General features: G+C 43.9%; 2 protein-coding genes and 2 long non-coding RNA genes across 9 annotated transcripts; 1 reads left to right on the forward strand and 3 right to left on the reverse strand.

Moving 5' to 3' along the window:
* Positions 1–12,710: 12,710 nt before the first annotated feature.
* On the reverse strand, positions 12,711–41,453 carry FAXC (failed axon connections homolog, metaxin like GST domain containing). Its single transcript, XM_048296194.1, has 6 exons — positions 41,070–41,453; positions 40,456–40,591; positions 34,658–34,854; positions 27,321–27,538; positions 21,593–21,709; positions 12,711–20,054 (listed from the first exon to the last, which is right to left on the reverse strand). Exons 1-6 carry the CDS (start codon positions 41,336–41,338, stop codon positions 19,771–19,773), a joined length of 1,221 nt encoding a protein of 406 aa, XP_048152151.1. The 5' UTR covers positions 41,339–41,453; the 3' UTR covers positions 12,711–19,770.
* LOC125322469 lies at positions 20,349–21,586 on the reverse strand. The gene is made up of 2 exons (XR_007202014.1): positions 21,466–21,586; positions 20,349–21,265 (listed from the first exon to the last, which is right to left on the reverse strand). It is a non-coding gene; the product is annotated as an uncharacterized LOC125322469 (long non-coding RNA).
* A 4,834-nt stretch (positions 41,454–46,287) lies between the features above and the next one.
* LOC125322470 lies at positions 46,288–54,802 on the forward strand. Its single transcript, XR_007202015.1, has 3 exons — positions 46,288–47,041; positions 49,874–50,059; positions 54,714–54,802. It is a non-coding gene; the product is annotated as an uncharacterized LOC125322470 (long non-coding RNA).
* On the reverse strand, positions 52,288–59,855 carry COQ3 (coenzyme Q3, methyltransferase). 6 transcript variants are annotated; one of them, XM_048296188.1, is made up of 7 exons: positions 59,748–59,855; positions 58,754–58,877; positions 58,233–58,385; positions 57,972–58,071; positions 56,132–56,374; positions 54,752–54,911; positions 52,288–53,352 (listed from the first exon to the last, which is right to left on the reverse strand). In XM_048296188.1, the coding sequence occupies exons 1-7, from the start codon at positions 59,836–59,838 to the stop codon at positions 53,135–53,137; spliced, it is 1,089 nt and encodes a 362-aa protein (XP_048152145.1). In that variant the 5' UTR covers positions 59,839–59,855; the 3' UTR covers positions 52,288–53,134. The 6 variants fall into 6 exon arrangements, with proteins under 6 accessions (XP_048152145.1, XP_048152149.1, XP_048152147.1 ...); XM_048296192.1 differs by having other exon boundaries at positions 58,754–58,851; positions 59,748–59,812; XM_048296190.1 differs by lacking the exon at positions 59,748–59,855 and adding an exon at positions 59,533–59,724.
* Between the last annotated feature and the right edge of the window lie 1,093 nt (positions 59,856–60,948).

Genomic DNA, 60,948 nt, shown 5'->3' on the forward strand with positions numbered 1-60,948 from the left:
CACCACAATAAGCAAAGAAAAAAAATATATGTGAGGCAACATTTCAGGCTGAGCAGTACAAGCATGGGTCTCACCACAGATTGGTTCTTTTGAATCAAAACTAAGAGATGTGATGAAGAAGGCCCAGGACTGACCACACAGTAAGAGATGAAACTGAAAGAGCAGGATCAGACCTAGAGGATGAGGATGTTTTTCTATTTAGAATTAAAGGGAATGCTATGAAGGTGAGGGAAAAACAGGCAATGAGTTTGAGAACACCTCCGAAAATCTTTTGAAGGCCCACTGGAAAACAGCTATGACCACCTTCATTCAACGTTGAACTGGGACTGATGTAGCAGGTAAAAATACTGAATAAATTTGGTCAAATGTATCAGAATTCCACTGGCATGCAGCAGAGATGGACTTGATCTACTGTTCTGACACTATAATTATCTGGTAGCTGATTTATCTTCTACCCTTTATAAGATATGACAGTGATCACTGATCAAACATAGCTTTCTTCAATTGGAAAAGGTGGTCAAACCCTTTCGTCTTGTGAGCCGGTGCCTGGTTAACCAGACCTCTTTGTATTAGTATTCTGAGGGTGGCCCGGCAGCAGAGCAGCATGGAGGGTAGTTTTGAGCCCACTTCGTGTTTTTCAGCCCCAAGCATTGCCTCCAGCCACTTGCACTTCCTTAAGAGGATTATTTGCCAGTGATATTTTCTTGAAAAAGCATCAACACAATGTAATGCTGTTGCCTTTTCTTAGGAAAATAAGAGAAGTTAATGACCAGGCATATGTCCATGAGGGATTACTGATGTCATTAACATTTCTTGTTTATTTGGTGCCTCAAAAATAACAACAGCAACAAAACCAGACTTGTCTCAAAACTCTTAGTGAAGACTAGCTGATCTTGGTAACCTGATGTTCTTCTCTCCCCTTCCACCACCCACTTCACTACATAGCCTGGGAAAAGAAGCATTTGGCTTTCAGCTCTACAGGCAACAGAAATAGCTCTCAGAACCAAAATCTTCCTTCAGGTTGACTCAGATTAACATTTTTTCAGTATTTCCGGTGAATTTAGACTGCATTTGGACTCATTTTTGGTAAAGACTAAATCACTTGGGTGAAGTTACTGTCAAAAAATATCTCCCATGAAGGGGCAGGTCACGATGAGGAAGACTTTGTGCTCTGGTGCTGAAGGCACTGGTGGAGGTTGGGGTGCATTGGTGTGGGGTTGGCTTTGGTTCCCTCCGCTTTCACTTGACACAGGCCTACCTGTCATAGGCAATAATTCCCTTTCCACACAGAAAAACATGTTTCTTACAGGAGAAACATCAGTACTCCTTCAGTGGGAACTTTGTACTTAAGTTCTAGGTGGGACCTGGCACCAAGGCAGGTTTCCAGCCTTCTACACAGCATCATTTGCCCATGTCTTTACACATTGCTCCCAAGGTAACAACACTCAATACAAACAAAAGTAAAAAATAGGTACTGTTGGTATTCATATGTCTCTATCTTAGGACATGGGATATTAATTTTCCTGGTTTTTTATTTTCTCTTTTTTGCTGTTTCTTTTCTTCTTTGCTTCTGTTTCTTGAGTTCCTCTACTCAGAGTTTGAATTAAAATGCAGGAGACCAAGAATTATCTTTGGCCTTAGTTGTTTATTATATCTTATCAGTAATACAGCTGCACGGGATGTGCCTCTTAGTTAACAGGGTGGAAAACGGCCCCGAGTTCTAACTTCCAACGCTTTTTAAGGTCTAAATTAACCAATTATGAAATACCAAGTAATATGTTTTTATTTATAATCCAATTACTAACTTTTCATGTCCCATAGTGCGGGACATTCAACCCAATAGCATAACCCCTAGATTTGTGAAGAAGAAGGAGAAAAGAGAAAGGAAGGAGAAGATCCACACCCAAATTCCTCCATATTGCAATCTATATCCCCTAAACCTAATTTTCTACATCTCTACATATTCCACCCAGTGATATAAGTTTTAATTACACAGCAACAACCTCAATGTTATCACACAATTTAGGAAGCTTTTCCCAAGGTTTCGGGTCAAATACAGTGTGCTTCTGAGGGTCACTGCTTGTCAGCACTGAAAGGCTGAAATTCTCAGAACCCAGGGTTCCAACAATGGGAAACTCAGTTTCCCATGTATTTTTCTTCAGAAGAGGAAAAAATTAGAGAGTATTGCTCCTACTTTATAAATGGAGAACCTGGAGGCCAAGTGGGCTGCCAAGACCTCAAAGGAGATGAGTTTTTAGAACTGGTTGTTGAGATGCTGGGAGAAGCTCCAGATATCAAAAGTATAAAAAGAAGTCATATTTAAATAAAAAAAAGGGAACTTTTTATCGGTAGAGAGGCCATAAGGAACCAGCTGACAGTATGCAATGGTCAATATTTGAAACAGTTGAAGTGGTCACAGCCCCGGTGTTGCATTTGCTGCTGAGAGGAGGTAACACAAGTGTCTCTGCAGATATGGATTCTGTATTACTTCCTGTTTTGTTACAAAAGTCCTTTACAATCTATTTTATTAGGGGAAGTTTCTGTCAACAGACTTACTCCCCTGACTATTGAGGTAACCAATTAGAAAAGGGAACAAGGATCTAACAGCAGAAATGCTCCCCCTCTTTCACCCCAAAAATCAGTTACTGATGGGCTGTGTAGGGATTTGTGCTCATGCAGCACTGTTGAGTATGAGCCTGAAGGCTCAGTTTGATATAGGTGAATTTGTGAAAGCAATGTAAGTACAGAGGAATCCTCCTTCCTGGAGTTTACATTCAATTTTGGATGTAAAATCCAAATGGATTGGATTTTGGATCCAAACCTTAATTTGAAAGAAATATGTTACAACCCAAGGCAGATCTGGGAGGCCATAATTCCGTGCAAAATAAGCCAGATTTGTAAATCTGTGTAAAACCACTGAGACATAAATCACACATGTACCTACACAGCGAGTCCAATCCATTCACAGTGGGCATGTGGAGTCTGACCCAGCAAGCATCAGGCTGGCCAAATCATAATTTTCATCAGTCACCCCATGGTTTCTCATCTGCCCTTCACGGTTAAGGGTCAGGCTCCTTTTGCTTTCCCAGTGCCATCTGAACATCCCCTCCTGTCAGCATGGGCGTGCTGAACCTTGCACTGGGAACTGGTGGCCAGCCAACCTGGCAGCTGAAAGGATGGGTCAATAACCTACTGTTATGCATCTGGCCAGTATATCTGTACACTGTCTGCTACATGGGGTCAAAACCATCTCGGCACCAGTCACAGAGCTCCCACCTTGTCAGCTGCTAAGGGTGGTTCTTCCATCAGAAGCTGGTGGAGATTGTACTGGGGAAATGTGAGTTTTGGTTCTGCTGTGACCTTCTTTTTCTGCGATGCCTCAACACAAAGACTGACTACTCTACTGTAGATGTGAAAAAGCTCCAAAATGCTGGAGAGCTGATACTGTTCAAAAGATACCCTCTCCCTACAATCCCAAAGTTACAAAATCAGCTCCTCGACAGACGCTCAGAGGTACTCTTGTCCCCAGTTTGCAATAGGGAAACTGAGGCATGGCAAGCGTGGGTGACTAGCACAAGGTCATGCATGCCAGTGGGAGTTCTGGGAATAAAGCCCAGAAGCTTCTGGCATATTGAGACACAGGCATATATTTCATACCGTCTTGGCAGGCTGCGGATGCTCTCCTCTCCTCCCCTCACTGCGTGTGCCACAGAAACAGCCTTTGTTCTCCCTAACTTGCTTCCAAATGTTTCAAACATCACTTCTGCTGTGAACTGTAAAACCCGTGCTCAGTCTCTTATGGAGCACTTGTCCAGCTGATATGTGGCTGTTTCTGCTTGCTGCTAGGCTGCACTTCCTCTGATCCTGACTATTTGCCAATTTCTATACCTTTATTGGCATATAGGGTCAGTCCAGAGAGCTTGTCCTGACATTTCTAGTTGTTAGAGACCTTCTGGTCACTAACACTGATCATGAGGACATTTGTTTTTCTTTGGATTTACCAAAAAATTTCTAACCTTGATTATAACTACAACTTTTACCCTTTGCTAACTTTGCTAAAAGCTAAGGCAAAAAGAGACACCAGCCTATTAGCAGCCCACAGGATGGTCTAGAGCTATGATTTTATTAATGTTTGTTGGCTGAAACCTGTGTGGAATGTGGGTCAGTTCTTTCAACGAAGAAGGAATAATTCGGAGTGTATCTAGGACAACTTGTGAGCACCACAGATAACCATTAAACTGTTTGTGGGCTCTCTGTTATTTTTTTTTCTTGGAAGGAAGTCCTGACCTTGAAAGTTGTGCAAACATGGGAGTTGTGCAAACACGTTTCCCCCGCTCCCTTCTTGCCCTGCCTGCAGCACCAGGGATGGTATCACACGCTCTCTACACACTGATGATAAGCTGAACTAACAAGAATATGAAGAAAATGTGCCAAACCCGCAGAGGGAAATGAAAATCAAATCCCCTTTCTCGCATCAGCGTCAAATTTTTATTTCTTGACAAGATAGGAGCTCGGTGGAAGGGAAACGAAACGATTAAAAAACAGATAAAAACTAGAAAGAAGCTGCATATCCAAGTCATTCACTGCCCTCCCGTGGCTGCGTGTAAAGCACATCCAAAGCACCTGGCAGCAAAGGAAGGCCTCATCTTCAAGTCCATGCAAATACATTTGCCAAATTAGTAGATTTTCTTTATCTTGTCTTTCCTCATCACTTAATGTTTGGCTGTTGGCTGAAAAATAGTTTATAACTTACACGGTGGTAGAATATTACTAAAAAATAACAGGGTATGTTACATGTACAACTGAATTGAAAAACTGTGAGAAGGTACAATCTATTAATATTAATAGTTCTCTACAAATTTTAGATTATTATAATAGTGCATTCCTGTGACAAATTGATTTTTAAAATCTTGCTATAAAAATATTATTCTCTGAAATTAACTCCATATTTTTCCTTAATACTACACAAGAGTCCCTGAAAAATTCCTGGATCAGATGCAGGTAGGATTACACAGTCTTACTAATTTTCCTGTGCTGTTGCCAAAGGGGAAGGATTGGGATTGTCAAGTGTGTCGGAATCATTATTTTGCAGCTTTTAATCCAGCCATATTTTTGGGGTGTGCCGTATTTGTTGTCAAAGGATGTACAACTGAGGTTTAAGAGATGTTTGGCAATCCTAAAGCAAAAAATTGAGTATATTTTTCAGAGTTTCTGCTGTTCACCTAAACTGTTCTTCACTTTCACCCATCAGTAATCTACAAATTGCTAAATTACTGCCACACTGCTGACACCACACAGGTGTGTCACGTTTCTATGAAGATGTGCTGTCACCACACAGGCAGAAGCTGAAGGACAGGTGTCATTGCAGAGGTGATAATTAAGGGCCACCATCTTCTCTGTGGATGTCCCCATGCCATGCAGTGGCAGGGGAATCCAGTGGAGAGATATCCCTTGGGGCCCAAATCCACTGCAGCCACCCTGTGAGCTGTTGTGAGGAAACTCCTAAGCAAGGGGATGGAGAGGGAATTCTCAAGGATGCAGAAGTCTTTCTATTTAAATACAGCTCCACAGTAAGTAGAGGGAGAAGGTTGGGCCCTGGTTTCCTTGCCACAAAAACACAGAAGAGATGACTGACTTGGTGAGATGCAGCAAAGCCTGGAGGCATTTGTTTCAGCTTAACATCCAGAGAGTAAGTACACTTGGACAGCTCTGCCCAGACACCACAAAAGGAAGAGTAGGTGGTCAGGAACTGAAACAAGAAAAACTGAGGAGGCAGATTTGTCAGCACAGGGGGATCTGGGAGTCAGCCAAGCATGCTGGCAATGCTGTGCTACCACCACCTGTGTATCCATCAAGGCAAGCACAGTACAGGTGTTTGGAAAGGAATGATTCAGGACAGAACTGGGAACTTCCCTGAAGCTGACAGCAGTTGAACATCAACAAGGATTCTGCAATAGAAGAAAGGGGCACAGACAACAGAATTATGTACACTTCCTTGATGTATAAATGCGGCAAGATCAGATGGGACGTCTCATGTCCCTCTTCTAGGAATAACACATAGCCAAAATCAACAACAGTGTCACATGGGCAACCCCTTGAAGAAAGATGTCAGGGTTGTTTTTGCAGCTTCTTCCAGCAGATCTCTTCAGAGTCTCTTTAAATCTTCCCCAGGAAAGAAAATAGGAATATTTATGATCAAAAGTTTCACTACTTGATCCTCTCCTAGTGAGATGGCAGACTGCACGAACAGGAGGATGCACATCATCGTGTGCTGGAGCAGCCAGCTCTGCTGGAGACTTGTCAGAACAACCAGGAGGAGGCTGAACAGCACAAGCAAACTGAAGGCAAATAAGGTAGAAGCCCAACTTCAGTCATCCACAATGATGTTTTGCTGAATTCAAAGCAGATGATTTATTTCTGCTTCCTCTTGTATGGCTGCTAAGAGATGAAGCACCAAGAAAGGAGCACAACACGTTTCAGAAGCATGGTATGTCTGCATTAGATGATGTAATTTTGTTGCTGAAAGCTTGTGGCCTGATTCACTTGGCTTGAACGTTAAACTGGCTGACTATACCCTGCTTAGGATGGGGAGGTTACAGGAGGGAAAGATCAGCACTTTAAATTACAAACATCATTCAGTCATTTAGAGTTCTGGATAAACAAAAACTAATGACATTTTTGAATACATGTGGAACAAAATGCTGACTGAACTAAGCCAGAAGGGGGGGCATCCAAGGGGTCTGACATCTCCAGTGCCAGTCAATCACTCATATCTATTTCGTTTCATTCATATGTTAAAGAGAAAAAATATTTACTTGCCTAACAAAGCTTCTTGTGCTTATGTTAGCAGTGGTCTGATGACATGAGCTACCCTCAGCTCCGGTACAGGGGCAAACAGGCTTAGATTACAGTTAAAAACAGCACTTCTGTTTGAGGGAGATTACACACAGAGCGAGAATGAAAAACCAGCTAAACAGGGACTTTGTTGGGCCTTTCCTTATTCGGGGCATTGTTAGACCAGATCAAAATCAGGGTGATTGACGCCTAAGTTGTCATTTTAACCCCAGCACAGAAGTTTGGGGATGTGCAATTAATAACTGGTCCTGGTGCCTCCCAGCAGTGTGGAATCGGATAAGGGGCAGGGTATGAGCTGCTGTTTGGGCCAGGGCTGCCACAAACTCATTTCTCTAAATTTTTTTTTAGTTTGAAGCATCATTTGGTCTTGGATCTGAATGGAAACTGGAAAGTTTCATAAGATTTGCAAGTCGAAGTTGCTGCAGGATGACTCATTCTGCTTCAACATTTTTTACCTCATTGAGTGGCAGAGAGTGTGTGGAGAGGCCGCCCCAGGGGGCTGCACCACCCCAGGCTGCAGGGAAGTATTCACCCCAAAATAAATGACTTGTGTCTCTTTCAAATCATTTCTGCCATGTTTTGGTATCTGTAGAATTTAATCATCAATATTTGTAATAAAGGCTGTATGAGTTATGATTTTATAAATGTTTACCTGAATATTAAGTATTGTATTTATCATTTCCTTCCTCACCCCAGTTTCTTTTCCCTCTTCCCATCTCCTCAGCCATCAAAAGCCAGTAGAATACAAGATTGTCTGTAGAGCTGAGAGACCATTTAATTTAGATGATGAATGAACCTCTTCCTGACTTACAATTCAATGAGACAAGTATGCACTTAGATTTGTGCAAGTAAAAGATGTCACAGAATCTACTAATGCCTAGTTCCCATGCTGAAAGGAAACCTCAAACGTCAGCAGCAAATCCAGAAATTTCTCACCTTGTTAGCATGGGAAGTGCTCCGGTTTAAGGAATCTGATAGAAGCTGTTCTGAAACTTTCAAGATGCCACCAAGCTTCGGAGCCTGGTTTTGGACTGCTAAAAGTTTATCACAAAATCTACCCGGCCTCTTCGCCAGCAGCAGCTACTTCAAGACCTGAACCATAATTGCAATAAAGCAGGCTGCTTCATACAGACTTTGTGAACAGGAACTTGCCTGCTGCAACCACTTGATCTCTACCGTCAAGTATCACAGCATCAAATAAGATGGAGAGAGACATCTTCCTGTGGATCTCATCCCCTTTCTTCCCCATGAAGCTTTACAATCATACTAGGAAGAATTTTAAAGTTTCACATAATAACCATAGGCTTGCAGGTGCAAAATGATTGCCTGTCTTCCATTATCCTCCTCCTATTCAAAGCTTCTGGTTTACCCCATTTGTTTAAATGCTTGCTCTTTCTCCCTCACCAGTCGTGGCTATTTGCCAGAGTATATCACAGTACATGGTCTTTTCTGATGCTACCACGGTCAGGCAATGCCTGTTTCAAAAGCTCTCCAAAATCTATGTACATATTAAAAAATACATATAATAAGAGGCAAGGCAAATCATTATGAAGCACTTGATATTTATGCATCTTATTAGCCAGCTCCAAAACCACAGAGAGTTTAGTTTTACAATCATACCATTCGTTCTTGTTTGTCATATTTTTTTGGCTTATTGTAAAAGTACTAATATTTTCATGGCTTTCAATTTAAAAAATGAAGACTTCTTTAACAACTTTTCTGAAGGATTTGATTTTGTGAACCACTTCAGTGAGCAGGCTTTAAAAAGGCTGCTATTCACTCTGATGCTCCAAGTGGGTTCCAAACATATCCATAGCTATATAAACGGTGTATCAGATGGAGTTGCTTTTTTCTCCTCTTCGGTTCTCCTCTTTTGGCCTCAGCAGAAATCAAATAACTAACAATAGTTACAGCAGCTAGAAATCCTTCATATCATCCTCACACTTCTACAATTCTTTGTTCTTCTGCAGGATTTTGGTAGCTGGTTATGAGCTACAATGAAATTCCAACTCATGTTTGTTAAGACATGTAGAATAAAGCGAGTGTAATATTTGAATTATTTTATGGGAATAGCAGGGCTGGCACTGGCTTTCAGAAAATAGCTGGGAGAATATTTACTATTCAGATATCATCACTAAGTGGGGCAGGCAGAGTAGCTACAGTCCCACCTTTAAAATGTGTAACAGTACTTTACAGTTGAAATATTACAGGAAAATTCTCTGGAGCTGTAAAAAGCATGGGCTGTTCACAACTTGCTCAACAACTCAGGAGAGAGCAGGCACAAACTTCACCCCCTGCTTTATCAAAACATGCACACATTTGGGAGCCACCTGCTTTCACAGTGATGCTTTCTTCACCAGCAAACCTTCGCATTTTCCCCTTCTGAATCATTGTGTGACAGTGAATCACTGATGATCTTCAGCGCCGGGACCAAAAATAGGGCTGGGCACAGAGAAAGGCTGGGGTAGGGGCAACCTTTCCTACGTTCAGCCCTGGGTCTCCCAAGCAACAGTGAGAGGGCTGTTCTACCTCCAAATACTTCAGTTGCTCCTGGGAGCAATCACCTTTCCCTGCTCCACGGGCTATTTCTGCAGTGCTGCACTCACAGTGCCGAGAAGCCGCGGCAACAAGAGCCGCATTAGCATGCAGTGAAGTTTGCACCCCGGGTAATTATGGTTTCCTTTGTCACAGTGAATCACTGCATGTGAAATTACGGCAATTTCCCTCTGCGTAGATGTAGTTGATAAATCAAAGCTGCTTACTAGATAATAACTGTGCTTCAGGTGGCTCCCAAAGAAACACTGCCTTCAAAACGATGGTGAAGCATGGCCTAACCTCAAAGCCTTCATGCCTGGGCAGAGAAAACTCAGCTCCTTTCACTACTGTCTGTAAGGTTAGCACACCCTCAGCCACTGCACATTCTACTATGAAGGACAGAAAAATTGCTTCTGCCTTGTGACAGCCCCATGCATCCTCTCTCCAAATGTTACCATTTCTGTATCACATTTCTCCTTTAAATAATTTCCTCCCTGCTTTGATAAACAGGGCTTTATTTTAGACCCTCAATTTCCATCCTAATCAGCACTTCTTTAAGACCTTCTAACCCACATAAACTGCATCTGCTAAGAAACTCTTTGATGCCTAATACTTATGTCTTTCCTTCTTTCTTTGAGTCCACCCACTAGCTCTTCCTATATCAAATTCCAATTTCTTGCACTTAGTTTTAAGGCTCTTGACAACTCTATCTTTCTAGTCTATTACTGCATTTATCAACTTGTTAGTATTTTTTGAAGCACCCAGAAACTATGGTAATGACTGCCACAGAGAAGCTCATGAGGAAATTAATCATTCTGCTTCCATTGTAGGACTTGAATCCTGTGCAGTAACTAAAGCTTGGGGTTCACACTTCAAAAGAAATCCCCACCAGCTCATCATTAATTCATCAGTCTCTACCCCCTGCACCAGATGAGGCAGAGGTCTTAAGGAAAAAAAACTAGTAAGAGAAAGAAGGAACTGAAATCTGCACTCCATACTTACACAAAAAGAGGTGGCATTAAAACTACACATGCAATGGAACTCTGGTATTTCCTAACCATGGAGTGCTCAGTGTTAGAGTCTGAAGTTCCCTTGAACAACTTTCCCTGTCTGAAATTGTATACCATGGCCCAGAAGAAGTATCAAAGTAGATGTGGGAACTGGGCCTTCAGGTAAAGACGGGTTTTGGGTGGGATTCAGCCTGGGATTATGAGGTGTTATTTGATGTCTGACCATAGGGTACACTCCTGAACCATGTCCATCTTCCACTGTCCCCCATGGATATCTGGGACATGCAGTCAGTGCAGTGGGAGCAGTTCAGCTCACCCAACAGCAAAGACTTCTGCTCTGCTGAGGAGCCCAGACGTTGCATTTGGAGCAAATCTTCATGGATTACAAGAGCACAGGCACCTAGAGAAGCCTAGAAAAGTCTTAATATAAAATCTAATGTACACAGCTAACTGCACAGCCAACACTGAAACAAGACATTATCTTTCTCTTCTCTCTCTTGCTGCACCTTTTTCGCTCAGACTGCAAACTTCACAGTAGGTAATCTGAGCCATTGAAGAACATTGCATGCAAGGACTCATGCTGGCCAGATTATTTGGGCCCCACCATAAAATAAACATTGAATAATATTAGTTGCAACAACACCATCACTTTCTTTCATTTTCCCTTTAGTTGTTCCCTTTACGTAGGATTTGTTTGCAGCTGTTTAGCCATCATTTCAGTGCCATAGATAGCCTGTCTGGCCTCCAGCTGCTGCTCCTGGTCTCAGGTCTCACCTGGATCCTGCCAGCCAGCTCTACACAGATGCCTCAGGTCTTCCAGGACATACTGGGCACCCACCTTGCACCCTCGAGGCCATCTCACAACAAACATCAGCATGGGAGAAAGCTGCTGTGAACAATTTAACTGGAAAATGAGAAATATTAGAATTTGGGGTTTGAATGGACCTTTACAGGTCACCTAGTCCAATCCCACTGCAATGAGCAAGGACATAGCCACGCAGGATCTGGCCAATAGATAAATGGCTTTTCAGGGAACTTTATTTGTGCAGTTCTCCGAGGGGTGCTGTCCTGAGGCACTCTTGGACCATATGCTGCCTCCAATCCCCTCACACAGAAAACACAGGCACGCACCCTCACCTTTTTGGCAGCACTCTCTAATAGAGTCAGGATCAGATTTACCACCAGTTACTATGATTGATCAAATTCCCACTGGCAAAGCTACAGTAAGCAGCTGTGTGTGCCCATATGGCCCAGAACTACTGTGTAGCATTCGGAATATTTCTCACATGCTCCAATTCAAAGTTTTTGGGAGTAGGGGATAAACAGAGTTTGTCAGTATTTCACCAAGTTCGCTAGAACAGAGAGAGACCTGACCTTGACAGAGCTCTCTGCTTTGGCTGCCAGCTCTTCCAAGTTTGCAATACTGATTTTTTCAAGTCCTGTATTTAAACATAGGTGCATCGTTTCTGACCTCCCTGTTTATTAAATACACTGAAATTTCTAGCCTTCATGGAGAGAGAAAGTCTATAAACAACCTCACCAGCCATAAAACTGTAAGGCAGTGAAAGGAGCTAAAAATCTGCTCAGAATGGTTCTACAGGCTTGGGCTTGACTTGTCTTTGGTTTTTTTGGGGGAAGGGGGGCAGTTTGTGTTGTTTTTGGTAGGTTGGGTGGTTTTCGGTTTATTTTTGGTTTTTTAATGCAACACTGACACAATCACTTAGGAAGTTGGACTTGATGTCAGGCCTCTGTGAGGTCTGAAAGCACCTGTGCATAGTCTTGCACTTTTATTATCTGCCTGCTGTTGCCCAGTATTTATTCCAGCCAGGTCATGTCTCCCGTCACACAGCCCCTCTGCTCCGTTCGAGGCAGCATGCTAAGCCTGGCTAAAGACTTATGCTTGCTGAAAATTTGAAAAAGAACAGTGAAACTAGCCACTACAGTGCTCTGAGCAAAGACCTTAAAGCTTCTGCACTCCTGACAAAGTTGCCTTCTCAAGATTACTTATTTTCGCACCGGTAGCAGTAGCCACGAAACAGAGCGAGGAGAGCACGAACCCCCCTCCTCACACCCAAGTTTATGTCAGTCCTTCCTCTTGTGCTACACCCTGAAATCCTTCCTGAGTGTCAAGGGGAGAGGGGATCAGTGACAGAATGACTCCATTCAAACAATGCTGGCAGCTAAAGTGTTTGCCTGGGGAGATCAGGGCTTAACTGACTGGCCATTAAAGTTTCATGCAATCCCCACTCTCAAGAGAGAAACTCTCAGCTGTTCACAGCTCTACAGAAATAAGGACATGAACCAGAAAGGTATTTTAGATCCATTAGTTATAATTTACACACCAATGACATACAGCATAAAGGCAAAATATACAGATCTTCATATATATGTACATGGATCAACACAGTGCACAATTTAAAGTTATGTTACAATTAAGTGTACAATTTTAAATATGGCTTTCTTTATAAACTAGTAATAACAGTGCTAAAATAACATATGTCTTGTGTAGTTCATAGGCAAACAAGATAATGCAGCTACAGCATCAGAGTCCCCATTTAGAAATGTGTTGCTTCATTTTGTTAGTTAAACCTTGCACACTGCAGCTAGCTGGGTATATCCCTCGTCCATACACATCTACATATACTTTATTCTTGCTGGATTGCACACCCCTGTCTTTGGGACTTGCATTCTTCAAGTATCCTGAAAAATAAAGACCTGTACATTTGAGGAAAGATAAGTCAGAAGAATGAATCAAGAAGTGAGGGAAGAACACACACAATCATAGTGCCCAGTGAAAATAGCAACATGACCAGTGCAGCCGAAAAAAAGCACTTTTAGGGAGCTTAAAAAAGAACAACAGTCACATCTTGTTTGCCTTACTGTCCCCAATAAAGTGAATTTTTACTTAAGTATAATTAGACAGAAACGAGAAAAGTGGTAAATTTGGGGTCACTTGGAAGCTCAGCTGGAAACTCTGGCACTACTGAAGTAAATGCACTTTTGTCAACAACTTCAAAGTGGGGCAGGATTTTATTTATTTTGCAGAAGTTGAATGCCTTTTGGAAGCATATGTTTCAGCTTTAGCTTGTTGAGCTGAATGTGTAAATCATTACACGAAATCCCACAATCCTTTTTATGCTGAAGTCTGACCAAAAGCCCATCACGATCTCTTTGGCCTTGAAAAACCTGGGAGTGGTGCAACCAGGATGCAGTACTAAGAGTTTATCACTGTAGTGACACACAATGTTTTCAGTGACTGGCATTCCTGTGCTGTACACAGACTAATACCATTTAACTTTCCAAATTGCTCAGAGAGCTGCAGAAACCTTTGCTGAGAAGTATTTCACACTGGGGTGCCTCCATAGGGAATGAAGGCAGAAGGAGCCCTCCCCAATGGCCATCAAAGAGAGGATTGCCCCAAATCACTGAGGCAGAGCCGATTCATGTTGCAAATCCTTCTCTCCACCAAGGCAAAGCTGTGAAGACTGGGGTCACTGGCCCGACAATTAAATCCACACACGCGGTGCAGGGAACACCTTCCCTCCACAGGACACCAGCTCAATACGACAGCCCATGTTCACCTGCTCAAAGCTGTGCTCACTGCCAATGCTCATTCCAAAAAACCCTTGTCTCTGCAGCACGAGCACGGGCACGGGATGACAGCAGGCTGACACCTCATCAGAACCACAGCTACCAAAATGAGCCCCTGCACAGTCTACCCTGCACTAAGGAATACCCAAGGCACAGCATTCATGCATACCCCATAGCTCTGATCAACTGCTGAAAGCCACTGCAGTCATTCAGAGTCACCTCTGGTCCCATGGGATTAAACAGTATGACCTGTGTGCTCCTCTGGATCACAGCTGCTGAGATGTGTGGGCATGACTCATACCAATGGGTACCCATTCCTGTGTCCCAGATACTGGACCGTATACCCAACTTAATGCTGCATTTAGAGAGCATAATTTGCTTTATTAGTATCACATGCCTAAATCATAATTTTGCAGTATCTGGGGACAGAAGGAGGGTTAGGCCAAACAGCTACTTGTCAGAAAACAGATTCAAATTCTTATTCAAACATCTAAGGACAAGACCCACTTGAATTCATCCCCTGCCACAGAAATTTCACTTGGTGAGCTGCCCTGCATAAATCTGCACATAACACGCTTTTCCAGCAGGCAATATTTTGTAAGGCTTAGCATCTGACAGATACAGGCCTTTCAAGGAAAACAGTATGAAACTGTCATGATTACTTGAGCAGACATCACTGACAAAAGCAAATTTGTGCCTGAACTGTTGCTGCAGAAATATTTCAGGCAGTATTTTTTCAAAGAGAATACAGATCTGGAGGGACACTGCCAAGGTTTTAAAGATCAAAATGTGTTACTTGCAGTGCTATAATTGGATAGAAACAGTCCTCCAGATCTGAAACATCAGGTTCAGTTTGGTTTTTAAATCAAACACCACATTTGCAGGATTTCTGTAGGACCTATACATCCCAGCGCCTGTTTCCCCCACTCGGTAACAGTGAGCCCTGCTGACAGAGCCAATGAGACCAACAGGGGTAAACAAATCCCTTCTGACATCACAGTGTGTCACACAGTCAAACACTGCAACTCACATGAAAAAAACCCCAACAGACTGCTTCAAATCTAACTCCACTGGAAATGCAGGGCTTGCTTTAAACTTCCATGCGCCAAATGAGGGGCAAGCCAATTACTCAATCTTTAAAGCAGCACTATGGGATCACAAAGGCAGTACTCAGCCTTTGGCAGTATTAAGGGTAAAGTAACCAGGAGGAACAGCACTGTCTCCTCACCAGGATATGGGCTCATGCTCCACCTCATAAGCAGAGCAGGGGTCCCACCCATCCACTGGAACTGTGGCATGAGCCAGGCCACAGGTGCAGCCTGAGTCTCCTGCAGAGACCCACCACTTGGCAACTCCCTTCTCCACTGCCTCCTCCAATGACCATCCAAGGGCTCCCCTGCCCTATTTTGAGAGGGGCTGGACAGTGCAGAGGAGCCCCAAGACAGCTTTCCTCCTGCCAGTACCTTGCACCACCATCTACCCCAAACCAGGCTGGGGCTGTGGCTGGGACCAGGTTTGGTGCTGGTACCTGTGATGGTCTCAGACACCTCACTGACATCTGACTCTTGTCAAGGCCCCTGAACCCTTCCTAACTCCACAGTGAGTTTCTGGCTGTGGCAGAGGGACCCCCAGCCAGGGAAAAACCTTATGTGGTCTGTGTCACCTCAGACACGACATCGTGGCATCCATCAGCCTCCAGCTCCAGACAGAAGTCGCTATCCCAGCTCACCTGCCATGCAGCTGGCAACTCACAGCTGTCCCAGGTTTTATGGCTGCAGAGACACCTGCTGACCCTCAACCCCGCCAGCAGTACAGTCTGGACCTCCAGCACCCCTACAATGGACTCACTTGCAATTTTGATCCGTGAGGGAGAAAAAAAAAGGGAAAAAAGCCAAAAGGAAATAAAGATGCTCTCCGACTATTTTTAGTTCTGTACAGCCCCTCAGCACTAACATTAAAAATAGATAAGATGGAATGGGGGAAAAAAAAGACACTGCAGGACTAAGAAAACATTGCTCTTTTAGCAAAATTTTGGAAAGTCAGAAACAATTGTTCCCTTTTTAAGAAAACACATCTTTTTTTTTTTTCCATGCAAATCAAAATGAATGAACACTTTTTCATTTATTTTTTTAAACTTTTTTTTGTTTCCCCACAACCATTTACCAAGACAGCTTTCAGAAGAAAATGCATGGATTAAATCCTTTTAAAGAGGTCTAACAGTCAGTATTTCTTTCTGGAAGGGACAAATAAACCCAAGGGTTTCCTACCCTGCCTGGACAAAATACTACACCTATAAATTCTTAGAGATGCCATTTCCTAATTTCACCTCTAATTTGAAACACGGCCAAAATCAAAACTGCAAACTTTACTGAGAGTAGCTGTCATGAGGACAAAGCTGGCTAACTTCTCTCAACTAACCTCTCCTCTGAAGTAAGCTGAGTAGCCCCTCAGAAAGGGAAGGGCATGTGATAAGCTGCAAAATACATTCACCTCAGCGATGAACCCTGAAAAACTCAGCTGACAGCAAAAAGATGCTTCCCCTTCTGCAACCCTCCTGATTCTCCCTTCTTCACCTCCTCCAAAGGCATGTCCATCACCTGGCTGGTCAGGATGAGGTTCAGCGTCTGCTGAGACACACCAGTTATTTGACACAAAAGCAAAGAACATAATCACAGCCCTGCAAAACACCTCCATCCTTGGCACAGGTCCCTGTGCCTTGGCATCAGCTCTACCTGCCACGGCAGCAGCTCCAAGCGCTGGCAGACAGCGATGCCATGGTGGCACCAGCTGTGCACCGCGCTGGTGTCACCTGGCTCTGCACCCACCACTGCCTGCAGCCACACAAAATCCTGATCGGCCACACACATGGCAGGGCACAGCGACATCGCTGACTTCTGCTTAACCCGTGCTTCAAGGGCCACTGCCATGGACAAATCTGTCAGCCCACCCAAGCTACAAAGGTGATACAGTCTGCTGAACTCAGGCTGGGCTTTTAATGACTAGGACTCATCTGCTGCAAGCACACTTCGCAATGTGGAACGAATGGAGAATGCACACCCTTCAAACATGCATCAGTAAATGAGTGAGAACACCTCCATCAGAATTTCCAACACGCTAATGCTTTTAAATAGGAGCTTTTTATCCTTTCATTCAGAATATCAATACCTACATTTTTGCAGATAAAATCTCTCCTGACTTGGCCATGGAGTTACACAGGCATTTCAGGCCATCACCTCTGCAATTTCAAGCCCAAGACTTATCTTCTTGTGCCCTACCCTTGTGCTCAGTTTCCTGAGAAGGGTCTCAAGTAACTGGATGATATCTTCCTCCTTCTCAGTTTTGGTTCACTTTGCAAATGATACTTGCCCACAACATTGACCGGAACATGGCTCCAAGGACATGCCTAGGGATTCTGGAAACAGGGGTAAATTCACAACAAACTTGTCAGCTCTCACTGCAGTGGCTCCCATGCATGAACAGAACTGGGGCCTCACTGCATACAAAGATGTCCCTGCCTTCAAAGCCACGGTTAACTCCATGTTTCCCCAGAGGAAGCACTCCAGAACCCAAGGGAGCAAGCTATTCTTTGAATGCTGGAGTTATTTCAAGCTCCAGACTCACTACAACTACCAACAATTATCATCCTAAAGCAGTTGTCTGCCCTGTCCACTCCTAGAACATTTGGCAAACCAGCACATTATAAAAATTTTGCTGAGGGATCCTGATTCCTCTAACTGTAAATCACTGAGAAAGTCATAATCAAAATAGGCCACCAACAAAGTCTGCAGTCGAATACCCAGTTTTATATGCATATTTAAAAACACAACAGCTCAGTACGTTTGATATGCTCTCTTCTTTCTACTAAAATCAACTAATCGTGGCCAAGCAACACTGAAGTACATGCTCAACTTTGGAGCTGTGAGTAAATCCAATGGATTTATTCTCATCTGCATTTAGGGAGACAAGAACATGAAGCATGTTGCAATTGTTTTGAGATCCAGATCCACAGAGGTGCTAGCAAAGGCAACTTAGATCCAGTTCTGGTCATGCTTTCAGTATCTGAATTCCCCGCACACATGGCGGTGCTGAAGGAACTGTCCCATCTCACCTTCCCTGCACTGGCTTAAGGGACTGTGCACTGCAAGCTAGCACAGTGCCCAGCACCCACTGAAGCACCTTCCCAAGCAGCTATAAAGCATTCCATTATCTGGGCCAACATCTTGCAATTACACAGCATCCCATGCCTACTAATACCTCAAACTGCTTTGCAAACTTCATGAGTGTGCTATGTCTGTTGGTGAAGAGCACAAAGCACCCACTGCTGAGACACACCAGGCTTTTAGCAACAAATCCCAGCTCTTTGGCCTTGCCTAGAAATAGCAGACAGCAGTCATGGGCAGGGAGTAGAAACATAATAGTAATTCAAAAACATGGAAGAAATTTGACCAACACACATTCCAGAGGAGTTAACACTGACATCTCCCTCCTAAATAAAAATATTCTAGAGTGGTGATTTCAACCTTCTGCAAAGAATAAGAAACACTAGCCAGCTCCTTTCTGCAGGAATATATTTTCCTCCATCCTTCCCTGACCATCTCCAAAAGAACTGGGAGCAGTTCTTTCCTGCAGACGCTGTAATATATGCACCTAAAGTACTGGTAGCTATCAAACAAAATTCCCCTGAAACTTTGCCAAATTACAAAATCTTCCAGGTTGGAAAAGACCTTTGAGATCATCAAGTCCAAGTGTTAACCCAGCACTACCAAGTCCACCACCAATGTCCCCGAAGTGCCACATCTATGTGGCTTTTAAATACCTCCAGGGATGGTGACTGGGCAGCCTATTCCAATGCTTGATAACCCTTTCAGTGAAGTTTTTCTCAATATCCAATCCAAACCTCCCCTGGTACACCTTGAGGCCATTTCTCTTATCCTAGAGCTTGTTACTTGGGAGAAGAGACCAACCCCCACCTCCCTACGACCTCCTTTCAGGCAGTTGTAGAGAGCAACAAGGTCTTCCCTGAGACTTCTTTTCTCCAGGCTAAACACCCCTAGCTCCCTCAGCTGTTTCTCACATGACTTGTGTTCCAGTTCCTTTCACCAGCTTCACTGTCCTCTGGACATGCTCCAGCACCTCAATGACTTTCTTGTAGTGAAGGGCCCAGAACAGAACACAGGATTTGGGGTGCAGCCTCACCAGTGCTGAGACAGGGGGACAGTCACTGTCCTGGTCCTGCTGGCCACACTATTGCTGATACAGGGAAGGGTGCTGCGTGAATCTGATGCACCCCGGCACACCACTGACTTATATTGAAATGGCAGTCAACCAACACCACCAGGGCCTTTTCATTACAGCATCAATCACTCTCTTCCATGGAAGAAAGCTGTGCCAGTCATACCTCTTCCATTTTTGTCCTCAACCCGCTGCTGTAAAGATATCAACACAAACCAGTTGTGATAAATTTTCCACTTCCCAGAAGTCCGTCCCACTTGAATGGGGGATCTGGTTTTGAACATCAACAAAAACAGATTAAAAGGTCCTGCTACCCTCTAGACCTCCAGTTTGCCCATGTGTGTTTTAAATGTGTTTACCTTGATCCACCTGAACAATTACACAAAATGAAATACAGCTGAAATAGTCCAAGCAGTATGTGACAGCTGAATCAAGCACAATGGTCTCTTCCAAAGTGGTATAAACCTCTCCCTGACCTGAAGAAGAAAACAAATCAGACTGATCCCAAGAAACAGCTTATCTGCACAATGGGAGACGCTTGTACATATCACTTGCATTGTTCTTGATCTCTGTACTCATCCATGTCCACATCTGAATCAAAGAGGGAGTGTCCAGTGTAATCTGTGTCAGGGGTTTGGGAAATACTGTTCCCTTCCTCATCAAATGTTTCTGTCCTTGAATAAAAACTGAAGTCCTGCAAAGGGGAGTAAGTCTTGCTTGCTTCGCTGCTTTCCTCAGATTCGTACAGAGTGTTGTCATCATCATGGTGCCATTCTGGCCAAAATTTCCTCCTTATTCTTTCACAATACATAGCAAGGTTAATTAGTTCACCTGCAACACAACACAACAGACTTCAGTAAATATATCCAGCCAATAATGCTCTAACTCACCTGATGATGCAAAAACACAGTATCTGTGTTTGGAAACAAACTGTACGGGGTCTTCCCAAAGAAGCTTCAAAATTCCAAGATGCCATCAATCCTCTCAGAAGCTCTGTTTTTAACTTTAATGTAACTTAAAACATGTATTACACAGAACAAGAAGGGTTACACAGGAATAATTGCAAATGCATGTTCACACAAATAGCAAAGTAAGTATCCCAAATTCAACCTCTACAAAAAGAAATCAAGACAAGACACTAATATTGTATGGGTTTTGAGTAGAACTTTTTTCTTAATTGCAGACACCTGGTTCCTAAAGACAGAATTTGATCTTAGAGATGGCATAGTACGCTTATTAAATACAGTGAATTTGGGGGGGTCTACCAGCAGATGGCAGCGTTGGCTGCAGCATAAATTCACATTTAATATGGCCACAGGCTCACTCCTACTGCTCCCAGCCTTAGTATCTTATGCCTCATGTTTATAAATACATGTATGCTTACAAAATAAAGCATAAAAGAACTCAAATAAGAAAGAAATAACAGTGTATTAAAGGGGAAGTGCATGTAAAACCTGTACTCATAACAGCATGAGTAGGTGGATGGGTACAGAGAATCAACCACACTGCTTGGGTATTTCAATCTATTATCTTCTATTTATTTTCGTTAGAGACGAACTAATTCAACAAGCATAGTAATCCTTCCAGAAAGCAATGAGCCCTTCAGAATTTTACCCATGATGCCCCAGACATCAAAGGGAAGAACTGCATAGCCAATATTTATATCCTCCTCTCAAGTGCTCATTATCTGAGGAAAAGACTAAGTCTGTGCCTCCTAACCGCAGGTTTAGCAGAGCTCTCTTGCACAGAGTAGGTTTACAGGTCAGATTCATTCCTTTTACACTATTTTACATCCTTTTCCTCCTTAGCTCTCCCCATTTTTCATGCTATCTTTTACTATGAAAAGGGATGCAAGATGTACTTTAACATCTATATCGCCCCACCAAAAAAATCAAACAAAAAAACAACCCTCTGTGGAGAGGAGGGGTATGTTGGTTTCCAACTCATGCAAAAGCAAAGCGACTCCAAAGCCAAGCTGGATTTCTTCCTTGTCCGGCATCTTCAAGAACAGCAAAGGCTGTAATTTCAGTGGGACAACAGCACTGGCAGTTCTACTATCAAGGAAAGTACTAGTTCAGCAGAATTTGGCTAATGGCTACTCTTCTGTTTTCTCATACTCTACCCAGCATTCACTCCTTAGAGGCTTTAAGGCTTTGCCACGTTAGACAGGGAAAAGATCAAGTGCAGAAATAAAAACAATTACTGTGTAGAACATTAAAGAGAAAACGACATTGAAGGATACAAATGCTACATGAAAGGCAAGAACAATCTGCTGAAGTACTGGCAGTCTTCAAAATGTCGTTCCAAGGTACTCCGAGTTTAAACATGGAAAATGCCACCAAGAGCTTTTAATCAGAGAGCTTTCTTACCTTTGATTAGTCTCTCTGGTCGAGTCCCTGGTAATGTCCACATTGCCTGTGCCAGATGTCCAAAGACAGTGGCATCAACAGTGGAAACAGTTGATCCCATAATGTACTTTTTGTCACCTGTAAATACAACAGCAAATATTTCTTGACTGGATGTCACTTTTCCCCAAATTAAAAAAAAAAAAAAAAAAAAAAAAAAAAATCACAGTCCCACCTTTAGCATATTTGTTTCAGTGAAATTATTTAAATTAAAAGGTTCACTTGTCCAAAGACAGGGATTCAAGACTGAGTATGGTACCAAAGCCACTTCTAGGGTTCAGCAAGTGAAATCCATTATTGCAGCTTCCCCTGTGCTCATGACTTCTATAACCAGGCCAATTACAGAGCCACCACTGGCCAAGGAACCTCCTCTGCTCCTCACAGTTGGCAGCACTCACACATTGTACTCATTCAGCTGCATTTAAAATCTGATCTGCAGCTACAAGATGCCTGAAAGCACCATTTTCACCTTGGTGCAAACCCAAAACCGCTCAACCACTATTCAAAATCATGAACTTGCTGAAAGAAGCTGGTCACTCTTTACCTCTCATCCATGCAGATCCAGGTTCAATTTACTCATCCGATCAGCTGGAAAAAGAAAAGTCACACCCAAAGCTTTCCTCTCTCCCTGTTTGCTCAGGATGAAATGGATGCACCAGTCAGACCTGCTCAGAAATGACCTGCATCTCCAGGAAGAGGGCAAAGCCGCAGGCAGGAGTGAACAGGTCCTCTCACACACCACCACTGCGGTGCCCTCATCCCCACTGACTCCTGACAGATAGAAATCAAATTGAGGCGTGTCAGGCATGCAGGCAGTAAGTGAAACAGCAGCCCTTTGGGACTGGCCTGGCACAGTGGAGGGACATGTCTGCTCCACACAGAAATTCTGTTTACCTCTCTGGGCACCCCAGTGTCATGGTGGTCCTAAATGGCCACCACAGCACAAATGGATGGATAATTAACTAAGACAGGGAAGAAAATACGTGTTTCAAAGCCACTGTCTGCAACAAAACATGCACTGTAGACTTGTTTTCCCCTCACAGGCAGGAGACCTGGAGCAAAGACCACGCACAGAGCACACAGTGAAACAGGCAGTATTGCAGAGGTCAAGTTAGCTGGTTGCACTGCTCCTGCTTCAGCCCAAAGCGCTATAAACTCTGTGAAATGTGGTACCTAATTGAATTCCAAAAATCCCGTTATCTCATCTCCCCGTGACATTCTTCCAAGCTGCCTGTAATTCAGCAGGTTATTCAGTGTAAGGTTTATTGAGCAAGTCCAGAGGAACTGTCCAGTGTAAAATGCATCAAATTCCAATGTACAGTACAAGGAATGCTGCCACCCCCCTGCACAAGAGCGCAGCAAAACAGTGCTCAGGAACAGCCAGTAACAATAACCTTCTCTGGCCTGTCAGATGTCATTTGAACATGGAGTTAACTCTCCCCAGCTCTTTCACAGTTCCATCAATCTATTGTTTGAAAACTCTGTACAGGGTAAATGTTGTGTCTTTTCAGTATTTATCTGACACCTAAGCACTCATCAGTCTCAAACATAGCTCAAAAATTGGTCCCTAAACCACAGTTATATGCCAGCACCAGGAATTTAGCACCATACAACTGGGTCTTGAAATTCAATCCATAATGATGTCGTGCTGGGAAGAAATACTGTAATTTTCATCTTCCTACAACTAAAGTAGGCACTGAGTGAGGGCTAAACCATCCCACCCTCCGATTCCCCAGGCAAAACACCCCACACCTTCAGGTGCATGGAAACAAGGGGCAAGAGGAGAAAACAAACCTGTGGGATCATAAAACTCCAAATCTGGTTTTAAGGCATGCTGCACCACAAAATATGGCATCTGTGCACATTTTCGCCCACCATTTCCAACCTGTTCTCAAAACTTCCAGTGCAACTTTAGTCCAGAAGACTTCCTGAGAGATCAGGTATATCTGTGTCTGTTTTTAGGCAAGATTACACAGTGTCTGTCATATCCAGGCTGCCATAGTGCTGGTCATCTCAAACACCTCTCTGCATCTCCTGGATAATCCAACAGAAATGAAATCACCTGGTCACACTGGACTTGGATCAACTTTGCACTGCCCAGGAATTTGAGAGTACACAGCACCACTGTTTACATATGCATGCACCAGAGGATTTAAAAGCAGCTACTTCGATACTGGGTCAAGAAACCCCGGCAAGAAACAGGTCTGTGAGACACAAGCAGAAGACCTGCACCCTTCCACGGAGGCATGTACAGCACTCGCAGGCTGCTACAGGGCACTTAACTCACTTCAGAGGCTCACATTCACGTTAGTCCAACCTCTAAATTTTCAGCTCTGAGCACCCCTGCCCTCCACAAAGCATCAAATGCTTTCCAAAATCCACTTCAGGAAGGTGCTGGCCTGCTCAAAGTCCCCATCTACCAAAATAGTCTGAGAGGCAGACAGCTGAGAGGGCACGAACAGATTTATGCTCACTCACTTGCCTCTTCTAAACGATTACCAAAATGTATATTTTTATATATTGCTAATTCTTATGCTCATTCCCCAGACTTTCTTACACTATTACCAGGCAGTAGTAAACTGCTACAATACAAGGAAATTACATTTGTGGTTTAAAGACTGCAGGACAGAGAGAAAGATGATACCAGTGGGACAGGCTGATCCATCACAGTGGGATTAGCTCCAATTTCCATGTTTATAAGATCTGGAGGAGTCTGTCAGGGAAATAGGTATAAGGGAAACAGAAAAATTTTTCTCAGAAATAAAAATAAAGAAAAAAAAGCACCAAATATGTGATTGGAAGAGTCAAAACGAATGTCGTAAGAACTGGCAGCTGCAACATTATCATTCTCTGGAAGCAGCTCTTAGAATTAAAAGTTATTCTTGTTTCCCATGTGAATGGCCCCTGTTAAAAAAGGGAGCATTAATCTGATATGCCTGAATGGCTGACAGCTACAGTTTGGTATGTGCAGCTATTCTGCACCATAGACATCATTTTCAAGCTCTTAAGATAACAGCCAAAATCCCAACTACGTCCTCTTCTGGGAAAACACTTAGGTACATATATATGGAGGGGACTCTCACAAAGATTGTGCAGGCAATAAGCTGACTGACTGCCTTCTCCTTCCCCCTTTGAAACAGGGGAGCCTCTAGTCAGGCAGGAAGTCTTCATCCCACCTCCTGTCCCCATTCCAGGATACTACCTGGAGGCCACGGTGAGTAGACCCAACCATAAACAGATGGCTGGAGAAAACATGAGCATACTGATGTTAATGAAAATCAAGGCAATTACAGGAAAGTAGACAAACTCACCAATAATCAAAATGGAAAATATAATGATTCATGTAACTGCACACTGACTAATCTGACATCCATTTCAGAGAGGAAGATGAAAAAAAATGTACGATATACAGCTGGTAATGTAATAACGTAACAGGAATACAGCAAATGCCCATCAAGGCCTTTTAAAGTACACAAGCACATTCTCAACAACAATCTGGAAGTAAGAAGAAAAACTCTGCAGGTAACATATGTACAATACAATTAAAAACTTGATATAGTGAAGAAGTGCTTGAGGATTTCCAGTGCATTTCCCACAAAAGCTAGAGGCTGATTGTAGCATTTACCTTCACAGGGAGATGACCCAAGCCACCCACGAAGGGAGAAAAAACTAGGAAGAGCATCTGCCTGCAGGCTAGAATTGAACAAATTCTCATTTGAAACAAGCCCAATTTTGAACAGATTTAGATAGTGACTAACATCTGCCAGCAATTACTAATAGAAGTGGTGGCACCTCCACCTGCTGAAATCTCATAATTAGAATTGGATAGCTTTTAGAAAGCCATTCTCAAGCCAGCGAAAAGGCACAGGCCTCAAGACAGCAGTCAAGCAGTCTAATCCACAGAGATCTGTCTAGATAATTATGTGATCCCTTTGAACTTGAAATTTTACAAATCTGAGTGTCAGTATAGACTCCACAGAAATAAGCAAATCTAGAGACTTTTACAGGTATTCGGGCACACATTTTAGTTTCTCTTGAAGGTTCTGTCTGCTCTTGGCAGACACGGATGACTTTAGCAGAGACATATCCACTGTCACTCCTTTCAGCTTGACAGACAGGGGGCTTTGCTGAGCTACTAAGTCACAAGACTGAACTTGCTCCAGCTCCTGTCGCAACCCCACTCCTCCTTGTGATGAGCATGGAGCCATGCAGTGCCAATCTCAACACTACAGCATCAGTAGTCCCACAGAGGAGAGTACCTTGAGCTGGCCACAGCTCTGCAGCAGGTACGACCAGACCTCCTCTTCTAAAATGAATTGTTCCCTCCCTTCCTCCCTCTGAAAGAAAAGGGACCTCTTTAAGCTCCAAACAACAGATATTCTCTGAAGAGGCACTAGAATAGGTAATTGTTTCTGTTAACAAACAAAATCTATCAGAAAAAAGTGCTGTCAAAAGAGGAGCTGTCAACAAATCTTCCCCTTGCCCATTGTGTCCATGCACCTCAGCTCTTTTTTTCCACCTTGTTCCCAATCCAGAAACTCAACAGGTTTGTTTCAGAAAACAAAATTACAGAAAACTCTACACAGCCCCATCTGGGTCCACTGCAAATACCTTCCTTTCCACAACAGCTTTGAAGTCCAGAAGCATGTTTTTTCCTTCCCTTTCTCAGCAAGCACTCAGCTTCTGTCTCCTTCTGGGCTCTCCCCAGCTTGTTCCACTTGGATGCACTCCACACTTGTCTCTTTAGAGCATGTGCAGTGTGTCCCCCCTCTGCAGCACAGGGCAGGGAGGCATCTTCCTGTCCTCCACTCAGCCACCTCTTTAAAGCAATTGTTACAGGAACAAAGCAGCCACACAGGTACCATCTCTCTTGGTTTCTTGCACAAGGGAGACATAAGCTCATGGGAAGTGACAATCTGCCCCACATCAGTTCCTCAAAATGCAAGTTTTACACAGATGCACAATATGCTTAGCTCTCAGTGGACCAGAAGGCAAGAAGCCCAGTGCAAAACAGCTCCAGTGTAGATTTCAGCCTGAGCCAAGCAACAGAGATGAGGTTCATGTAATTCTAGGTAAGTGAAGTCAACCTTAAGACTAACTGTATGGGATTCACCCAAGACAACCAAGAGGTTTAAACCCACCTATTTTGACAACACAGAACCATCCCCTACTAGGAGCTTTGAATAAAGCTGCTGACACTAACCACACACAACAAAGTGCAGTTCATCAAAATAACATCTGCAAAGGGTTTTCAAAAGGCAACCCCACAACAATCTGTCAAACAGCCACAAATAAAAAACAGGAAAGGAAATACAACCAGGAAGTAAAAAATGAGACACATACACTCCACCCCACCCCCCCACAATAGGTATTAATAAGAGGTTTCATTTGCAGAACTAAACATTACATTTTCCTAATTTCATACGGCCAAATGCTCTTCCAAAATAGCAGGTTTGCTCCTCGACATACACATACTCAGTGCTCAGAGAAGGAAGCCTCTTATGCCTCTAGACACAGCGGGAAAAGAAACAGTGTCTCTGCCAGAGCAAGGAAGGCACTGAATGACAGCCTCTTGCTTCTGCCAAAATGAGATTATTTGTGTGTGATCAAGCTGTCAGGAAGCACTGGAGGTCAATTCCACCCTGTGGAGAGAGGGGCTGTGAACAGAGCACCACAACTCACTGTACCTTACCCAGGAGGCCTGCCAGAGTCCGCATGTCCTTCTCCATCAGCGTGTACATCTCCTCCTCCGAGAAGCGCCCAATGCCATGGCCGTACATTTCCCGCTTCACGATTCCTTTGGTCAGATGGCAAAAGATCCACTTCAGCAAGTCGCTGAAGGGACCAAAAAGCGAAACCATCTTTTGCGTCTCATGAAGATTTTCCACCCACTGGCAATAAGCTAAAGTCCTAGAAGGATGCAGAAATAAGTTACAGCAGCATGATTCCCAGAGAGCCCAACAGGGCAGGTGAGCACTCACTGACCTGATGGAGAAGTAGCTTCCACAAACAGCAGACTCAGAGGCAACTCGGAGTGCCAGCAGAGCAAATCTACTTTGCAGTACTTAGGCAGACTGCCCAGTGCTTATTCTCTCATTAAATCATGACTCACTTCAGGAGAAAAAGAGATTCACGCCGAAATATAAAGAAAAAGCTGCAGAATTCTGCTAAACTCGTGTAACATAACGCAGTGCCAAATGGATTCATTAGCTAAAGACGACTCACTGCACAGACCTGGGCAAAACGACAACAAAACAGCCCCCAAAAAAATAAATCTTTCCCACCAACCTTTCTCCTTTCTATACTGCTGACACTTAGGAAAGCAGTAACTTTTCTCCAACATAAATACTGAAGCAGTAATTTTTCAGAAGAGCTCTCTTCTGCTCAGAAACGAAGAATAACACGATCTCTTAAAAATAAAATATAAAAAATTTAGAGGTAGTGGTTATTGGGTCGGTTTTCTCCTGTACAGTTTCCTCTCTTCAAAATGTTGATTTTAAGAGAGAGACATTTCTAAAGGACTCTGTTGCCTTCCATGCTTTATTGAATGGCAAATAATATTCTTTTAAAAAGTCTTTTCATAAAATTTTGTCTCATCAGCTTAAATTTTTGTTTCCTACATGTGTTTTAGTTCTTTACTAATATTATAGGCAAACATATCTTGATTTGTTGCTCCAGAAACTTATGAATTAAGAAACATTAACTTTTTTAATATCCAGCATCTTCAGAAATTACAAATAAACTAAAAAGACCACATATATAACTCTTGTCACCAAGTTCAAGGGATGTTGGAAAAACAGCTAAAGACATCTCAAAGTAGACAAGATAAACATATGAAGCCTGCGGGGTCTGAGACACTGGGAATTGATACACATATTCCATTCCAAGCCATTCCAAGGCTTCATTGTTTTAGTTTGGAATATAACTTCAGTTTTATCACTGTACATATTTCCAACTCCACATAATTCCCTTAGTGCTGATATGGTACACCTAATTCAAGAAAGGAAAGGAAAACAAAAAAAAAAACCCAGTATCTCCTGGAGAAGTCCTGTGACCTCTTTTCATAATGTACATTTTATCAAACTCACATTGCCCACTGCAGTTCAGTGCCTTTGGCTCTAACTGGTTTCACTGTAGTCAGTAACAGTGAGGTGTGAACAGGTTTTGCTGCAAATGTGTAAACAGGGAAAAACAAAAATGCACCTGCTCTGCTACTGATGGCTTCTACCCTCAACAGGTTTCTCCACAACCTCTTGCACTGTGTAATTGTAACAAAAGCATCCTGCTGACATTTCACGCGCTTCAATATCACTTTTCTAATGGGGTGTTTTGCACAGTCCTTGTTTTTCAAACTTGATGGATGAACTCAAGTCATTGAGCAGGTTTCAGCAATGCAAAGTTTGAATCAGAGCCAGATTTAGCAGAGGCACCAGCAACACAAGAGGAATATGAAGCCAACAAGCACAGCAGTAAAGAACTACTGAAACTCGTAAAGCACTGACTTTGTCTGGAAGACGTGGTGTGAGATTGCCCTGTTCCAGGAACAACGGTTTTAAGGATTTAAGACAGATGGAAAGAAGGCCGGGCTGAAGGCATAAGGGCACTCTCTAGAGCAGAACATTGCAGTAGTCATGTTTCACAGGCCTGGCAAAGGACAAGGTCCCTTCGGCAGGTACAGCTCTGAACAGGAAGAACTCTTGATGAGAACACTAGGAAATAATTACAATACTATGACATGGGTTGGAAGGGACCTTAAAAATCATCTACTTCCACTCCATGGGCAGGGATAATACCCACTAGATGAGGTTGCTCAGGGTCCCATTCAACCTGGCCTTGAGTATTTCCAGGGATAGGGCATCCACAACCTTTCTGGGCAACCCATCCCTCACCTACCTTGGAGTAAAGAACTTCTTCCTAACACCTAATTTACATCTCTCCTCTTTTATTTTAAAACTCTTCTCCCTTGTCCTATCATTATCCACCCATGTAAAAAGTCACTCTCCCTCTTTTTTATCAGCCCCATTTAAGTGCTGGAAGGCCACAACGAGGTCTCCCTGGTGCCTTCTGCTCTCGATGCTGAACAACCTCAGCTCTCTTGGCCTGTCTTCACAGGAGAGGTGCTCCAGTCCTCTGATCATCTTTGTGGCTTCCTCTGGACCTGCTCTAACCAGTCCAGATCTTTCTTATGCTGGGGACCCCAGAGCTGGTAGGCTCTCACAAAAACAGAGTAGAAGGAGAGAATCACCTCCCCTGACTTCTCTAGACACAGCTCAGGATGCCATCTCACACTGTTGGCTCATGTCCAGTTTTTTCATCCACCAGAGCCCCCAAGTCCTTCTCCATAGGGCTGCTCTCAATGAGTTCTTCTCCCAATCTGTAAGTTATTATTTATTACTTGAGTAAGCCAAGAAAAACTTGCTCTCTGAAAGCACTGCTGTGTCTTGCTGCAAAGACCCTCCTTCCCCAGGATGGACCTGACCTGCCTCATGTAGCAACTCTGCAATACAATTTAGTTGCTTTAGGACAACAGGCCTGGCCTGGAGAAGGGCAACAAGAAAAAGAAGCCAAAACAAAACACAAAAAGAACACAGGACATTCCACTGCAGCATTTTTTAAGTCACCGCAGTTGTACAAGATTAAACCTGGCCCTATGGACTTGCCATCATAATTGCTCACTCCAAGCACACCAGTGAGCTGGCACCACACCAAGAGTGCTCAACCATGTCCAAAATGGTTTGAATTTCATAAAACAGAATGAACAAGGTTTCCCACAAAGCTAACTAGCCCATACTCTAAAGCAAAAATACAGTTCCCTAGAGGGGAACTTGCTTGCCTTGGGAGAGGAGGTCTTTGGGCCTGGAAGGGGCAGAAATCAGAGCAGGTGTTTAATGACCAGGACAGCAACAGACAACTGCACAGGATTTAGGCAATCCTGCTTAGGCTAAACTGTCAAGCACAAATCTTAAGACATCTGCTTGTCACTCTGAATGAGCAGAACTGTTACATGTCCCAAATCTCAAATTTACATGAGCAATTAAGGCAGCTAAATAGACAATCACAGAGTTCACTTCCAAAATTTTATGGTTCTGAGTACACAAAACAAGGAAAAAAGTAGGCTCCAATTAAGGGAGAGTTAAAAACACTTTTAAAACTGGCTTTACAAGCACTTTGTTAAAAGAATTCTATTCAAGGGTTCATTAATTTGTGTCTTCTACCAAAACACGCTTCTCAGCATTTAATTCCACCCATCACTCCTCTGCTCAGATTACATTAGTGGAATATTATCAATATTACAAAAGGTTAGGAAATGCCAGAAATTGGGTAGTCTACATAATCTACTTCAGTACAGCATAACTATACATTTTACACTAGAGTAGGTATTTATGGGATGACATAATTATTTTAAATATTGGCCTGAACGAAGCATTTTGGGAAACACTACCATTCGCACTTGTGCCAGCACATCTGTACAAATCTTAGAGTATAAATAAAACAATGATGCATTAAAAAGGAATGCTGTGGGGGTAAATCCGAAGTCTAAATGTAACAGCAGCTTTGGCCTCAATACATAAATCAGGCGAGGAGATGAAGAAAGTGACTCATCAACAGCAGCTTGCCTGATTATCCCAAAACTGTCTGAACTTCAAGGCAAGGGGGAGGCATTCACAAGGATGTGAACTGGGGGTTATTTTTCATATCTGAACCTGTGCAGACTAGAATTTCTTGAAACACAGAAGTATTATAACAAATTCATTCCACAATCAGCTGTAGAAACCCAACCTGCTGTGCAATTTCTCAGGGCAACTGGCATTTAAGCCTCCAGCGGCATTCAAGCCTCATCACTGTTAGCAGTAGGAGAGACACTGCTCTTAAAATTGGCTTGATGTATTTAAGCATATTTACATTATAAAAATATTTTACATTTAACACATGGCAAGTCTGAATACTGACCAAAGTGAGATTCATCTGTATTCTCATACCATGTTCTTCCTGTACTTCAAGCATTCATCACATATGATGTTTGCTTCTTCAAAGACAAAGCAAGAAATAAGTCAAATGTATTTGCAAGTGTGTATATATATATATATACACACACATACACACACATTTATAAATCACCACAGTTGTGTCTGACAATACAGCTCAACCAATCTAATGGGTTAGTCTGCTTAAGCCAAATATTCACGGCTTTATGTTCTCACTAAGCACATTAGTGCCACCGACCTACGCTCCGTCTCCTGAGATCGAAGAGACAGAAAGCATCTCGCAGCACTTGCTAGCCCTTCAAGCACCAGGGGCTGCCTGACCTGAATCCCAGCAGTGTCGTCGAGCCCAGCAGGAAGTGAGAATCACACCTCTCTTAACCAGAGATCTGATCCCACAAACGTGCTGCAGTTACACCAAAAAGCCAACGCATTCCCCAAAGGTGGCTGTGGGTACCCCACTGGTTTCTGGGGGCCCAAGGGTCACTGCAGGTAGTGGAGGTGACCCAGAGCAAGCCAACAGAAGATGACAGAGGTCTGCATTGGATCCAGGACCTGGGGTGAGAGCCACAAAATTGTTCCATTTCCAGCTCTTCACTGGCTCACCCCAACAGCCATTCAGCTTAGAGGACTTTTTTTCCTTTGCCAATTAAACATAGCAAAAGCCTGATGGCTTACTGCACTCTCCAGGGACTGGAGCTCCAGCACCAGCTCCAAATCAGTCTTGTGCATCCCAGAGATATGGTCTAACCCCAGCACAGAAATAGGCATGCTCACTTGCTGTCATTCTGCCTGAGCCCTGCCAGGTGCCACAGCCCGGGTGGAGAGAGGGTGTCCAGAGGCTGAGGTTCTCAGCAGCCCCGCACTGCTCTCATCTCCAGCCAGAGCAGCCACTTCCACCTGTAAGAGGCACTAACTGCTGAGGATAAGCAACTGCCTTGGCAAAGCTAAACACTTCTGGAGGAAATGCTGAACATCCACCACGATTAGCTCCACCCAGAGACAGCACACCACAGGATATAATTTTCTTCTTTGTCCAATTAATGTACTACAGTATTACTTATTTATGATGAAGCTATTCTGCATGCTGCTGGCAATGAAACAGTAGGAACCACATTATGTATCACTGCTTTGGAGGCTTGGTTTTATATACCTTATTCTGCAGAAAGGCAATCACTGTTCCAAATTCCTCCCCATGGGACACGAGGACATCAAGAACAAACCCTAAGCATCTGGTGGGAAGTGGGAAGGTTCAGGGACAGATCCCACAACCACAGATGCAATGCTGTCAAGGAGAAATATGGTCCTACACAACAAAAGCCTGATTTTATTTTGGTGTAACTACAGGATGGTCAAAGTGGTTCTCCAGGAAGTACAACTGCAACACCTACTACAAGGAATCTGCAAGGTGTAACCTCACCAACATATATGGACCCTCTGGTACAGCCACAGGGACATACAGTAAGACTTAAGTTGGACTTCTTACTGCACTGCAACAAAAATACATGCCTTGGAGGAACTCAGCTGTGTGACTACACAGGAAAGGAACAGGGACACACATCCAGGCATGCACATCTCTGTTCTTGATGTAACTTTGTCCACCTGTTTTCATGCCCCTTCTCTGGGCCAGTGCCTGAATTTGCAACACCTGTCCTCCACACTTGCCTCTGTCATGTCCAGCAGTGCCCAGCCAGCTCCAGGGGAGCCTGGATGGACGGACCACAGCTTCACAGAGGAAAGCACTTTGTAATTGAGACGCAATAGCAGCATAAGCCTGCCATCAGTAATGATACATTTAACGCAGTTAAATCTAAATCTGTGAACCATGAAACTACTGACACTAAGGCAAGGAGATGAAGCATTAGGGGACTAAAAGGCTTCATCCTCCCTTTGGCAGCTGTAATAACTGAGGGTGGAAAAATGAACCAATAGAAAAGTTAATTTACAGGCTGCTTGTATCATGTTTGGGAGGCTATGACACTGCAGATGAGTGTAATTAGGGAAGGCCACACTTCTTGGAAGGCAGAGATTTAATTTCCAAACCAAATCACTTCAATCTGCCAATTACTGAATGCTAAAGTTGTTCTCAGGAGACACTAAAAATTATTTGAAGAACTATACGTACACATGTTGCTGCGAAAGGTGAAAGAAAAAGCAGGTAAATGCATTCAATTTAAAAATCAAACATTGTTTTGAAGAAAAAAGGTGCAACATAAATGCAAAACTTAGTGTAGCAAGGACTTAAATGCATACTAGAAATTAAACTATTGGGAGAAAGCCTTGGGCCTGCTAAGGCAGCAAATGCAGCATCCAAGATGCATGTCCACCTGATGCTTCTATGCCCAAACTGGAAAGGGCACTTAAAAAGGACTGAAATGTAAAGCACAGAGGAAATCACAGGTACTATCTTCAAAGATGTCAGTAAAATGCATAAAGTACCAGAAAGGTTATATCTCTATTTTCCATTCATATCCATACTTCGGCTTCTTAGGATACTGTGACTAACACTGTACACTACTGATTGGCAGTATTGTCAACAACACATATCAATCGGAGTATCCTGTGTCACAGGAAAGGCAATGATCCGTACTGTAATCACTCACACATAATTAAAATCAGTAAAAATAAGAAAACAATATTCTGGATTCATCACAAATGCTGGATTTATTCCTCTACACCCCCCAAACCACAAATGTATTCAGCCACCTTGATCTTTTGGTCTTTATTAACAAGGCTGCTCCTATACAGAGGTCACACTGAACAGGACAGAGGAGCATCCCACTGCTGCATCCTTCTACAAAGCTGCAGCCAAAGGGCCTGACTTTACCTTGCTTACACAGCACAACTTTTCAAGGGAATTATCCCTGGCTCATACCCCCTCATACACAGAAAGGAGCAGCAGTTTCCTAGGATGAAGAGTTGTGAAGCTAATAATTGGGTACCCAGGCTTTCTGCAAGAGAAAAAATAAGCATTCATGTCGAGGCCCAAGCTCAGGGGCAGATCTGACAGCACAAGAACACAGCCAGCTTTGCCATGCAAGCTTACCAGTACAGGTGCTCCTCCACCATTTTGGTCACAGCTCTGGAAACAGCTCTTTCATGTGGACCAAGGTGTTTATTTAAATTCACTCCAAGTTTCTCTTCCAAAAAGTCAATAATGAACTCGGTGCCAGACACTTTCTTGTGATTGTACTCAATCCAAGGCATTTTCCCTTGAGGGGAAAGTTTTCCATCAAAATAGTTCTAAGAAAAAAAAAAATCAAGTAAACAAACAAATATACAGACAAAAACCACCCTTCAGGTTCTGTTTCAATGAGAATAAATATTTTTAAATAATTTTCTGTGTTTTTAAAGAAACAAATCAACAAATCCAACAAACCTTTTTCTTTAATTAATACTCTAGAGTAGCAGTGGCTATTCAACCAGAGCAGCAGCTTTACCCTACACAATAATTCAGATGGAGTTATTTCCAAGCCCTGCAAGGTATTATATGCTTTTATGTTGAATGCCATGTGATACAATATTATTTCAATACCTGCGTTATTTAAGGGCTGGAGATGCTCAGATCTCCCAGAAGACTGGGCCCGGTATTCTAAAGGAGTTTTAACTCACAGGACTCACAACTGAATTCGGTTCCTGCACACATCTGCACTTTTCATGTTAAAACTACATTAAAAAAAATTAATTCGCTACCCAACTCATATGGCTGCATTACCTCCAAGGACAAAACACACACATCCACAAGCATATATGAAAGGCATATCATTCCCTTCCTGAGCAGAAGGGAAATCTGTTTTCTGCAACTTCAAAACTTAGAAATCTCAGACATTTATACACATACTTGTTACAACAAGCCCAGCACAGTACAGCACTACTGCACTGCTGAATACTGCTATACCTGCTCAGCAGAGCACTCACACAGAAGCTGCAACGTGTTTTTCCCATGACAAGGTGAAACACTGAGATTAGAGAATTTACGTCTCAAGAAACAAGCATGAGAGGAAGTGCTGGCTGCCAAAACATGATCAGACATTTGTCTTCAATTCTCTGACTCCTGAAGACACAGATACAAGGCATAACTTTTTTCCTTTCTTGTGATTCCCATCCTCTCATCCTGTTACTCAGTGAATAAAAATTCCTAGCTCAGAAAGCTGAACAGTGAAGGCTCACCATAAAGGCTCTGCACTCAGTCTCTGGCAGTCACCTTAAGCATTTCAGGACTTAGCTCCTAATTGCTGGAGGTTTAGGGTTTGCAGTTCTGGATTGATCTGTTTGGGTCTCAAGTATCTACCCTTCCTGAATCCACTTAAGATGGATTAAGGCACTCTGGAAGCAAGGAGCATACACCAGAGCACACCTCCCACTCAGTCTGAGAGGGCCAGAATCCTGGCTGCCACTCCAAATGCAGATGTGCACTGCACTGCCATCACGCAGCCATTCCCAGAGGCTCTTCCCTCCCGGATGAAAACAAACGGCTAGCACTTCTGGGAAACAATGCCTTCTGGCTGTAGCCTCTTCCAGGGTTTGTGCTCAAACAAACAGCACAGTGGGGACACTGGATTATATCATGGCTCATCCACTGCACCCCTGCGTGGGTGAATAAAGCACCTGAATCCCTCCCACCTGCACATGTGGGTGACACGGGCCAATGCCACGGCACAAGCCCTAAAACCACTGAACATCTGAAACTGAAAGGAGAGCGCTGCCCCATCCTTCCACCTTCCAAGATCTTTCCTGAATCAAAAATGGTCTTTCAAGCACTGAGATTGACTGATACATTTCCACAATTTTTCATTGTGACTTTATTACAGAAGCACAAGGTTTTCCTGGAACTACATAGAGCGTTTAGAAGACACTGAGCATTCCTGGCTTATTTATATCCTGGCTTCATTAAGCCCTTCCAGTAAGATATTTCCCTTCTTGTGCACAAACGCTGATGTTTTGCAGAAGCTACTGGACTTAAAGATGTGTTTATTACATCTTGCAATTACTGCAGTCCATACCATTTGCAGCCCAGGAAAAAACAAGTTGTTATTATTCAGCTGCACATTTCTTCAAGCACATATATCCAATACATATAAATACATTGCCTAAAAATATTTTCGTGTTTCATTACATAAGGTTGATCAAACAAAATAGGAAATATCTTTCAGTGACCTGAGAAAACCTTAGTCTCTTGAGAAATCTGTTATACTGTTCTTGTACTCGCTGTTCTCAAACAGGCATTTTTAGGCTTGAAACCTCTGTATCCTTATCACTGATGCTAATTGCTATCAAATATTTATCGATCTTCCACTTAAAAATTGTTCCAGCTGCTAAGCAGGGAAAAGCTATGGTATTAGTAAAAACCAAAAGCAAACCAAAGAATATCCCCTCACACCTCATGGTATATTAAGTGCCTGCAAAGGAACAATAACAATAGCTCTACAGAACCTCATTTATAGAGGAATTTATAAGAAGAATGGCGCAAGGTATTTCTGGGATAATTTTACAGTACTATCCAGAAGAAATTAGATTTCACATTTTCAATTACTCCTACTTATGATTTTACTTTTACTCATGTCTTTTGCTAAGGATGCTACCACTTCCACAGACCTGGCATGAAAACAGCACATTCCTGCTGTGCTAATTATTTATTAGATTACATAAAGGCTCAGCTCTTCATGTTCTTGAGGAAATCCAGGAATACCCAAAAGATCTCGATGACGACTTAGAAGGGGCTCTTTCAAAGCAAGCTTTACCAAGAAAAGCATCGATGTTTTGAAAACCCAGCTAGGGATTATGACAGCCCAGCTGGGGTGGGGCTGCCCAAATCATTTTTAATGGAAAACTCTCACACAGAGAGGCAAACTCAAGAAAACCTGTGACAAGAGCACACGTGTTGGGAGAAATTCAGGTGAGAGTAAGGTAGGAATATGTCACTCTACTCCAACCCTCACGTGCCATTAAAGCATGTTGTGTAACACACAGCACAATACTCGACAGTCTGATGCACTACAATAAACACAAGGAATCAAAAGAGTAAAAGCTGTCTGAGCACCTTCCCGTCTTCTCTTTACTCCGTTTCATAATCCCCCCCTTCAAAGCAGCCCCTCCCCGGCAAGGCGATGACTGCAGCAGGTCTCCTGGGATGAGCACCAGCTGCCACCTGCAGCGCTTCTCCATCGTGGCACCTGAGAGTGTGCAGGGAAGCAAGGTGTTTCCTTCTGGATCCTGCTGTATCCCCCTACACACCCACCCCACCGCCTGCCAGGCAGCCAAAGGATGCCTCTGTCACCAACAGCGTCCTAAGGGTAACACAGTCATGAGGGAACAAAATCAAAGTCTACAGGCAGAGTATAAGAAACTCCAGCCAAGAACAGTGTCCCCTTCAGCTCCTCTCACGCTCAATCCCACAGCAGCATCCATACTTTCCTCCACCTGCCAGAGCCCAATACAGCACCATACTCCTAACACAAGGACAGAAACAAAATCCACTTCTAGAAAAAAGGAGCTTCGTGCTCAGCTCATAAGATAGCTCCACCAAACTTATCTCTAAAACCTTTCAGAGGGTCAGGAACCCCACAAGCACCTCAAGACCATGTAAGCCAGCATGGCTAAAAGCGGCAACCTGGTGTTCCCAGCACCTGCAGGATCCGTTCCTGCTCCTGCAAAACGGCACACAGAGCATGTGGGGAACCAAGCTGAATTAAAACCAAATAAACTATAACTTCATGGCTCTAGCTAGGCCAGCTCTTATCAGCCTGACCTGCCACAGAACAGCATGTGCAGGAAGGGACAAGAGGAAGCAGCTGAAGGGAGGACTGTTGCTTTCGATTGTCTTGTCAGTTTAGTGTGCTCACAGCTAGTGAGTAGGGATAGAGAGAGATACAACACCAAAAAACAATGCTGACCTTCAGTACAGAAAATAAAGAGGGGAGGATAACCCTCTGGAAACTCCTCTCTCGGAAAAACTGTGTGACTTCTGAGCAGCATGAGCTCTCTAAAGGACTCCATCCTGAGTCACATAAATGCTGTGTTATCTTTTAGAAGAGACCATGCCCTGTCACAACCATCTTTTATAATGCAGCTTTCTTTAGCTACTCTCCACCAGAGCAAACTTGACCATCACAAACCTTTGAACTGCATCAGCTGCCATTAGAAAGAAAACACATCCCACCAAGAGAGTCATCCCCTCAAACGTGCAATTTCTACCAAAATTACTTTGAGAAAAGCAATGTGCACAAAGTCCTCCTGCTCCAAGGACATGTTCAAGCTTCAGAATCTCACAAGTTCTGTAAACCTAAATGAGGAATATACATCCCATAGGATGGAAGTCCTCCTCTTTAGTACTCCCAAGCATCTGATTCAAGTACCACTGAATTGTAAGAAAACATTAAACTCAGGCTTTTAAAGAATTAAGCAAAATGTACAAATTAGACTTCTTTTCTCTTCCAATGTAACGGAGTTTAGCCACACATGAAGCTAAACATCAATGGAGAATGTGTTAAAAAAAAGTTGTAATAGGGTTGGTTTTCCTCTGTACAACATTGGACTTAGGCAAAACACTCTTCCTAATACCTTGGTATGGAGCAGTAAGAAGTGATTTGAACCAATTGGGGGCTGAGTGTGGAACTTACCCACAGCTCAATCTCTTTGAGATAAAGGAAAATTTATATAACTTAGGAAAAAACAGAGGGAGAAGAAAAAAGGAAAGAAACCCCAGACATTTCTTCTACCTAAGATCTTAAGTTATATATTTCACCACTATTTTATCAACTTAAAGGCATTCAGTGCTTAACACACACAAAAAAAGAAAACTATCCCATGTCTCAAAGAGCCTGTGTGCTGTATAGCCTGCCAACACCACAACAAGGTGTGTGCCACACTGGCAGCATCCCAACTCGACCCCGCTGCTAACGGGCAAGACCACGAGATTCAAGTTTCTGCTCCCACAGCTTTCATTCGCTGGAGTAGCTCAGGCTTCATTCCCTGTTGCCGTGGGGATCCTGCAACACGCATATATCAAACCAGGAGTCCCGTGGAAAGGAAATATATATGGACAGACGGATTCTTGATAGCTGTTTCAGAGAGATGTTTATTTCTCCAGCCGCATGGCCGGGGCTCTGCCGAGGAACTGTTCCAGTCACGGACCAAGGGTCCTTCTGCCCGCGCAGGGAACACAAACCAACCAACGGGAACGAGGCTGAGCAGGTGCAGGGGAACCCCGTGTCTGTGCCCTCAGGGCCCCTCTCCCAGGGCTACACGGCAGGGGAGGGACCCCAACAATTCCCTGCAGGAAGACAGCACGGGATACACCCAACCACAATTAAGGAGCAGTATTCATGACCTCTAAAAGCAATCCTGTCTCACTTCACTGGGGAGGAAGCACTAGCCATGGGAGGTGAAGCAAAAGGTAAGTGCTTCTTCCCAGGAAAGCTTCAGAGATAAGGCCTCCAGAAAAACAAGAACCTGCAGCTGTCTAATCTTGATGTCTTTAGCGTGGTGAAATTCAAAGATCAAATAGTGTTCTGCTTTAGTTTTGGGGTGTTATTTAGCATGACATGAACTCCAGACTATTCGCCCACTTCAGCATTTCCAGCCACGTTAACTTCTTAACATTCACTCAGCTTTGCCAGTTTAATCTACAGCTGTTCCAGACTAATCTTATTCAAGTCGTATCTTTGAAGGTTATACACCAAATTTAATTGGAGACATGAAAGTGCTGGCATACCCATCCAGCTGTAGGTGTACGTTTACATCTCCCTGGGTGAGACAGACTGGGGGGAGGAGAAGCAGGATGCCTATGTGCCATTTCATGCAATTACAGAGAGCTGCAATGCAAAGGCAAACTGCACAAGGTACCTGGTAGGGTAAATCAGCCATCCTCAAGTACGTTTCCATTTTCAGGCAGAACGGGGATAAACTCGGAACGCCATTCCTAGGCCTTGAAAACTGATGCAGTATGATAGCATCTTTCGAATCAAGCTCTTCCTCTTTCCTGTCAAAAAAACCCCCAGAATTAAAAAAAAAAAAAAACAAACAACAAAAAAGAAAACAAACAAACGGACAGGTGCGTGTTACATCAGTACATTAAACAGACAAAGGAAAAACCCTCGCCCTGGCAACACACTCGTCAGCCTTTAAGGGGATTGCTGCAGGCTTTGGTTGCCACGGTCCGCAAGCAGCGAGAGGGCCCAGCCTGGGCCACCTGTGGGGGCGAGCGCAGGGCTCGCCGCGGAGCCGCCTCCTGCGCTGCTGCAAAGGGCGAATGGGGGAAAACGGGGAGGAACGGGAAAAAAGAAATAGGTAAATGGCAAAAACACGGTGAACGAGAGAACCCAACCCGCCGGACCTCGCCAGCCTGACCCCGCAGGTGAAAGCGGCTCCGAGCGCCGGCTCGGCCCGGCGGGGAGCACCCTTGGCTCGCAGCGCCGCAGCCCCCGCGCCGCTCCCGCCCGGCAGCCCCGCAGCCTCACCGGATGGCCAGCAGCTCGTGGAGCAGGTACGCGGCGGCGGCCAGCAGGGCTCCGCCCGTCAGGTACAGCGTCTTCTTCCACCAGGAGTCGGAGCCCAGCGCCGCCATGGTGCCGCCGCCGCCCGACAGCGGGAAGGCGATGATCTCGCCCCCATAGAAGGCGGGCGGCGGCTCCTCGGGCCCCGCGCACCAGCCCAGCGACAGGCTGCGGTTGCGGCTCAGGTCCGCCACGCAGGAGCGCGGCGCCGCCAGGCCCACCCCCCACAGCATCCTGCGCCCGGCACCCGCATCCCCCGCCGCGGAGCCGCCGAGCCCCGCTGTCCTGCCCTGCCCGGTCCTGCCGGACCCAGCCCGGCCCCGCGGCGGGGAAGGGCCGCGCCGCGCTGGGCGGCTCCGGCGGCTCCCTCGGCCGGCGCTGCGCGGCTGCGCGGCCGGGCTGGGAAGGGAGGGGATGGGGAGGAGAAGGAGGGGATGGGGTGGACCGGGCCGGGTGTGTCCTGTCCTGCCCTTGCGGAGTACCCCGGGCCTGGCAGTCGCTGTCCAAAATTGAGGTCGAGGAGCCGCTGTGCCACGCTCGGGGGGTTGCCTGTGAGCCGGCCCTGTGAAAATGCCTCAGGTCCGAGCATCGCCGCGCTGCTCCTGGAGGAACAGAAGCCTCGGATTCACCCTGTATTTGGGACAAAAAAAACGCCCTCCCCGTGCCTGGCCGCAGCTGAGCATTGTCACACTGTGTCTGTCAACACCGCGGCAATTTTCTTTTTATTATTCTGGTGCTCGATGAGGTGACTGAGAAAAACACCTCTGTGAGCAGAAATGGAAGCAAAATGGCTTCAAAGCAAACCCCTTGGCCCACAAGGTCATGAGATTTTATTGGCACTGGGGGTCCCGGCATTCCCTTGCCTCCGGGCTCCCTGCTGCAGTAGGATCTTTGCGTACCCCGTGATGGCATGAGCAGGACTTCCCCTATGTTCTGCCAAATATCCTCGGCTCTGCATATCACACCAAACCCAAAAGAGCGTCCTTTGTTTTTTGAGTAATATCACTACCTAAACAGTCCTTTGTCAAATGCTGTGGTGTGTACATAGCTGCTCCAAAATGCTCCCACAAGTTGGATATTTTATTATGCCATCAGGTGCAAGAGAAGTGACCTTATCATTAATACAAATGGACCAACTTTCAGTGTCCAGGAGGGATGGATAGAGTCTGTGGCTAGGGCTTTGTAGATGCTTTACGTCGGGATGTGGGACAAAGGAGGCGAATGAGGAAAAGGAGGTCCCTGAGCAAACTCATGAAGTTCAGATCCATATAGTGACTTCTCCAAGTGCCAATGGTGGCCAGTTTTGTGTTTAATTTTGCTGTGCAACATCAGTGAGAGCAATATGAAGTTGTGTCAGGAGATGTTTAGGTTGGATATTAGAAAAAGGTTCTCCACCCAGAGGGTGTTTGAGCACTGGAACAGGCTCCCCAGGGAAGTGGTCACAGCACCAAGCCTTGCAGATTCCGTGTTCTCAGGTGTGATTCTTGACATTGTCCTGTGCAGGGCCGGGAGTTGGACTTCTGTGACCCTTGTGGTTCCTTCCAACTCAGGACATTCTATGATTCTGTGATTCTGTGAACTGCCTCCTGCCTGCACTCACCAGGGAAGGCTGGTTGTGCTCTGACACTTTCCTGCAGTAGCTCCTTGCAGCATTTTGTTTTATTGCTCACTTTTAACTTGTTGTTCACACATATTCAGTAGCCACAGGCTGCCATGCAAGTATGTTTGATACTGTGCTGACATTCTGCTCTCAGGAGTCAATGGAATCAGAGAGGTCCCAGTAAATCTCATTCCAAATACATCTTGTACCCTCCAAAACATGCTGCACTTCTTTGCACTCATCCTTAGCAAGGTGCTGGCTGAACAGCTTCTGCATAGCTTTTGAGCCATCCCACATGACAGGTGATGCACAGGTAATGAAAGAAGAGTGGAAAGTGAAAGCAGCAGCCTTTTCATGCCACAGCTGATCATTTGCAGCATACAGTTTTGTTAAATTCTTAAAACCGGGCAATGAAGAGACAAAGAAGAAAAGTGCTTTTTCTCTGTTACAGCACCTGAAATCTCAGGCTGAAGATTTGTTTCAAGTGGCAGATGGCCTAATAAATCTGGACTGTCACAGCCTGGTAGCTGGTCTCAGCTTTTGTTCCTGCATGGGAATTGCTTGCTGTGTTACTGATAAGAGGGATCCAGTTACAGATGGGATCTAAGTTTCTGTGAAGGCAGGGAGAGGTCCTGGGCATCCACATCCCAGCTGCTGGCACTGCTTGACTTTCAGAGACAAATGAGCTATCCTAAAATCTGTGTTTTAATCAATGGCCAGCACAAGTAGGGAAGACCTGTGGGGGAGAGGAGAGAGGGAAGGCCGGAGTAAATCTTTCACCTCCCAGTGCAGACCCAGAAAAGTTAAGTAAAACAGGATGCATTACTGCAGTTTCTGCTCTGAAAATCAATGCTGTGTTTTGGTAGCCTAGCTCGTACCTGGTTGCCCCAGGATTGTTAGAGCAGGACTTCAGTCAGGCATTTAACATTTACTCAGTAAGGGTACTTCTACCCTACTTTTGGCAAAGGACTTTATGCTGTGTTAATCCTGTTCTGAATATGGTGTTGCCCAGAAGCTGTGAGGGTCCAAAACACAGTGATGCCTCCTAAAACTGTGTGGGAAGCCTCAGCAACAGAGCACATGTGCCTCATGGTATTTCAGATACAGATCTGCATAGACACCCCAGCAGCTTTGCTGTCCTGCTTATAAACGGGATTTTTGGAGGTTGGTTGTGACCTGCATGGTGCTGACCAGATCTGGCCATTTAAAATTGACCATTGCAGGTCCCAATGTCACACCCCGTTTGCCAGAGTTTAACAGCAAATAAAGAACATGGCTAAAACACAAGTACCCTCATACCTGTCCCACACTAGGTTGTCTCGCTAGTGGTGCTCTGACAGCTTCTCTTCCTTCAGGTTTCAAAGTTTTCTGCCAGCAGGTATTGAATCCATTTGGCCTGGCAGCCTGGTAGTCAAGTTTATCAGCAGGCAAGACAGCAAAAAGTATGTCCTTAGCCTGCCTTTTCCCTGGCTGTGGAAGAAAGCAGTGTCCATTCCTTCAGGCACTGCTGCCTGTGGCCAGTGACTTGTATTAGACAGGATTATTAGCTGGTAGCAGTGCCCAGGAACCCAAGTATTACTTTCTGCTCCTGTGCTTTGCAGGTGCCACAGTCTGGGTGGTTCCTGAGATAAGGTCTGATATTCCCAAATTTTCCTCAAAGAGATTCACAAGTGATGCCCACTGCATTGGCAGCTGTCTTGCTCAGGGAGGGTGGGAATCCATCTCTGCATGTTTGCTAAATTACCACCATTCACTTTTTTGAGTGGGGAAAATGAGAGCTAAGGGTGATACACTCACAGCCTGTCTGGCTGCAAACACACACCGAGTGCAGCACAGACTGGAACAGTCATCCCTCAGATACATCACACAGAGCAAAACAAGATCTAATACATGGAAGTACACTTCTATTTGTAGTCTGTTCTAGTGCAGCTGTCTAAAGGAAGACAGAGTAACAGAATAAGTAGATTTTTCTAGTTAGCATAAATCTAAGCTTAATTTGTTATATAGCAAGTCAGATTTTTCTTCCGAAGTCTGCAGTTTGATTTGGGGGCAGGAAGGCACTTACAAAGTTGCTAGATTCTGTACATTGGCATAAAGACTCTTGATCTTCATTACTTTTTTTTTTTCCTGTAATGTCCTTGAGTTCATTGCACATCTTTAAAAAAGCCTGAGGTTACCATGGCAGGCTGCCCACAGAGGTGGCATCAGGTGTGGAAACCACAGTCTGAACCCAGTGGTTGTGATGGGACTCTACAGAGTGCCAGTGCACAAGCTGTCCCATCTGTGTTTTAGCCAACAACTAAGTAAGCTTTTTAAAAATCAGAGCTCATGCTCTGAGCTCATGCTTACCACAGGTTTAACTTTCATGTGCTGCTGCCAGCTGGGTTTGAACAGCAGATTCACTTGCCAGATCTCCGCTGGGGCTTCAAGAAACAGGGCCACCCATTTTCCACTCGCTTCCCGCACTGGTATCATCCGTGGCTCCTACTCGCTGCCTCTCTCTCTTCCAAGTGCTCCAAGGTTGTGCAGCATGGAGCTTTGAACAGCTCCATGAATCAGTATAGGTTGGTTTTACAGGTTGTTCTGCCTGAGGCGAAAGCACCTTGCTGTGCCCTTGAACAGGGACTGGCTGTCCCCAGCCCAGGCAGGGCTCTGACTTTTGTATTGCCGGGGTTCATCCAGTGGTATGGAAATGCTTTCCTTCTCTTTGAAGTACCCAAACTTACTGAGCCCTTCGCTGCAGATGACATAATTTAATGGATTTTGTGGTGAGGGCTCAGTTTATGAGAGGGTGAAAAAAGGCTTTTTCCTCACCAGCAAGCTTCCAGGATCCTTCTGCAACAATTGCTGACTGCTGCCAGGATCGGTTTTGTTGTAATATTAATGATCTCTCAGGGCAGCTTGAGTTTCATAAACACATCTTTTTAATTATTCAGATAAAAATAGCCACGGTATAGATGCAAAACAGTAATTCAGTTTGGATTTAGAAAAGGAGCTAATGATAACTTACTTAGTTAATGACCTACAAAGGTACAAATGCAGAACATCCAGAATCTAAACTACTTCTGTGCTATATGGAAGTGTGTGTATGTAAGTACACATTAAGTGCAATTCCAGCAGTTCTCCAGAGTTTGCTTTGCACTTGCTAGTAAACAAAGCCACTTTCTAAGGCAACACATACCCTGAGACTGCTCTGAATGATGTAACTCAAGTTCCTCGCTTTCACGGGAAAAAAACCCCAAGGCTTTACATGAAACCTCCTGCTTTCTGCAGGTGGAAGTACTCAGGCTGGTAGCTGAGTATAGCTGACAGCTACAGACCTACAGTCTCACAATTCTTTAGTTGTTTTTAATTTTATTACTCTCTTTTACAAGCTTTTTGGACAACTGACAACCCTCACAATGTCATGGGGGCAGTTACATGATTTATAGTCAGATCTCTCATATAAAACTTTCTCAATAGCAGAATAGTGGTGGGAACCTGCTACAGATTGCTTGCCATAGCCTGGTGCAGTAGTTCCCAGTCTTTGCCCATTTATAAGTGCTCTCTGATTTACAGCATCCTCAGAAGAAGTAAGATTTGCAGTACATACTGCTGTGACCTGGTTGGAATCTCAGTTCATATTTAACTAATAATAGAGATGTATGAAGTTTTTGCAGATTTCCTTACACAGATTTCCTTTCCTTACTATATTTACTCTTTTCAAGAGATCTGTATGGTCTTCAGGTTTTACCCTGCTAAGTAAGAAGTGTTGGTTTTTTGTGGGAAAATGAGTTGTTTTAATGCATCTGCCTTAGATTTGCTTGCAACTAGCCTAAGGTGGTAATAGAGGTAAAAGCACTGGCTGCTGCAGACACTGCAAAACGGAACAAAGTACATTAGGGAAAACAAACTCTGCCAACCCAGAGCAATAGGGCCACAAAATGGGAAGAGGAGATCATTCCAGCATGACACATTTGTCTGCAAATAAACTCTCAGCTGAAGGCAGTGGGAGGGGAATGAGAAGGGACAGGATCAGAGAGGAGGAGAGACTCTTCCAGAGGCCATATTCCTGAGGCCAAGGCTGTGTTTTCATCTCCCAAGAGCTCTGGAAATAAAGATGGATGGGAGAGACAGCGACAGAGCCAATGGCCTGCAATCTGCATCCTCCAAGAAGGTGAACTGTTGAGCACTGTAGAAGATAGGATTTTGGTTCATTATTAATTTGGTTCTGGAAAAAAATGCTTGTTAAGTAATCCTGTAGACAGAAGTTTTTTTCTTATCCACAGGTAAGATTCAATAAGGGAGAGATGCTGCACAACCCACACAGGAATGCTGTCCTACCTAGACAGGCCAGGTAAAGTTTCTTTCATTGCCTGCCATGAAGTTTTTCAGCCTGTGTAGCTTCCTCCCTTTGTTATCCTTTCAAGGGACATCATCTTATCTGACAACACCTTCAGAAACTTTGGTGTCTTCATCTGGGGCCTCACGCTTCCTCTGGAGAAGGCAAAACCAAGGTTTCTCCAGAGTATTTTGTCTTCAGCCATAGCAGTGTGAACCAAATCCCATCCCACACACACACATTTCTTCTTAGTGAACACCTTTTGTTGGCAGCTTTGGCAGGACTTTTCTTACTATGGTGTACTGAGAAATGCTGTTCTGGTGATTCTAAATTCAAGGGGTCATTTTTCCTGGCTGCAGAACAGAGGCCTCTGGACAAGTCCACGATCAGAGAACCACCTCAGTATTCCAAAGCTTTGTGCTTTTGAGAAGTTAGATGGTCTCGTTGTTAGGACTGGGAGGGCTGAGGAGGAGGGTAATGAACACGTACCTCTCTTTGACATTGAAAGGAAAGCCGGTAGTGCTTTGTTTAGAAAGAACAACATAGGGCTTTACTGGTTTTTAACATCCCCGAGTGTGGGAGAGACTCAATGCTCAGTGTTCCTGCAGCAGTGGCAGGCACTCGGTGGCTGTGGACGTGCTCATCCAGGTCAGGACCTCCTCAGTTACAGCTGGGGACAAAGGCAGGGAGCACCCCGAAGGGATTCCCCCAGGGGTAGCCAGTTCCTCTCAGTTTTGTAAAGCATAACTTAGGGTGGATCAAGGGAGGCTAGGCACTGAGCTGACACTTCTGCAACAGCTGAAAGGCAAAGCTGGAAATTAAATCCCATGTTTCAGTCCTGGGGCTATGCTTCATCAGAGGGCATTCAAGGTAAATCTACTAATTTACATTTGAGTTGGATACATCCTTCTGAGGCATCCTTTATTGTACGTTTTGTTTTATATGTCTGCAGATTGTATGTGCATATTCTAACTCGGGAAAATAAACACCCTATCATTTTCTCTATGTTCTACTATTGTAAAGTTTTATAATACAACTACCATACAAGGCAATGTTAGCAATTCAATCTCTGAATTATTTTGGGATTGTTTTTTGGTTTTGTTTGTTTAGGGTTTCTTTAACATACCTCATGAGAGTTTCAGATTTATTAATGGAACACTAATGATTTTCACAATCCTTTTAAGAAGAAAAAAGTATTATGTCTTTTTAGAACAAGTGAATATTGATCATATTGCTGGAGTGACTCCATGGGGGAATACAAGCACAATAAAATGGAGATCAAATTATATATCCTGAATTCCTAATGCACTGAGAGGTGGCTGTGCAATTAATGCTTGTGTAAGTCAAGACAGGTCAGGTGATTTTACAGTCTAAGTGAAATCCCAGCCATTCTAGCTAGATTATAACATGACATATTATATTGCTTCAGTGGAACCTTAAAAATAAGGTTACTGTCAGCACAAACTTTAAGTGATTAGAATTTTGTCCTGTAACCTGGAGAACACCATGAATGAGAGATCTGTCCGCAGCTCATGATTAGTAAGTCACGGACCTCAGCAAGGGTGTAGGCATTTGGAATGAGGCACTGGAGGTTAATGTGCAAAAGCAAGTGGGAGACTGTGAACACCTGAACTGTTATGCTTCGGTCTGACACAGAGCCACTCTCCCAACCATCAGTAGTTCCTCTTCAAAGGCACACTAGAACCAGACTGCCCTCTATACCTCTGCTTCACATTTCTTCTCTCCATCAGAATCATACTTACCTTCCAGGCATCACTCATACTCCTATTTCTGGCTGTTCAATCCTCTCCCCCATTCCAGGTACTCCTGGGCACCTCTCAAACCCCTGCAAATACAGTATCAGCACTCACATAATAATTCATGTTCTGTCTCACTTTTTCTCCTCCAGTCTGCTTCATCAGGCTGGCTCATTACAGACACTGAGTCTTCTGACTTCTGAACTTCTAGACTGCATGGGATTATTCCTTTCAAGCCTTTATTAAAAGTGCATGAAAAATAAGTTTGTTTGTTGCTTTTTTTTAAATTAAAGCTGAGATTTCAACACAGTGAAAAACTTCAGAAGCCCTTTTCAGAAAAACTTCCAAGAAGATATTCATTATTCTTATCTCAACTCACAGCCACTGCACATTTCCTTTCCCACTCCTTTCTCTTTTTTTCCATTCCTGAGGAACCTGACACAGGGTTTTAGTGGAAATGTAATGAAAGAAACTGTCAAGTCCTGCAAAAATGGCTATAAAATGTCACTGGACCACAAAGGAAAAATGGGCAATAAGATAGCATAATGGGAGCCATGGAAACTTCAAGTTGTATTGTTATTTTAAAAGGAGATTAAATGCAGATCTCCTCCGAGGCTCTCATACTACTCCAGTTGGGATTGAGCACAATAAATGTTTCAATTATTATCTGAATGTGCTGTTCTACAAGACAGGCTGAGCCAACCTAAAAGCTTACTGCCCCTCAAGGAGCTGTTGTGTCCCACCTTCTCCCTGTCCATTTACTCCCAGTGCTCACCTCCCAAATGGCACTAGTCCTCCACAGTGGGAAAATTCAGCTCCCTGAACAGCGCAACCACCAGCAGCATCCCATGGAAACATTATAAGGAAAGGAAAGAAAGCAAAAAACATATTTACGCCTCGGACAAGAATCAATCTCAGCAAAGAGCTGGAACTGGGACCATGTGGAGCAATGTGGGAGAGATGAAACAACACAACAAGCCAAACCACAGCTGAGTAGCTGAGACCACCCAGAACACCATTGTTTTCTCTGCTGGATTTTTTTTTTTTTTTTTGCAGGATCAGCTCCTTACTCTGATTTGGTTTTTTGCAGAAATAAATGGCTGGTAACAGGAGAGTCAAGGGTATGCAACTAAAAGAAAGCACAGAGGCTGAAAAAGACCCCGAATACAGTTTTTTCCCTATCTCAAGGCAAGAATCACCTCGTCTCACTCCTAGTCCTGGGAGCATGGCTGCTGCTATAACATTGCTTTTTTCACCTCCTACCACCACTGTGCCTGTAAGTATTGAAGCTATGGCTCCATAAACATGAACAAGTTGCAAAATGAAAGACAAAAGATGTGCTAATTTATTTGATTTAAATTCTTTCCATTTCAATAGCATCTATGAAATTTCTGCAGCAGCTGGGCTAAGCAAAGTGTGAAAACTTCATTGATTTTCTGTGTACAGATTTTAAGATAAGTTTCTGGAGCACAAGTGCATAGTACATATTCACTGCATAGTACTGAATTTGATTACACTGTGCCAGTTGCACGTGTATGAAAAAGGTAGGGATATGAAAAAATAAAACCAGTTCACAAGGTGTAGGATATTTTTGTACTGTTTGTTATCTCACTAAAATTCTTTCTACCCTTTCTAGCATTTCTAGCTTAAAACAAGGTTGTTTTAAGCTGAGGGGTAAAATATAGCCAGAACAGTTAGGATACTAGGCAGGAGAAGAAAACTGAGGGGTAAGGACTGGGGATGGAGCATATCAGAACATCTGCCAATATACTATAGGTACAAGGACCTGTTCAAGCAGTCCCCACTCCTTTGTCCACATTGCTCACAAAACTCTCCTGGATTGACAGGGCTCCAATACACATGTAGGAGCAGAAGAGTAGGTGCTTGTGGTAAGGTTTTTGTCAAAACCAGAGGTTTTGGTTTTTTGAGTTTTTTCTGGATAACCAGGTCCACGTGCTTGTCATTTAAATGCCAGCCATTGTTCATTAGGTACAGAATCCCTCTTGTGAGCCTGGACAGAGAACCCAGGCAGCATCAAAGGCTTTTTGTGCTATGTGCAATAGAAATAACAGTGAAAAAAAACCCAAAACAAAACACCCTTTCCCTAGGTGGTTCACAGTTTAATGAAAAACTACAAGGAAGTAACAAGTAATTGACTTAAGAATTGGATTAGATCCTTGTGTGTCCCTTTCAGCTCAGAATATTCTGTGATTCTATGAAGTAAATGAGGAAAAATGTAAAGGATGAGAAAGCCAGGATAACAGCTAGTCAGTCGCATAAACAGCTGGACTAAGGGCTCTTAAAGAAAACAAAAATCAGCTCTTTCTATTCCAGTTTTATAACATTATTTTTATTTCACTTGACAAGACTCAAAACTAATCAGTGGAGGGGAGACCACCTCTTGGGGGATGTTTCTAGTGGGCTACCTGAGGAATCTGTCCAGGTCTCAGTGCTTTTCAGAGCTGCTGGCAAAATTTGAAACGAGTCATACAGTTGTAGTAACTTTGATTGACATTGGTAATTTGGTTAGGGGAACTCACTGGAGCCATATGGTTTAACATGCCTGAACGCACTGTTAGGAGCAAAGACCACCTAGCTACCAACCAGCTTAGCAAAGGTTAGCTCCTCTGACTCCACTTTTTCTGCCAGTGTCACTCCTCTCCTAAACACTGTGCACCACACATGCATGGTATGCATGACCAATGGAGCAGAGATTCCCTTGCAGAACAAAGTCAGGCAGACAGGGAATGTCTCCTAATGCATTAGTGATATGTTGCAGCCATTTCCACTGTCGTGCTCCAGAAACAGTGTTTACCACACAACTTCAGTGAACTCAGAAACTCACATGTAGCGGTAATACCTGTAGAGATAATCTCAGACCACCATTCTAAGAGAAAATTAAGGGGTGACAATTCAAAACTGCAGCTGACAGAGGTACTTAAGCATAAAAATGAGTATGTTAAGACATCACTGGTGAGGTTCCAAGGTTAAACCACTTCAACTGATGAACCTTCAGAACAATTTATGTACTGGTATAGTGGCTTCTCCATCACTGAACTCCTAACACGATGATGAATCTTCTTCTTGAATCCAAGCTATAGCCCAAAGAAATATTATGAAGCAGAGCTTATTGTGATGGAAGCAATCACACCAGATACTACTTCTTGATCTTTAACAGCTATGAATTACTATTATTTCCATTATAAATCAGCTGTATTCTTCTGGGCATCATCAGGTCCATCATGAAACTTGGATCTGAAGGCAACATGCAGATACAGCATGCAAATGTGTAAAACCAGAATGCAAATGTGTAAAAAGCTAATTTAGCCCACCACACCTCTACAGTAGGAGAAATGCACGAGCAACCTAAACAGGGAGAAAAATAAGGGGGGGAAGAAAAGAAATAAAAAGTTTCATTTTCATCCCTGCAACCAAAAACAAGACACCTTTCCAGCTGTATACAAGCTGAAAGAAAAAGGAGAAAGATGGAAATAGATGCAGTCATAGACACACCAACGACACTTTATTTAGAAAGTTCTGTTTCATTGTAAATGACTTTTCCTTACCCAGGCTCTAGAGCATTAAGACTAAATAGGTATGGCACTTCAGTTCTAGGACAGACTGCTAATATGTCATTTTTCTAGCATAAAGGTCTGGTTGCTTAGTAAAATTTTACCTGCAGCTTCTCTCTATTTGGGCAGAGGAGGAAAGTTAAAATAATAGGCACAGATACACGTATCTTTAGGGTGAAGGGGCTTTGACAGCTGAGGCACTCTGGTCTCAGAGACTCTTTTTCCACTGCACAATTACCTCATGTCAACTGCAGAAACAGCAGGACTCAACAGTAAAGGTTTGCTATTTTGTTGCCCCTCCTCAGGGAGAAAGGTGTATTACAGAAATAAGTGCTCGTAGCTCTTAAGTGTTTCATATATCTTAACAGACTTGAGTATCTGGAATACTTAAGGCATTTTATTTATTGTACAGCACTGTGGTTTTTAACTCATTCTACGCCATTATTCAATGGAGATCTGAGTCCCAGCAGGACTGAAAATGGCACCGCATAATAGAGCTTCCTCCAAGCTACCAACAGAATAATCTGCATTTCCCTTTCCAACAATTTGAAACTTTCTCATTAAAATACTTATTCTTTAAAAGCTTTGCTCATTTCAATCTTAACATACTCCTGAGATAGTAGGCACTTGTTTTCTTTGCGACTGCCCTAGATATTTGGCCAAAAATAGCGCAAGTATTATTGATGCAAACAGGAAGCTTGTTGTGAGTGAAGGTTTTATTGTGTCCATCTGAGTAAAAGCTCATTTTCTGTTCTAGTGACAGTCCATCACCACACATGTCAGACAGTGCCATCTGGGACAGTGCCAGCTGTGCCAGCTGTGGCTGAGCGCTGTTGAATGTCTGTCTCTGGCGGGGCGTCTGTCGTGTGTGACCGTGCCCGAGCCCCAGACTTCACTGCGTGCAGTGCATAGTTCAGGCTCGTGCTCTCCATCCAGCCCCAGGAGCCCGAGAGCGGATTATACAACATCCCATTCACGGTCCTGACTGAAAAGCCATCTAGGAAAGAAAGAAGTCATATAAACCAACAGATGTTCTTAAATATTGTAAGTCACTGCAACATGAAGCTCTTTAGAACAGCAAGTCTGAAACACATTTCTTCCTCCAGGCTGGGGAGGAAGCTGGCCTTTGTCAGACACCCCCACATGCAGTGACACTGGCATCGCTGGTGACAGCAGGTCCTGCTCCTGGCAGCGGCTGCAACAGCTCTGTGCCAGGCTAGGCACCACCAGCAGCTACAGGGCTGTATTGGAAACCCCAGCCTCACACCTCCTCATCTGGGTGACTGGTAACGTTTTCTGTAGGTGGAGACATGCTTCAGATTGACATCACACACTCCAAAATCAAAATCTGAGCACATCTTTTCAAGGATTCTGCAGATTCCCTTTAGGAATGGAAAAACGTAAGAAAAAGGCACATGAATGCCATCAAGGACTCAGTGCAAATAGTTATTTATCACTCCCGGCTGAGCAGCACTCAGTTCACTGCATGGATCTCCTGTGTCCCAGCAGGATACAGGATGGAAGGCAGAAAACAAACACCCTATCAAAACAAATCACTCCACTGCACCTGCTTCTCCTTTCAAAGGAAGAACTGAAAGAACCACCAGTATTAGTCATATTCCTTATGGCATCACTGTAAAATGCCAGGAAAAGACCTTGCCAAGAGAATAGCTCCACTCATACTTCAGCTTCTTTGCAGTGAACTAGAGCAAAGTGAAATATTTGGTGAGAGGGTTTTAGAACATCTGCAGCAAAGCAGGGCAATGGGCAGAAGTCTTCCCAGCTCAGTGCCTTGTCTATTTTAAAAGCAATCAGATGAGGGTAACTTAATTAGAAATAATTAAAATCAGTATCACAGAGTTTCTCAAGAAGTGACTAATGAATTTGTGGTAGGTTTCATCTTCACATTTTGAAAGAAATCTTTTAGTAACATAACATGAATAGAGAACATGGAGCAGCAAACCAAAAATAAAAACGCCTCCTCCCAAAGGAAAGGCGACAAACAATGCAGTGGCAGCAGCGCAGCCCCAGAGTGCCAACACAGTTATTTCCTCAAACCTGACCTAGAGCACATGAACCACTTCAGAGCATACATTCTGCCACCAGAACACAATGGAAAATGTTGGAACTTTTAATTTAGGCTATTAAACAGAGGGCAGCTGCAACAGTGATTTTGTTCAAGTAATCACTGCATTCTTAGGATTCCACTTAATTTATTTTGTGCAAATTCCAGTAAGCAGCAGTGTCTTTAAACCAGGAATGATACTCTTAGTATACGACTGTTAACTCAAGCAGGAAAAGCTGTGTATTGTTGCTAGCACTCACCTCACCTAACTTATCCCTTTGCCCTTTGCACAGGATATCTCTGCATTCCCACCATCTGGCCTGAAACTTACTTGATTCCAGGAGGCGCTCCAGCTCTTCAGGGGAAACAAACTTCTCCCACTCATGTGTTCCTTCTGGTACAATCCCCATTATTTTTTCTGCAACCACAATTCCCAGGACGTAGGACAATTGTGTTTTATTGACTGTCGTAATGAATAAAGAACCTTCTGGCTAATTAAAAGATTAAAATGTTCAATTAGAATAGTATTTTTAGTATTTTTTAAAATTTGTAAATTTAATCACATTGAGACAGATAATTTGTCTACATCAATGTCTACACAATGCAAGAGTAAGAAGTCACTCCATCCCAGGATAGATATTTATGTGTCTAACATTTTAATACAAGAAAGAATATAATGTTCTAACAGTATGACTCAGGAATCTTCAAAGAATCAACACAATCAAGTCTTGGGTGGCCTAAAAACTATTCCCTAGCCCAAAGAACACCTAGAAAAGTCACTTATGATATTTCCTGCCCAGGAAATGGAAAAATAAAAGGTATTAAAGCATATTCAAATCCATTGTAAAAAAAAAAAAATACAAAAACAACAAAAACCCAATGAAGCAAAAAATCAAAACAAAACCACAAACCGCTTTTTTAATTGAAACCAAAGTAAAATGTGAAATGCTTCCTTAATTTTTGAGACTGCTGAATGCCATGCCATGCTTGTTTTAATAATTACATGGGCAAAGAAATAAAGCCAGAAACAAATTCTAATTAGTCCTTAAAGGACTGTTCGTTAGAAATAAGGGATAATTTTTTTGTCCCCAGCAGGCTAAAAATTAGTAGTGCATTCCATTGAAATAATTTATATTTCTTCTGATGACCAGAAAGATAAAGAGATTAAAGAAAAGCTACCACTTGTGTGCTGAGCCTACCATCCTTCTTTGCAAATGAACTAATATCAAGATGAATAACCAGCTGATTATTTCCAAAGCCTAACTAGACACCTTTAAAAGCAAGCCAGGACCTTATCTGATGTGATGCTAGCACTGGAATAAAATCTTGTGTCAGAAACATCATTACAGAGTTCCCATGGAGTCTGAGCCACAGCTGTCCATCAACAGCAGTACTGCCACATTTTCTCTCACCTGAGTGAAACCAGATGCAACCAGATTTCTTAAGGTCCTGATGCAATGCAACCCTGCAATGCTAGGCAATGCCCTAACACTTTTCTGAGGCTGAGTTGGGGAAATAAATTTCCCGTAACTTTAGTTAATGAAGTTGGGAAGATGTATTTGCATCATGGTGAAGAATGGAAGGCACTTCTAGAACATGCTTCTGACTTAGTGGAGAAATGCGTGCAAATGTGTTTTCACACTCCTTTTAAAAAGCCACAATAATAAAAGAGAATAAATATTCCCAATAATGAAAGCAAAAACTCTCTTACCTTTAACACCTGAGAGCAACACTTGATAAACATTTCAAGGTCAGCCACATGCTCCACTACTTCAGAAGCTACAATTACATCAAAGGTTTCCATAGACTCTTCCACAATCTCCTCCAGTGAACTGGACTTGTACTGTATTCTCTTGGCCAGGACCGGATCAAATGACTTGTGCCGATCTGCTGTGCTAATGTTGTCCTCCACAGGATCAATTCCAGTAACTGAAGCTCCCAGTCTACCTAAAGGCTAATAAAAAGGAGTGTAATTTATTCTCTGCATGAAAACAATTTACTTAAAGGTTTCTGAAACTGCAATGTACATACAAGATGAAGAGAGCATCCATCAGAGAATATGACAAACAACAGTAAATGATGAGAAGTGATCCAGCAGTTTTATGTTAAATGTTTATTAAAGCAAAAACAGCCTTAGATTTGGAGAGGTGGTGTTAATTTTCTTAGAAAATTATATACTGGACTATACGCACATCTAAATTGTCTTTTAGAATAATTTGTTCTGAATCCATTTTCTTACACCAAATAAAGATTTCTTCCACTACTACTCTCTGATAGAGGAAAAACAAAGGGGGAAAATCAACACAGTAATTAAAGGAGGGGAAAACAATGCCGTATTTAATTACTGTCATTACTTTCTTCAACATCCAACTGTAATGGTAAATCCTCATGTCTTTTTAATGGTAATTCAATATATGATTATCTCTGGGACTTTCTTGCTGCTGAGAACTAAACACTGATGTTTACTAGGATAGCATCAGCCTTGGCTGTCACTCAGGTTTCTCCAGTGTCTTCTTACTCCAAGGTTAACACCTTAGTCATCACCTCTTTTGAAACTGAAACAGGCTGCAGAACATGACCACATGTATGATATTCCAACCTGAAATTCACCGGTTGTTCAGCCTGGGAAGGTGATGCAGCACACCAGTTTTGCCAGCATTGTTGGAGAGACCCCTCTCACAAGACTACAAGATTTTGCTCAAAAGAGAGGAAAAAAAAAAAGAAAGAAAACATGGGAGAGATGCAGGTCCCTTTGTAACACCTCACTTCCGATGCTGATGAAGTTCCCAGATTAAGTCAGCCAGAGCTGTAACCCTAAATTCACAAACCATCCCTAGTCTATTGATGGGACACAGCACTGTTCAGGGCCTGTGTGCACAGTGTTCCACCATGAACAGTAACTTCTCAATCCCAAGTTTGTGCAGACTTCTCTGGAAGCCCTTGTAGCACACGGATTTCTACTGACAGGGATTTCTACTGACTTGTAGCACAGGGATTTCTACAGAAGATGTATGTCTTGGGTGCTTCTTGACGTTATTCCATGCATTTCCCATGAGATCAAATCAAAGGTGAAAATCCCCACCCCCATATAAAAAACTGAAGATAAGCAATTCAGAGAAATGAATGTGTAAGAACAAGTTTATAACAGAAATTACTTCTTTGGTAATGAGGACGTCACAATTCCAAGTATTCTTGCCCAGACTCATAAAGTAAAAAAATAAAAATAAAAAAGGAAAACTCAAGGACTTTTTCATCATTCTTCCCCTCTCCTTTTCTTTACAGTGCTTGAAATCTTATTTTCCTGATGAACCTCAGAATTTTAGAATTTCTCATTACCAATTCCCTCATTCTCTGTAAACCACCACCACTATGTTAACCAAATACTCTGTGGGCTTTGTAAGAGTGCACTGCACTCTACTCAGTAACTAATATATCATAGAAGAGAAAAGGTCCTCCTTGGAGGATTAGAAATTAAGCAGTGTCATTAGTACAACAATTCAAATACCTTGCATGCTTTTTAACAAGAAAATGCAGAGCACATTGTTTCTTACCTCACTCAGCAGTCCTCCACCACAGCCCACATCAAGAATCTTGATTCCAGAAAGTGGATTTCCCGGATGATAATTACTACTCATGCTCAACAGAGTATCTCTGAAAGAAAAGGGATGTGATTAAGGTCAAACCCACAAGGTGCTTTAGTAGATGCAATATGTAGTTATCTTAAGTAATGGTAATTGGTTTTCTTTTACAATATTTTCTGAGGTTATGCAGAAATAGTACATATAAAAAAAAGTATGTCTTCAAAACTATACCTAATAAATGGCACTCTAATATCATTCATAGAATGAAGGGCTGCATATTCTCCTTCTTCATCCCACCACTTATGCGCAAGGAGCTGGAATTTTTTCATTTCCTTTGAATCCACTGATGAGTGTGAAGTGCTGAAAGGTCTCTTCACAATGAGCCTAAATAATGAAAGCTGAATGTCATTAAACCAATACTAATATTTCATGTCAGATGAAATATGGGAAAAACAAATACTGCATTGGAAAATGCAAAAAGGCAAAACTCTTGTTTCTTTAGAGACTGGAGTTACACTTGTTTAGTAGCATACAGATACTACACTGGGTGGGTAACGTATCTTCCCAAACAGATGGCTGCATGCCTGTAATTTTTAAGTTGGTAATTAGTAAAATGAGAATAGGCCACATCAAACATTCAAACGCGTGAGATATAAAAACAGCTCCATGTGACACTGTTGTGAAGTCAAATAAAATTGTTACAGAAAAGGATAGTCCTTATCACGCAGGGTTATTTTAGATACAATACTTACATGTTGCTTTTCATTCCAGTCAGAGAGACAGGCAAGGTACTACTGGATTTCAGTTGTATTTTCCTGTTGTAATCCTGAAGGATACCTCTCAGACCTGTCTGCAAAGACAGATCAGCATGGTCATCTGCATAAATAAAAGACAACCGAATGGAAAACATCAGCTTTACAAGAACTCAGAGGCAAACCACGTAGTTGCAAGAGTGCTTCTCCAGCAGAACACTAACCATGCAAATCTTTGCAAATTTGCTCACTATTGTACTTAGGGAGTTGGGAATTAAATAAAAAATGTGTGCTAGTTCACCACCCCTGTACTCCCCAAATTATGTACAATGCCATTTTTCACTAACTGAATGGAAAGGAACTTTTTATGCAACTGTTTCCGTTAATTTCCCCAAAATGTTTACTCTGACCGTAAGCTGTAGCAACACCGGGTTTATTATGTGCTGTAATGAGAAATACAGACCTGCACACTCATTTTGCATTGTACGAACTGGTAAGGAAACCTAAGCAAAAAACCCTCACGGACAGTGCACAGACAGGGCAGGGACACTATCCTGCAATTGTTCTCCACTCCTGCTTAGCCGACGCAGGGCTCTCCCTAGCACAGCGAACACTCGCTCACATCCAGCTGCTGCCTGGTTACCAACAGCCCCCGAATCCCAGCAATGCCTCACTGTACTCAGAGAAAACCATTCCCTGAAGATGACTTTAGGCCGCAGTGAGCGATGGAGCTATCTAGACACCTCTGGACTACAAAGGAGGCGGCAGAGGAACACCACCTTCCCAACGGGCCGGCGCTGGGCTGGCGCTGAGTAGGCCGGGGCTGCCGTGGGACGCGGCCAGGAGCTGCCAGACACACGGCTGCCGGGGGCCGCCGCCGGCGGGAGGTTTACCGGGCCCGGCTGTGAGGGAGCCGGCGAAGCGAAGCCCCGTTACGCCGCCCCTGCCGCCGCCCGCGCCGGGGCCCTCCCGCGCCCGCCCAGCGCCCGCTCACCGCCCGCAGCCCCCGGCAGCGCGGCCGCCGCCCGCCGGCGCCGCAGGGCGCGGGTGAGGGCTCGGGCTGCGCCGCCGCCCCACATGGCCATGGCCGCGGCCGCCGCCAGCGCCGCTCTCGCCCCGCCCCGGTCCGCGGCTGGCAGTGCCGGCTCCCTCGCGGGGCGGGCGCCGGAAAGGTTCCGCCCGGAGCTGAGGCTGGTGCGAATGTCAGCCCCTACGGTGGCACTTGTCGCCAGGGCTTCAGCTGGAGCAACTCTGCTTGAATGTTACTGCTTACTCCCGATCCTTCCGTGTCTTGGAACACGAAAAGACCCGCAAGCAGCGGCTCGTTCAGATGACAGAGTGACGAGCCCACAGCTTTCAGTCCGTTTCATTACCGAGAAACACACCGGGCATGCAGGGCACGGCACAAAGTACAAGAGTCCCCGAGTCAGGGCAGCCTCAGGAGGGAAGCCATCCCAGCAGCCGGCACTGCGCCGCTGCGGCCTGAAGCAGAACCCCTGGGCTCCAACATGGCTGGGCCTGAGGCAGGCTCCCGAGCGCTTCCTCATGGGAACCATCCGAGCTGGCTGGGGCTGCTGCCTCGTTCAGAGGCTGCCGTGGCACGGTCTGCAGATGAAGTCCAGGCTGTGGCCCAGGAAGGAGCAGGCTGCCTTCTCTGCTCCCTTGCAGGCACTGCTGCCCGGGGCACCGAACTGAGGCTCAGGCGAGCGGCCTTGGCAGTTCAGGGCTGACACACACGGGGAGCCTCTCCCCCACTGTGAGCTCCAGCACTTTCAAATTTCAAATCCCCATGGTGAGCTAGTTTAACATGCTTAAAATGGAAAAGAATTAAGCCAGTTTTAAAAAATATTAGTTTTCTGACACTTTATTGAGCTGCAGGTCCAACAAGAAAGCCCAGTGAAAACCAAAGCTGGCTGGAAGGCAGGCGTGCAGAGCAAGGCAAAGGTAAGCCGTGAAAGCAGAGTTGGCAGCGCTCCCGTGCTTGCCAGGCAGATGATCACAGGCCGGGTTCCCTGCCTGGCTGTGCGGACGCTGGCATCCGCCGGCAGGAGGCACGGCCTGCACAAAGCCAGAGGCAGGAGCATCCTCCAGACAGCAGGAAGTTTGGAGTAGTAGAACCAGTCCTGGCTTGACTTCCCTCTAGTGCCAGCCTGCTTTATTAACTGACCTTGCTTGGTACTACCACCCTCACTGCT

The sequence above is a fragment of the Corvus hawaiiensis genome, chromosome 3, assembly GCF_020740725.1.
Source record: "Corvus hawaiiensis isolate bCorHaw1 chromosome 3, bCorHaw1.pri.cur, whole genome shotgun sequence".
NCBI classification, from domain to species: domain Eukaryota; kingdom Metazoa; phylum Chordata; class Aves; order Passeriformes; family Corvidae; genus Corvus; species Corvus hawaiiensis.

Excerpts from the sequence above, each read along its gene's own strand:
- COQ3 (XM_048296188.1), bottom strand. The coding sequence starts at position 59,838 with ATGGCCATGTGGGGCGGCGGCGCAGCCCGAGCCCTCACCCGCGCCCTG. Across the intron at positions 58,072-58,232 it reads ATTAGAGTGCCATTTATTAG|AGATACTCTGTTGAGCATGA; the intron begins GTATAGTTTTGA and ends CTTTTCTTTCAG. Across the intron at positions 54,912-56,131 it reads GTTGCTCTCAGGTGTTAAAG|CCAGAAGGTTCTTTATTCAT; the intron begins GTAAGAGAGTTT and ends TCTTTTAATTAG.
- FAXC (XM_048296194.1), bottom strand. The coding sequence starts at position 41,338 with ATGCTGTGGGGGGTGGGCCTGGCGGCGCCGCGCTCCTGCGTGGCGGAC. Across the intron at positions 34,855-40,455 it reads TGGCTGATTTACCCTACCAG|AACTATTTTGATGGAAAACT; the intron begins GTACCTTGTGCA and ends TTTTTTTCTTAG. Across the intron at positions 20,055-21,592 it reads ACCAGAGAGACTAATCAAAG|GTGAACTAATTAACCTTGCT; the intron begins GTAAGAAAGCTC and ends GTTGTGTTGCAG.